Here is a 72,089-nt window from a genome sequence, read left to right as displayed (position 1 = left end):
AATAGTGCTGGCCAAGATGCTGCTCACCAGAATCTGGTGGCTGCAAAAGTTATAGCTTATGACTGATACATATGATATGTTAGCATTTTTTCAAACTTATTAAACCATTCAGAGTCCCCTTGTGCCCTTTGAATGGATTGACATTTTGAAAAATACTGCTTCCATCAGGATCGAAATTATATTGATCATGTGATCACTCTGAATAATTTTATAGTGTTTTGCTGTGACATTTCTATAAGGGGCAAGTAAACCCAAACCATGCCAGCAAAGTTTTACTGAATCATAACATAACTGCAGAAAACCTGTTGCTGTAGAGGTCAAGCATTCAAAACAATACCATTCTCTTGGTGTACATTGAAGAGAACTAAAGTGATATCTGGGAGAAATAGGGTAAAATTCTTTGACAAAACATTACAATGACTCATATACACTGATCAGCCATAACATTAAAACCACCTCTTTGTTTCTACACTCATTGTCCATTGTATCAGCTCCATCTACCATGTAGAAGCACTTTGTAGTTCTACAATTACTGACTGTAGTCCATCCGTTTCTCTGCGTGCTTTGTTAGCCCCCTTTCATGCTGTTCTTCAATGGTCAGGACCCTCACAAGACCACTACAGAGCAGGTATTACTTGGGTGGTGGATCATTCTCAGCACTGCAGTGACAATTACATGGTGGTGGTGTGTTAGTGTGTGTTGTGCTGGTATGAGTGGATAAGACACAGCAATGCTGCTGGAGTTTTTAAACACCTCACTGTCACTGCTGGACTGAGAATAGTCCACCAACCAAAAATATCCAGCCAACAGTGCCCCGTGAGCAGCGTCCTGTGACCACTGATGACGGTCTAGAAGATGACCAACTCAAACAGCAGCAATAGATGAGCGATCGTCTCTGACTTTACATCTCCAAGGTGGACCAACTAGGTAGGAGTGTGTAATAGAGTGGACAGTGAGTGGACACGGTATTTAAAAACTCCAGCAGCGCTGCTCTGTCTGATCCACTCATACCAGCACAACACACACTAACACACCACCACCATGTCCATGTCACTGCAGTGCTGAAAATGATCCACCACCTAAATAATACCTGCTCTGTAGTGGTCCTGGGAGAGTCCTGACCATTGAGGAACAGGGTGATACTGGCTAAAAAAAAGCATGCAAAGAAACAGATGGACTACAGTCAGTAATTGTAGAACTACAAAGTGCTCCTATATGGTAAGTGAAGCTGATACACTCACAATAGTGAGTGTAGAAACAATGAGGTGGTTTTAATGTTATGGCTGATCAGTATATACCTCCCAGCCACTTTTAATTTCAGAACAGACATAGATATCAAATGGTGTCAGAAACATTCTTTTGAATTTTTGCTCCATTTCGATTAAATGAAATCGTGTAATTTCTACTGCAGTTCCTTCATCAGATCCAGTGACTGTTCTTATTTTTTTGCAGTATTATGTGTAAACTCCATGGTGAAAGTTACTCATCATATTTATTTTATATTCTAATGTTTAATGAGTACTATCATTAAATTGTCATATTTATTGTAACAATTGAGTTACAATGCCTCATGGCTGTTTAAAAGAATACTACATTGAATATAACATTATTTTGCATTTTCATTTTTTTTCCAAATTTGCCAAGCAGCTGCAGTTTTGACTTGCACAACTGAATAATAGAAATGGGATTGTTTAAATGAACAGCCCTTCCTTTATCACAACACAGAATTTTAAATACATCCAAATTCCAACACATTTTCTTTCCTTTTAACTCACTTTTATTAAGCTTCAGGTGATGGACCAACACTATCATAATGATGCTCCCTCCATCATACTTTACAGTTAGGATACTGTTTTGGTGTTGGTGTGTGGTTCCACAGACATTTGTCTTTTCTATCCACAGAATATTTGCGAGCTAATGGGTTGTTTTCTTTTTGGTAAAGGTGCATCATAAGGTTTCTTACACCTGTAAATTAATACAGATAGATAAACAGAAAGATAGTTAAACAGATAGAAAGATAGATAGACAGATAGATAGACAGACAGACAGATAGATAGATGATGGATAGATAATTTATTGATGCCAAAGGAAATCAGCAGAATACAAACTATTTGGCCCAAAGTATTAGAACACCTAACAGCAAGCTTGTTGGAACCTTGTTAGCATGTGTGTACACCTTTTTTATTTTATTATTTGGAACTTTACATTAGAAAAAGTTTGTTTGTTTGCATATCAGGATTTTATCGTCATGTTTTACACTTTGGTTACATTCATGACAGGAACGGTAGTTACTCATTACACAAGGTTCATCATTTCACGAGGTTATATCGAACACAGTCATGGACAATTTAGTATCTCTAATTTACCTCACGTGCATGTCTTTGGACGTGCACCCGGAGCAAACCCACGCAGACAAGGGGAGAACATGCAAACTCCACTTAGAATGGACCCGGACCGCCCCACCTGGGAATCTAACCCAGGACCTTCTTGCTATGAGGCGACAGTGCTACCCACTTAACCACCGTGCCGCCCCCATTAGGAAAAGTCCTTAGAGCAAAGTATTATATAATTTTATGTATCCTAGACTGTAAATAGTAAACAGTAAACAGTGTGTGAAATTATGTCATGAAGAGTAGAGTTGTGTTAAGTTCAGTTGTCTTATTATAATGGCTTGAATAAAAACAAAACCAAAAACCATGTAGATGAGTGTAAGAATTTACAAGCATATTCTTTCGTGTTGGTCTAACCGCTTATCTTTAGATTCTGTACAATTTTACATAGTAAGGAAAGACACAGTGGATTCCAAACCATAAGAAAGTGTAGTTTTTAGATTTTGGAAAATCCCAGCCACAGTTGTTTCTCAAAGATCATTTACAGTCGGATTATTGATTAATACCCAAAACCAGCATAAACTGCCATCAGTCATCTCTGTGGCTGGGACTGATGTCTCACAGTTGCCAGTCTCAAAAGATCCAAATCAAATATCCTGTCAGAACTGATATTTATCACTAATAGAATAGATGTGATTTGATGGTTGACATCATAAGTGTCAGATTATAAGAAGCACAAAGTAGACAGAGATCAAGGACTAGTAGCTGGACTTATTTTATTTGATCAGCTATTAGGAAAACCAGTGGCAGGTGAGAGGGCTGGGACTCAAGACTTAGTCCAAGTGGAAAATATTTTAAAACGTAGCAAAGTGTGAGCTAGCAATGCATTAGCAAGAACGTTACACCGTGAGAGGCTTTCAGGCATGTTACAACTAATTTCAGATCAACTGCCGCCACTGGTCCTTCACTGAATAACAAACTGCAAACACTTAAGGCACTACATACAGCCAAAGTATATATATTATATATTATAGCATATCGAGTTCCCCACCTCACCCCTTTGTGGCTCTAATAGCCTCCACTCTTCTGACAAAAGCCTTGCACAAAATACTGAATCGTGCCTATTCAGAAAAAAAAAAACATTCATGGGGCAGTTGTAGCCTAGTGGTTAAGGTGCTGGACTAGTAATCAAAAGGTCGCTGGTTCAAGCCCCACCACTGACAGGTTGCCACTGTTGGGCCCTTGAGCATGGCCCTTAACCCTCAATTGCTTAGACTGTACACTGTCACAGTACTGTAAGTCGCTTTGGATAAAAGCGTCTGCTAAATGCCGAAAATGTAAATGTAATGGGGTCAGACAAGAAGACCTGGACCATAATCAGTCTTTCAATTCATCTGAAAGGTTCTCTTTGCAAGTGACTGAAGCCTCTCTACACCAAAAACATCAAACTATACAAAACCTGTCTTTTTAGCCATAAAGAGAACTATGTGTCCTGAAGAACTGGGTTCAATCCCTGCCTCTGGTCACTGTCTGTAAAAATTTTGGAACTTGCTGGCTGTCGAAAAATATCCAAACATAAGAATATGTGCCACGTATTTGACAGCATTATTTGGATCAACCTACTTGTGTGTATCAGCCTTTTCCCAGATGAAAATAACTAAGTCTTAATGTCGGTCCACCCTTACTGATGAACACTTGGAAGCCTGCTTGAGAATTGGCATCAGCAGCTACTGTCCAAACTACATAAACCTGGCTGACACCATTAAGCACATTTAAAAAAGCACCTTAAAAATTAGATCACGATGACCTGTCGACTGAAATAGTAGATCTCAGGGCACCAACGTGTAGGCACCCCGATTTACAAGTTTATCCTATGATGGTCTACAGTGCCACCCAGTGGTTCAAACTTACATTTGGTGCATAAAGAAAATGTCTTCTAGCAGAAAGCTTTCAGTCAGATAAGCAGCAGAAGTTGCCAGACGTATCCAAACTCCCTTAACATTTCTTCACTGAAATCTGACAACCTTAATTGGAGATGCATTTGTTAATAATGCAAAGTTATTTTCTTCACCGGCAGCATGGTGGCTCGGTGGGTAGCACTGTTGCCTCGTAGCAAGAAGGTCCTGGGTTTGATCCTCAGGCGGGGTGGTCCGGGTCCTTTCTGTGCGGAGTTTGCATGTTCTCCCCGTTTCTGCGTGGGTTTCCTCCGGGAGCTCCGGTTTCCTCCCACAGTTCAAAAACATGCAGTCAGGTTAATTGGAGACACTGAATTGCCCTATAGGTGAATGGGTGTGTGTATGTGTGTGTGTCTGCCCTGCGATGGACTGGCGCCCCGTTCAGGGTGGTACTGTGTGCCTTGCGCCACTGTGTGGATAGGCTCCAGCACCTGGCCCTAATTGGATAAGCAGTTAAGAAAGTGAGTGAGTGATTTTCTTCACCCTTACCAATGTACATGTGGGACAATTTATTGACATCACAGGATGAACTACAGTGATAAAGAATTAGCCCTTGTGTCATATAAAAAGCAAACCAGAACATACAATGATTGTCTAAGTGCCATTAATGTAAATGTAGCAGAGTAGTGGTTAATTTGGGCAAGAGGTAGCAGTTAAGGTACTGGACTACCAATCAGATAGTCACCCTTAAATGCTTGCATTGTATTCGGTCACAAATGTAAGTGGTTTTAGATAAAAGCATCTGCTAAATGTCATGAATGTAAATAAGATTACTGCTTAGGTCATGCAAGATTGTCAGCATATAAGCTTACATCCTAATAGAAAATGACCCCTTTGGTTTAACCCCCACTGTGGTACTTTGGGGTTAACTAAAGGTTCTTCTAGTATTATCATTACAACATTTAAATAGAAACAGATCAGTGGGATTATAAAATCAAAATAAAAGCACAGGATGTATTCAATAATTCTCTAAAAGATAAATCAGTCAGTGGTTAAAGTAAATGAACACTGTTGTTCATTATAATCCAGTCACATGTAGAAGATTACCAGAAGAAAGAACAAATGTCACTGAAAGACTTAATGACACTGTCTGTGGCTCTTTATGTTTGTGGGCTGTGTTCAGTTTGTCTCCTGGTTTTCACAGCTGATTTCTCAGGCTCAGGTGAAGTGACTGATTCTCATGAACTCACTCCATCTTCTTTGTTTTGTACTTGGCTGTTTGAGGATTCCGTTTCCTGAGCATTGCTTGACTGGTATTTGATTATAAACTCTGCGCTGGTCAGTGCCTGGTCGTGTCTGGGATAGTTGGACCTCACTTGCAGACGCTCTATCTTGTCTAAGCATGGAAAACAGAAAAGAGCAGGTTAGCAACATTAGCAAGTAAATCATTTGTTACGGTTTGTGGAGTTGTAGATATCCTGGATAGCATCAGTGGATGCTGTTGAGCAAGCAACTGTAGACCATGGTTTATGTCGCACACTGTTGGCACTAGAAAGGCTTTGTCAGCATATCATAGAACAAACACACCACACAACAAACTCATAGTGGGAAAAGAGTGGTAGCTGAACTGAGATTGTTTTGTTACAAACAGCAGCATCCAGATATTGGTAGTGTGTTTTGTTTTAAGAAAATAACAGACACGGCAGAGGTGAACAACACCACAGCATTAAATATATCAAGTGTATTTTCTTCCTGATGACACATCAGTTTGCTTATACACCGATCAACCATAACATTAAAACCACCTCCTTGTTTCTAAACTCACTGTCCATTTGATTAACTCCACTTACCATATAGTAGCACTTTATAGTTCTACAATTACTGACTGTAGTCCATCTGTTTCTCTGCATACTTTTTTAGCGTGATTTCGCCTTGTTCCTTAATGGTCAGGACCACCACAGAGCAGGTATTATTTAGGTGGTGGATCATTCTAAGCACTGCAGTGACACTGACATGGTGGTGGTGTGTTAGTGTGTATTATGCTGGTATGAGTGGATAAGACACAGCAATGCTGGACCGAGAATAGTCCATCAACCAAAAATATATCCAGCCAACAGCGCCCTGTGGGCAGCGTCCTGTGACCACTGATGAAAGTCTAGAAGATGACCCAACTCAAACTAGATGAGCAATCGTCTCTGACTTTACATCTACAAGGTGGACCAACAAGGTAGGAGTGTCTAATAGAGTGGACAGGGTATTTAAAAACTCCATCGCCGCTGCTGTGTCTGATCCACTCATACCAGCACAACACACACTAACACACCACCACCATGTCAGTGTCACTGCAGTGCTGAGAATGATCCACCATCTAAATAATACCTGCTCTGTGGTGATCCTGGGAGAGTCCTGACCATTGAAGAACAGCATGAAAGGGGTCTAACAAAGCATGCAGAGAAACAGATGGACTACAGTCAGTAATTGTAGTTCTAATTGTAAAAGTGCTTCTACATGATAAGTGGAGCTGATAAAATGGACAGTGAGTGTAGAAACAAGAAGGTGGTTTTAATCTTATGGCTGATTGGTGTATTATAGTCACATGTCAACATGTAAAAATTACATTTTATGAGTGTGTGTGTGTGTGTGTTTTATTCTATGATCAAATATTATAAAAAAAACTAAAATGTATCTTGTACTTTATAGAACCTCACCTTACTCAGCTTATGCTGTGATCAACATTTTTTTATATATTACTGTGGAAATATCTGCATAGTAAGCTTTTATAGTTCAACTGCATAACTACATTTTCATTTTTTTATATTTTCATCAACTGCTTTATCCTGAACCATGTCGCGGCGGGTCCAGTTCTACCAGGAAACACCAGGTGCAAGGTAGGAACACCCCGGACAAAACGGCCATCCATTGCATGGTGTGTGAATGTGTAATTAATGAAAATTGGGGACCTGGCAACCTGGCTGTGGATTATTTACAACTGATTTGAAAGGGCAGAAAGAAATCACATGCAAAAACAGCTGCCACTTCAAATCAAATCAAATCACTTTATTGTCACGTCACATTAACACAGGTGTGAAAGGTGAGTTAAAATCTTAAGTGCATAGTCCCTCACGGTTATTACTGCTAGTTTAACGTTTGACCTTTTGTTATTAATTCACACCGTTTCATACATAACACAATTTGTATAGAATTGCATTTGTATAGATTTTGACATTAGATGCTGTGTTATTTTTCCCCTATTTGTCACCATTATAATAATCTCCAATTCCCTCAAATTGGAATCATGCCGCTTGCACCGCCACCCACGCTGGCCAAGAAAGGCTGAGTCTATTATACACCCTCTCTGCTACGCATGTAGCCATTTGCCACATCTTTTCACCTGCTGCAATGGTGTCTCAGAGGGAGCTGCATTGCATTCTAAGAGTCCTGCATAGTTCTACAGAGCCTCCATTGAAAGTGCAAGAAAAGTACCTGGAGCCGACAGCAGAGGCCGCAATTGTACCGCGTCAGTGAATACTTCCCCATTTAGATAGGTAGGTAGGTATAATTGTAGGTATTTTTATAAATAATCATAAATTATTGAATAGTCTGATTGCAGCTGTTCGGAAAGACTTCCTGTGGCGTTCAGTCCTGCTTCTATGTGTAATCAGTCTATAACTGAAGGTGCTCTTTTGAACCACCTCCAGGGCATGAAGTGGGTGTGAACGATTTGTGATTATTGAGCATTCTTAACTCTGCTACTTGCTTATTCGAATCCTGTTTAGACCAAATTATGGAGCCAGCCCTCTTCATAAGTTTATTTGTTCTGTTTGTGTCTGTTGTTTGAGCACCCTAACCCCAGCACTCCACTCCAAAGAAAAGAGCACCGGCCACCCCAGACTGATAATAGGTGCACAAAAGAGGTCTGCTGATGTTAAAAGATCACAGCAGTCTGCTGTGTCCCTTTTGTACACTGTATCCGTATGTCATTTCACTTCTGTACTGGCAAATGTGTGTGGGCACCTGGCTGGTTTGAAACCCTTGTTAGAAATATGGTAAAAGTGATGTATTGTGCACTTTACTGTGGTCACAAGAAGACTGATGTCAAGAGATTGAGTTGTATGGTGTGAGTGTTACAAAAGTTTTTGTAGTGTGTATCAGGCTATATGTGTGAGTATGTGTTACCTGCTGGTGTAATGGGCTTCATAAGCCGGTTCAGCTGCACATTCCACTGTCTCATATGTGGAGCTTTAGAATGAATTTCAAACCCTTTCTGCAAAACAGAGAGAGACAAATTAAGAGGCAAGTAAAGCTGTGTTGTAGCCAGATAATAAAACAACTAGCAGTCATCATCTCTCTTTTTTCCTCCTACAATTGCCATCCCTGTTTTATACCTCTATACTGTAATGATGGCTCTCCTCTGTCTGTGCAGGAGCCTGGGCTGAACATGTAATTGGCTCAGGGCTGGAGGATTGAGGAAGCACAGGAGTCATTAATGATGGAATGTTAGGAGAAATGCTGTCCTCTTCATCTTCTTGTGTCTCATCCTGAGAGTTTTCTGTTTGAACAGGAGCCTCCAGGTTTCTTTGAATGAGCATCAATTCCTTCAGCTTCCTGCGCTCCTCTTCCAGCAGCCTGCCAGAGCACAAATACATGAAATACACCATTTTAAATGTACGCAATATGAACACTATTATGACACCCCTTCTAATTACTGAATTCATGTTAACATGTTTAATTACATATAAATCAATTACATAAAGGAAATTATATGCTTTAGGCATGGCACTTTCCTGTTCCAGCATTCTTGTGCCAGGTCTATAAAGACATGAAGAAAAGTTTGGTTTAACAAAACCCCCAGCCCATACAAATGCTCTTTCGACTGAATGGGCACAAATTCCAATAAACATACATGAAAGCCTTGTGAGAAGCCTTCTCGGATCAAACAGAGGTCATATTAACATTTAGGAATCTTCAAAAAGCAGCTTTACAGCAATTTAACTTTAGATGTAGATGCAAGTACACTATAAGACCAAAAACGTGAACACTCCACCTAATAATTGAGTTCAGGTGTTTTAGCTACATCCATTGCTAATGTATAAAATCTCAGCAATAAATCATGCTGGTCCACTACCGCTAAAATTAATGGTTAAAATCCATGGATGCTATCAGCCAGTCAGTCGTCTATATAGACATAATTTGCTATGTTTTGTGAGAGGGGAAGATGGTTGAGGCCCCATAATGGATTGCCATCCTGTCCAGGCTTGCTGCATTTCACCCAGTGATTCAGAGGAAGCCGGACCCACCATGACACTGACCAGGATAAAGCAACAGCAGAACATGAAAATGAAAATAAAATAAAAATACAAAATAAATGATATCTTCCAACATTGGAGCAGCAGTTTAGGGAAGGTCCGTATGTATTTCTGAATTACAGTGAAGTAAAGATGTCACAGCTCACAGTGCTAAGGACCTCCAGTGGCCTTGCACAGAGCTTGACTTCAACCCCAACAGACACCTTTGGGATTAATATACAGTATATGTCTATTGTTAGTGACTTATTCGTCCGACATTAGAAAAAAAAAATCCAAATAGTATTTGAAAGGTGTTTACGAGAAAAAACCTTTTTGGATTGTGGCTGACCTCTCAAGCTCATGCCTGGCTTTCTCCTCCTCTAAGCGAGCCTGAATCTCTGTGTTGAGCGCCTCCTCCATTTTCTGCTGGGTAAGCTCCAGTTCTTCTATCTTCCTTTTCTGCTGCTCTACCTCCATTTCCATCTTAGCCAGCTCAATCACCATCTTCTCTTTGGCCTTTGAATACACAGAATTTGATAAAAGACTTATTATATGCAGGTTAATGCCTTCATGGTTCCACTGTTAAACAAGATTCTAGCCATTCTAGCCAATTCTAACTGGTCTTGGTGGTATTAGGATTTGTAGGCTCAAAGATACAGTAAATGCCACACAAAGCATATTTAAATTGGGATATTAAAGAAAGTATCAAATACATTTCAATAAATAAATAATAACATAACATGCAAATCAGTATGTGCATGGTCAATATCAATATACTGCTTACAGTAAGGTCTTTTGAACCCTAGGGTTGCGAGCCAAAAAGTGGGTTGCAGAGAAAAAAATTATATAACTTGTGTGCAAACGCCCCCTTGTGGAGGCTTTATGTTACATCATAGAGAGAGTAAGATGCATTACAGTATTTATAGTATATTTTTTTACAAAAAAACAATAAATTTTTTTGCATCTCCCCCAATTTTCCTCCCAATCTAGTTGTATCCAACCACCCGATTGCATTATGCCCCTTCTCTACTGATGCTGACCTCCACTCTGAGGAGAGCCGTGACTAACACACGCCTCCTCCGACGTGTGCAGTAGCCGACTGCATCTTTTCACCTGCACAAGGCAAGTTAATATGTGAATCAGCCTTGTGTACGTAGAGACACACCCTGATCCCATTATCCCCCGTCTCTGTCAGCCAGCAGAGGTCGTAATTGCATCAGTTATGAGGAATCTCCTTCCCTGGAACAACAAGCCAATCGTTGTTTGTGTAGGCACCGAGCATGCCAGGTGGCAGAGCCAAGATTCAAATTGACGAGTTTGAGATGCCAGCTCTGGTGTGCTAGCGTGTTTTACCGTTGCGCAACCTGAGCGCTGACCATCAATTTTTTACTCAGTTTTCCCTGATGAAACCTCTAGAAACACTGCTTATACTTGCAAACAATCATACTAACACAGTCACAGGACAAATGTTTATATTACCATGTTTGCTTCTTTCAGCTGTTTCTCCATCTCTTGCTCTTTTTCCTTTTGCTTTTCCTTCTCCAAAACCTCCTCCTTTTTACGCTGCGCCTCCAGTTCTAGGTGTTGCTAAAATACACACACGTTGTAAAATAAGTACAAACCAGTGCTTATGTCTCTCATGTTCCTTCACTCTCTGACTTACCTGGATGATGTTGATGATCTCTACGTCGGGTTCGTTGCTCTCTGGCTCCCCCTGCTGTACCGTAGGCTTGGGCTGCTCAACCTCAGCTACAGGATCACTCTGGCTGCTCCGGCTCAGGTTTCTTTGGCCAGTCTGGTCAGCTTGGCTCTGGTTTGTCAGAGCACTTTGGTTGGTCAGGGCTTGGTTTATCTGACCATTCTGACTGTTTTGTCTGCTCGGGTTGTTCCGGATGCTCTGATTGTTCTGGGTGCTCTGACTCTGTAGACTATGTTCTCGTTGCTCTCGTCTGCGCAGCTTCAGCTCCTTGTGCTGGGAGATCTTTCCCTCTGCCTTCAGACGAAGGGCTGTCTGAACAGCTGAAGAGAAGCCGGAACATAAAACAGGTCAATCCAAAAATTGGTCAGACTATAAATAATTTTAATACAATAAATACAAATCCCATTTCCAGAAAAGTTGGGACACTTTCTAAAAATGCAATAAAACAAAAAATTAAATGTTTAATTAACTTTTAATTAAAAGAAAAAAATATTTTCAGTGTTTTTAATGTCAATTCTATTCATTAAATAATAACAAATTTAGAAATTGATGCTTGCAATACACCCAAAAAAAACCTGGGACAGAAGCATGTTTACCACTAGGTCACATGACCTTTTTATTTTACTTCTTAATTGTTCAGAAATTGACAATACTAACTGTTGCAGTTTTGCAAGTGGAATTTTATTTTATTTTTGTTGTTGTATACAAGTCTTGAGCTGCTCAACAGTCCACGGTTGCCGTTGTCTGATTCTCATCTTCATGATGCGCCATACATTTTCAATATGAGACAGGTCTACATGGCAGAAAGGCCAGTCAAGTACATTGCACTATATGTAAATTTTTTTCATGATGTTATGAATTCTAAACCATCTGGAACGGCAGGGAACCTACACCCGGCTCCTCTTTGTGGATTATAGCTCGCCCTTTAACACCATCATCCCCCACAGACTGACGTGCAAACTGCTGGAACTGGGTTTGCCTTATCACACTTGCCTATGGATCAAGGACTTCCTGACGGGACGCACACCTCTACATCCATTAGCCTCAGCACAGGCTCGCCTCAGGGCTGTGTGCTGAGTCCCCTGGTCTACACCCTGTATACCTACGACTGCACCACTGCTCACACCAGCAACATCATCATTAAATTCGCCGACGACACCACCATAGTGGGGCTTATCTCAGGAGACGATGAGACCGCCTACTGGAATGAAGTGAAGCGGGTTGTCGTTGTGGTGTAAGGACAACAATCTGCTTCTGAACACGGCAAAGATAAAGGAGCTGGTCACTGATTTTAGGAAAGCAAGGAGGGTCATTCAACCCATAACCATCAATGGGCACTGCGTAGAAAGGGTCACATGTTTTCACTTCTTGGGTATTCATGACGAGGAGGATGTCTAGTACCTTAACCGTCCAGTACCTTAACCAAAGATGAGGAAAGACCTAAATTCTTTGCAATCTTGCACTGAGAAACACTGTCTTTGAACAGAATGTGCTGTAGCCTAGCGGTTAAGGTACTGGACTAGTAATCAAAAGGTCACTGGTTCCAGCCCACCACTACCAGGTTGCCACTGTTGGGCCCTTGACCAAGGCTTTCACTGTACTGTAAGTCGCTTTGGATAAAAGCATTTACTAAATGCCGAAATGTAAAATGTAAATGAATGCTCATACTAAGTTTGGCACAAAGTGGTGATGCACACCCCACCCTTGCTTGCAAAGACTAAGCATTTGGTAGATGCTCCTTTTATACATCTTGATGACCTCTTACTGGTTACCAGTTAAACTGCTTTCAGAACAGGTTATGATACCTGTATAACCATAGTCTTATTTTGCCTCTGTCCCAGCTTTTATTGAATGTGTTCCAAATAGATTTGTCTGTGAAAACAGTGAAAATGTTTTCTTTGTACCGTTATCAAAAAATAAAAGGCCAAGTAAATTATATCTTATATTATTTAGTTTTCATTACATTTTTAGAAAGTGTCTCAACTTTTCTGGTAATGGGGTTTGTAAATAGAATGGTAAACCTCTCACCTTGAATCCACTCGACTTTCTGCTTCTGATCAGTAGCACTTATCTCATATGTCCTGCCTGGAGTCTTCACACAGAACAAACATCGCTTGCCTTCCTTATCTGGCAGGGGCTGGCAGATAAACAAAATAATTATCAAAAATGCTACAACCGCTAGGTCATGAGCCATTTTTATATGCTCTAATCAAAATAAAATAGCTACTCAAGTTATCAGGTACTTTTTATATGATTATTTATTTATTTAAATATAGTATTTATATGATTATTTTACGCAAACTGTTTTCAGGATGGTATCTACAGTATGTAAAGAAAATCCACATACAGGTACAAATGCACCCCTGATAGATTTAAGTAATCAGTCCATAACACATCAGCTATGTCTTGTAATGCTTTGAAATAGAGTCTGGCATCATGATTTCAAGAGAGAGGAAGATTTCAACAGAGGAGGCCATGACAAATAGAAACACTTCCACCTGGAGCGAATTAATGCATGTGGGCTTGTTGTTACAAATTCATGCAGAGTTGAGAACAAACTTATCCAAAATTGGCCGCTCAGGTGGCGCAGCGGTAAAAACTCGCTGGCGTACCAGAGCTGACATTTCGAACTCGTGGGTGGCTACATGAACAATGATTGGCTGATGTTCATACAGGATGGGAAGCTAAATATGGAGCTTTTTAATCTATCTAAACAAAAACAATAACAGTAGACAAATACTTTTATAATTTATTACTAGTCTTTTACACTCCTGTGGAGAAATTAGAATATCTGGTAAATAAGAAACACTAATAAAGTCTCTGAGAGTCAACTGCTCATTTTAGGTTTTGCCACAACATCTCCACTGGGTTTAATTGGGTTTCTTTATTGGGTTTCTTGAATTTCCCCCATGGAAATCTATAAAGGAATCTTATCTTAAAATCCTGACTAGGCCGCTTGAAAACGGCACTGTTTATTTTTTGTAATTTAGCCATCAACAGTCCTGTTTAACCCAATTAAACAACACAGATTTATGTTCTCTTTAGACTTTATAATTTCCTCAAAATCTGCAGGTCACCCAGGTCCTGACAGAGCACGGAACCACAGAGTTCACCTGAGGAAATTGTGTTCTAAATATAAAATACTGCATTCCTCTCTCGAACAGTCAACCTGATGCTTTTTTGCAAATGTCAAACAGGCACTGATGTTTCTTATGGTAAGCAGTGCTTTCCTCCTTCCTCTTTTGTACTGAAGATCATCAACTCTCACTTTAGGTAAAATCAGAAGCATGTACAGTGTACAGCATTCAGTTCTGTGCAATCAGTTTTTTGCCTTTCAGATAACATCCTACTTGATAGACTACAGCCTAACAAAACCTGTCCCCGCCTCCTATGGAATGTCCTCTAATCATTTCATAGCATTCTTGAATAAAGCCTTTGATGTTAAGGTTCAAGACCATTGAGGTTAAGCCTGGCTGTATTTAATTAGCTACACTAGCTCCCTTCTAAGCCAACCCAAACACATGCACACAATCATCCTAAAAGTTTAAACGTTCAACTGACATTCAACATAATTAAAAGACTGATTGAGATGTCTTTTTTGGTATTTGGATGTTATTGTTCCATGCCATTTTTTACATCATGTAGCCTAAAGCACCACAAAAACTTAGCATGTTTTTTAAGCATGACAGCAGCTGGAATGTAAATACTGTAGAACTTTTATTATATTTGAAGAAAAGCTTTAGACATTATAGAAAATCTTGGAACAACTGTATGTTTTCATACAATATGCAGTAACATAAAAAATGAACCCTTTTCCATCATATTATCATCTAATACAGAATTATACAAACGTGCTACAGCAGAGCTCACCTCAACCGCACAGCTTCCATCCAGCAGCACCTCTCCTTTCTTCTCCTTCTGATCTTCACTAGTGTAGTAGACCAGAATACCTGGCTTCAGCATGAACCAGCGCTCCTGCCAGCTCCTACGCACATGACCCCTTTTTTGCATGTAACCCTGCAGGTGAGAAAGTATAAAGAATGTACAAAACACACAATAATGTCAAGTGTGTTTATACACAAATCAGGGAGAACATTATGACCACCTTACTAATATTGTGATGGTCCCCCTTGCTGCCAAAACAGCCCTGATCTGTTGAGGCATGGACTCCACTAGACCCCTGAAGGTGTGTTGTGGTATCTGGCACCAAGATGTTAGCAGCAGATCCTTTAACTCCTGTAAGTTGTGAGGTGGGGCCTCCATGGATCGGACTTGTTAGTCCAGCACATCCTACACATGCTCGATTGTATTGAGATTGTATCTGGGGAATTTGGAGGCCAAGTCAACACCTCAGACTTGTTGTTGTGCTCCTCAAACCATTAGGTGGTACGTGTCAAAGTAAGATCCACATGGATGGCAGGACCCAAGGTTTTCCAGCAGAACATTGACCAAAGCATCACACTGCCTCCGCCAGCTTGCCTTCTTCCCAGTGGTCATAATGTTATGTCTGGTCGGTGTATGCACTCTAATAATACAATAATTTTCCATTTTCCTCAAAATGGTCAATGGTCCTTAAAATGGACTGGACTTCAACTGATAAATATATAATTGCCTGACAAATGTACAAACATTATTTTCATGACTTATTTGATTAACAGTTGATGTTTAAATTGAGAGCGGAGCTAAGGCCCAAATACCAAATCAGCACCACATAGAGAACCCTGGTGTTGTGCCAAAATTGACCATGCAGAATGACACCCCTCAATTTGCATGCATGGGTTCCACACAGCACGGATTTACCAAAACACAGGTGTTATGTCAAATTCTGCACCAATGAATTAAATGCATCACCTTCTAGAAAAAAGCACAGAAAGACTTTTTGCCATTAAAGCAGAAACTTGAATTCTATTAATCCTTTTAAAACTAGAAATCTATAATTCATCAGTATGGAGTAGGGATGTAACGATGCGCCACAATACAGTTAATAACCGATTCAAAATTTTCATGATTCAAATCTTTTATCATGTAAAATGAATCGATATTCACTTTAAACAGCAGAGGCCACTGGCGCTATACACCTCGCCTGGTTGACGTCACTGGCGCTATACGCCTGATGCCGGATTCAGGGTTTTTCAGCCAAATTGGGCTTAATTCAAGATTGTTTTGCATAGTTTGTACCTACCTCAGAAATAAAAGGGCATTCATTATTTAGATAAATAAATGATAATCACAAATACAGTATTTTATTTTAATCTGGAAAAAATTGTATCGTAAACCGCATCGCATCATGGGTAGAGTGTATCGTTACATCACTAGTATGGAGCCATGAATAAAACAAAAATATTAGGATGTTTCACCTCATGCTCCAATAATGTTATATTAATCACTTTTGTTGAAAAAAGCTTTAAGATTATTGGCCGCATTTTCATTTTACAAAACTGTCATATTCATTGCATTATTTTTCAACTACTGAAGGTTAAAGACTTGTTCACATAAAGCATTGTACTGGAGGGGTGTCCACATACTTTTGGCAAAACAGAAAAAAAGAAAAATGCTAGTTTTCGATTATTCTTAAGTATTTAAAACACCAATAATGTGCATGCTTTGTTGCTGAATACTCACCTTCTTTAGTACATTGTGGTACATCTCCATGAAGACATCATCCAGTGCCATGCTGAATGCCTCCTTACTAACCACCTGCATGAGTCGGCCTGCACTTAAGTGCTCTAAAAACGCCCACACAGACAAGCCGTCCTGCAGAGAGGGATCCTGGGATAGCAGATCCTCTAGTAGCTTTCCGTCCCACTCCTGGTTCACTGCAGTAGAGATCTTCTTTAGCAGATACTCCAACTTAGGACAGAGACATCATTTAAGTAGAAAAAAACTGTAGTGGGGTAATAAATAATACATGCTGGTGGGTTTTATGCTTTTAAAGTTACTATTTCTATGTTTACACACTACAAATGTATGTGAATGGCCAAATATTATCCTAATATCAGCTTGAGAAAACTCTGAAAGTCATGCTATGTAATATTAGCCACCACTCTTCTAGAAAAACTGTGGTAATTGACTGTGGTAATTTGGCCACAACATTAGCAATTATGTTGGGGCACTTAAGTCTAATCCTAAGGTCAATCAATTCTTTCCACATTATACAGCAATGATATCATGCTGAAACGGGCATGGTCTTCCAAAAATAGTTCCCACAAAGGTACAAGCACACAGTTATTTGTAAAACCCATTTATGTATAAGACCTTTTGTAAAATGCAATAAATAAATCTGTGCTTTGTTAATTCTCTTCAACCTTTACTTAAGTGATAAAAGTACAAAGTAATGACTTTTAATGTTATCTGACAAACTTGTATTTTGTAAAAAAAATAAGATATGGGTTTGATGCCTACAACACGCAAAACATTTATAAAGTATTTAAGTTACACAATTTTAGAACATTCCACATTAAGCAAGTGAATTGATAAAAGGTGAGGAAATTATGATTGGTCATAAAAAGAGGATCCACCAAAGACTCAGACAAAAACAAGATGGGTTCCAGCTAACAACTTTGTGACATACTTCATAAGAGAATTGTCAATCAGTTAAAAAATTTCTAAAGCAAGACAGACAATGATTTCAATATTTGACCATATACTGTACATAATATTGTGAGAAGATTCTATAATTTTGTGCAGGGCAAGGATTAAAACCACTGTTAACTGTGCATGACCTTTAAGTCCTTAGACGGCATAGCAGGAGAAACCGTCATAATACTGTGATAAATATAGCCACATCACCTTCGGAGCACTTTGGAAAACTGTCACTTATTACATACATTAATTCTATGGAGAAATGGTGCTGAATTTTCCACACCTAAGTTTATCTCAGATGGACAGAAAGACAGTGGAAACATGTGCTTTTCCAAAGATAAAAAGGACTGTTATTAGCATAAGGCATAAAAGCCAACATCTATGATATGGTATGGGGGTGCATGAGTGCCCATGGCATGGGTGACATGCTGCCATCGAGGCGACGTCTTTCCCAGAAAGTCCACAGTTACTTTAGCAGCACAGTGCCAGGCCTAATTCTGCATGTTCAACAACAGGGTGACTTCATAAACAAAGAGTGCATGTGCTTGACTGTCCTGCCTAAAGTCCAGATCTGTCTAATGTTGAAAATGTATGGTGCATTATAAAGTGCAGAAACAGACAACAGCAATCACTGACTGTTGAGTAGATGAAGTCTTAAGCAAGAATGGGCAAAACCTTTTATTTGTATGCCTTTGTCCAAACTTTTTTGTGTTGCAGGCATCAAATTTGTTTCTTTTTTCCATTTATGTCAGTTAACTAAAGGTTCTGGAGAGTTAACAAACTACACTCTTGTTTTAATTGCATTTTATACATTTTCACTGGAATTAATCTAGCCACACTAACGGTGATCCAGCCACAAATGAAAGACTGTCACTCTGAACTTGTACATGCCAGCTCATGTTCTGTGAGCTGGCATGTACTACTGCTCAAAAATCGAGTTGTTATTGCTTCTAGCTCCTAACTGACTTGTTTAAAAGTTGGCATCCTATGGCAGTCCCATATTCAAAGTCTACAAACCTTTCAGTACAACCTATTTTGTTGCATGTGTGTCAGTGGAGATGTAATGGCTGTATTGTTATGTTATGCACCTGTTAACAATGGGTCTAGCTGAAACAGAGAATCTATGTAAACAGAAGCTCTGTTAACTTTTGAACATTTAGCATACTTTATAAAGTATGCCTTAATCATCAGGAAGCCATATGACTGTAGTTCTGTTTTTACTCCACTTTAACTTCCTTCTACAAACATGCACTCTAGTTGAATCATATAGGACACACCTTGAGCCCCCGTTTCCCCTAACTCAGTTACTGTCATCCAGTGAATGCTGTCTACATGACATCTAAAGGTTTAAGCCACATTAACATTTAAATGACCAAAAGCAACAATAATTTGTTTTCATTCAAATGATATATTCAACCGAGTGTCTTGTAAAGTACCTTTAAAAATAGCAATATCAGACAATATCAATATAGCAATAGATTTGATATACTAGCCTAACAGTGGGTAGAACTGTTGCCTCACAGAAAGAAAGTTCTGGGTTCAATTCCTAAGTGGAGCTGTCCGGGTCCTTTCGGTGTGGAGTTTTTATGTTCTCCCTGTGTCTATGTGTGTTTCCTCCGGGTGCTCCGGTTTCCTCCCACAGTCCAAAGGCATGCAGTCAGGTAAACTGCAGATGCTAAAGTCCCCCTGGGTATGAGTGTGTGTGTGTTTGCCCTGTGATGGACTGATGACCTGTCCAGGGTGTTTCCTGCCTGTTGCCCTGTGAATTGGACCCACCGTGACCCTGAATAGGATAAAGCGGTGGTAAAACAGACAATGAATAAATTAATTAACAAATTGCAATTTATTACATGGTTTGGGGACATCTATATCCACGCTGGCCAAAGAGAGCCTCTGACTATCACACGTGTAGTCCGATACTTGTAAAGTTGTGTCTGCTTTTTTTTACCCTGACCTGTGGCTGATTCTTGCAGAGGGCCTTAGCATGAACAGAAAACCACAGCGCTCTCTATAAATTACTCTGCCGCTCATGCCGGTGTTTTGACCATACAGGAAAAGTCACTGTTACAGCAGCAAGGAGGTGATCCTTTGACACAGCCAACTGTGTCTGTTAGGGCACCCAATAAAATAGGTGGCACAGCCAAAACATAAACTCGAGACCCTTGGATCTTAGTCGTGGATTTGGACTTTTTAATGTTGTGTATGATGCACTAGGCGTCAGATACTTAAATCAAGCGATTACAGTCACAATTGTATCATTATTAGTGGTGCTTTATCTTACTCAACATAAAGATCTCACACCTCAGGCTGGATGATGTGGAGAGGATAATGATCCTCAGACAGCAGATTAAACAGACAGAAGAGTTTGAAGCAGTCTTTTTGCGAACACACGCCCTGCTGAATACTAGGCTTGAAGTTCTTCTTAGCTGTCAACATCCAGCACAGCTCATCAAAAGTCTCCTTGTTGAACGTACCTTCAGTTGCCTGAGAATTGATGAAGAACAGATACAGTAAAATTAGTAAAATTATTTTCTTTCACACACTGCACTCAGAATGAATTAAGATTTAGTTTTTTTTGCTAACCGCTTATACTGTAAGCAGATAATCTGGGATTAGCAGGAACTTTTGCAACTGGTTGGCTAAACAAGAATGCCACAACAATGCAAACACTTCATCTAAGATCGAGCTCTACTGTATTACAGGACGTTATGTACAAGATAGTCATTATATCATTAATATGCAGGGATTTGCTCAGATATGTGAAATGAAATATTATAGAAACCTCCCAATTGCAGGGTAAATAAATGATTTAAAGCTGAATTAACATTGTTATTGTTGAAAACAGCATTATTTTTTTATTTATTTTAATTTTTGTTTATGCATTATTGCATTATGCTTCCTCTCTACTGATGTTGATCTTCACCCTGGTCGAGAGAGCCGAGACTGACACACGCCCCCTCCGACACGTGTGCAGTAGCTGACTGCATCTTTTCACCTGCACGACGCGAGTTCATATGCGGATCAGCTTTGTGTAGGGAGAGCCACACCCTGATCACGCATTATCATCCAGCAGATGTTGTAATCGCACCAGTTATAAGGAATCCCTGTCCGGCTTCCACCCTGTATGAACAACAGCCAACCGCTGTTCATGTACGCGCCCAGCCTGCCGGATAGCAGAGCTGAGATTCGAAACGACGAGTTTGAAATGTCGGATCTGGTGTACTAGCGTGTTTTACCGCTGCACCACCTGAGCGCCTGTAAAAACAGCATTATTTTAGCAGAAAAAAATCGTGTCTATATTGTGTCTATATTCTGCAAATATTAAATTATACATAACACACAGATTTTTGACCAGAAGCAGTTAAAGTTAAAGGCAAGGTACCTTTGCAAGAATGTACTTGTTGAGGTATGGCATATAGCCATGGTCAGACACAGGACCGTTGTCATTATCCTGGAAATGCTCCTCCAAAGCCACAGGGTCATGAGGGATGTTTAGAGCTGTGTATAGATTGTGTGAGAGTACCTGTGGCACACAAAAAGAATGTATGAAACACAATGCAAAGCAGATAGAATTAATTTGGTGTTCAATTGCATTTATTACAATTCTATACCTAACAAGTACGACCCTACTAAATTCACAGGAAAATGTGCTTGATTTTACTGACCACATTTTTCAAAAATCACAGATTTCACAGATTTTTTACAGAGAGGTGCCACATTTCACTGCAGTCATTAAATTACACCAATAAATTGAACAACAGAATAAATGGAAGCTACAATTCACAGCATAGACTACCTTAACGGTTGTATGTAAAGGTAGAACATCCAGCGACGGTGCTAGGCTCTGCCTTAAAGAAGACAAATACTCGTCCGTGTTTTTACACTACCCCCCCTCTCTGCGTCCACAGAATTGGTTGGGAGTTTTCCAAACTCAATGAGCCAAATAGCTGCTTTACACACTTTTTTTTTTAGCTGCTTTACACTTCGACATCGTGGACATTCTGACTAACCGATTGCTAACTGAATTGCCATAGGATTGCTAACATAGAATGATTTGTCATTTATACATATACAGGTGTACAGTACAAAACATTTTTTCCTCGCATATCCCAGCTTTTTGGGAACCTGTGGTCAGATCGCAGGGTCAGCCATTGTACGACGCCCCTGGAGCAGAGAGGGTTAAGGGCCTTGCTCAAGGGCCCAACAGTGGAAGCATGGCAGAACTGGGATTCAAACTCTCAACCTTTAGACTGATAGCCGAAAGCTCTACCCATTAGGCTACACTGTCCCCAAGAGCACATCATAGCCCAAATTAACCAGCAAACATGAGACACTTGAATGCTACATGAATGAACAATGTTAAATTGCTAAAAACAAAACTTACATTTTGAATTTTACATAAAATTGCATATTACACATACAGTGGGGCCAAAAAGTATTTAGTCAGCCACTGATTGTGCAAGTTCTCCTACTTAGAAAGATGAGAGAGGTCTGTAATTTTCATCATAGGTACACTTCAACTATGAGAGACAAAATGAGAAAAAAAAAAATCCAGGAAATCACATTGTAGGATTTTTAAAGAATTTATTTGTAAATTATGGTGGAAAATAAGTATTTGGTCAATAACAAAAGTTCAACTCAATACTTTGTAACATAACCTTTGTTGGCAATGACAGAGGTCAAACGTTTCCTGTAAGTCTTCACCAGGTTTGCACACACTGTAGCTGGTATTTTGGCCCATTCCTCCATGCAGATCTCCTCTACAGCAGTGATGTTTTGGGGCTGTCGCTGGGCAACACGGACTCCACACATTTTCTATGCGGTTGAGGTCTGGAGACTGGCTAGGCCACTCCAGGACCTTGAAATGCTTTTTACGGAGCCACTCCTTCATTGCCCGAGCGGTGTGTTTGGGATCATTGTCATGCTGGAAGACCCAGCCACGTTCCATGTTCAATGCTCTCACTGATGGAAGGAGGTTTTGGCTTAAAATCTCACGATACATGGCCCCATTCATTCTTCCCTTAACACGGATCAGTCGTCCTGTCCCCTTTGCAGAAAAACAGCCCCAAAGCATGATGTTTCCACCCCCATGCTTCACAGTAGGTATGGTGTTCTTGGGTTTTTCTTCTTCGTCCAAACACGACGAGTTGAGTTTTTACCAAAAAGTTCCATTTTGGTTTCATCTGACCACATGATATTCTCCCAATCCTCTTCTGGATCATCCATATGCTCTCTGGCAAACTTCAGACGGGCCTGGACATGTACTGGCTTAAGCAGGGTGACACGCCTGGCACTGCAGGATTTGAGTCCCTCTCGGCGTAGTGTGTTACTGATGGTAGCCTTTGTTACTTTGGTCCCAGCTCTCTGCAGGTCATTCATCAGGTCCCTCCGTGTAGTTCTGGGATTTTTGCTCACCGTTCTCATGATCATTTTGACCCCACGGGATGAGATCTTGACCCCAAGGGAGATTATCAATGGTCTTGTATGTCTTCCATTTTCTTACAATTGCTCCCACAGTTGATTTATTCACACCAACCTGCTTGCCTATTGTAGATTTACTCTTCCCAGCCTGGTGCAGGTCTACAATTTTCTTCCTGGTGTCCTTCGACAGCTCTTTGGTCTTGGCCATGGTTGAGTTTGGAGTCTGACTGTTTGAGGCTGTGGACAGGTGTCTTTTATACAGATAACGAGGTCAAACAGGTGCCATTAATACAGGTAACGAGTGGAGGACAGAAGAGCTTCTTAAAGAAGAAGTTACAGGTCTGTGAGAGCCAGAAATCTTGCTTGTTTGTTATTGACCAAATACTTATTTTCCACCATAATTTACAAATAAATTCTTTAAAAATCCTACAATGTGATTTCCTGGATTTTTTTTTCTCATTTTGTCTCTCATAGTTGAAGTGTACCTATGATGAAAATTACAGACCTCTCTCATCTTTCTAAGTAGGAGAACTTGCACAATCAGTGGCTGACTAAATACTTTTTGACCCCACTGTATAACGGCTTGTTTCTCGGTCCGTGGCTCGATTTTCACACCTGTGAATTAGGTAGGGCCTTACTTACAAGATACCACAAGACGAAAATATACAGACAACACTCTATGTCAATGTCAGCCAGAACTGTTACCAGGTGCATAAAAGTAACTATACAATTGCCAGTATAATACCACACAAGCTAACAGCTAATAGAACTGGACAGAATGTACAATTCCATTAACCTAAAGGTTAACCTAAAATGGTGTAAATCACACAGGATTGTACTCTAGTTTTGGAGTGGTAAATCTCAGAATTCAGAAGCAACAGACAATTACAATTTAGAGAAAAATAGTCTAGAGCTGATTTTATTGGTTTGGGATGGGCCTGTTTGTTCCACTAAAGGAATGGCACATGTGAAGGAAATGTTACAAATGTTAAAGGAAGCACATGGAAATTCAACAGAAGTGTGTGTTTCCAGCTTAGAAACAACAGGTAGGGGATGATCATTTCCTCTTATCACATGACAATACCCGAGTGCACAATGTGAGGTCCACTAGGAAACACAGAGCACTGACTTCCACCCTTCCAAAACTTTTGAATAGAATCAGTGCACAACAGAGCTGCAACCTAGAATTCTTTCAACAATTAATTAGTTTGGTTATTATTACAGATATATTATATATCAAAACTTTGTTGTTGAATATTCAGCAAGTAAATAGTGCGTCCAAACTAGAGATGCATGAGTACCGTTACTGGTATCGGGTATTTGCCCGATACCGCACTCATTAACTTGTACTCGTACACGCAAACGAGGCTCCGATACTAAACATCCGATACCGTGTGCCTAGTGCACGTTGCTGCGTTATGCCTGGTTCACACTACACAATTTTTGCCCTGATTTTCGCTCGGTGACTGGTCGGCGCTAGATTTGCCGGCTCGGGAGCAACTCGGCGTTCGCTCGGCGATCAAAACTCGGCTCTCCATCGCTAAGTGTGAACTATCCAACAACTCGATCCAACCGGCTCACCGAGCGCTCGGCGACCGGATCGAGTTTTCTAGCACGTCAGATATCTGATCTGAGATGTGCGACTGGGAATGAGTGACGTGTCGAACAGCCAATGAGAACGCAGGATACGGTGTGAGGGGAAACACAGGAGAGGAGTGTAAACAGGTGGGACAGGGGGATAATATAGTTTCTATCAGAATACACTGGCACACACACACGTTTTACAGTATTTCTGACCTGATCGTTCTCTACAAAACATAACAACAAAACACCAACATTGCAAAAATATTTATTAACCTCCAACTCACTACAGAACAATCCATGCTATTCCTGTTGCCAAATCCACTCAGATTAATTTATTTTTCCTCCTTGATTTCATCACATCAGCGCACAAACACTTTGATCACTCGCTACTTGTTGACGTGCATTTTTGGACGTGGTATCATTAAACTTCTCGTCACTTCTCACGTGTGTTTTTTTTTTTTTTTTTAAACGGTATTCTAAATAGGTATTGGTATCGGTATCGGCAAGTACAAAAATACATGTACTTGTACTCATACTCGGTTGGGAAAAAATGGTATTGATGCATTACTAGTCCAAACGTTTGAGTAAGACTGTATATAAAAAAGCTAGTGTAACTGCACCCATTAAAAAGTACATGCCAAGGTCAGGAGAAAAGCCCGAACTTGAGTTAACTTGTCAGGATGATCAGATATGATTCAGAAACTGCCAGAAACAGGTCCGCTATAAATTAAAAGCTAGAACATGGGTGATGGTTCATATTCAAAGAAGCTTTTTATGGTAGATGGATGGATGGATGGATGGACGGATGGAGATAGATAACATAACAACCAAGATTGAAAGTAACCTGAATTTTACATATATTGCATAACTACAGTGCAGCTATTATTGAAGAAACAATTGAGTACAAAATGAATAATTGAAAGTGCAGAGAGGTGCAGTTTCAAGTACAAATGGTACAAATTAAATACAGATTACATATTAAATAGTAAAGTGATAAAGTGACGAGTATTGCACATTGGTAGTGGGCTTAGAGGCTGCAGCAAATTCAAAAGTAGATGCATATTTTTTGCACAGATGTCTGCAAGCCCAAGGTGATGTAAAGCTCACAGTTAAATGGTATTAAAGAGCTTTTTACCACCATTTTTTCCAAGTCATTTGAATTTCATCAACCAGTTTATCCCGGTCGGATTCATGACAGGGATGGTTTTTGCAGGGCAAGGCACCAATCCATTACAGGACTTTGACCATCCTACATCCTACCCCTTACGCTCCTCTAAAGACATAGACGATTATGTCTGTGTATGCCTGGCCAGCTAATAGCAAGGCTGAGATTTAAACCTGGATCTCAGCAGTAATGGGCTAATGTAAGAGACCGCTGTGCCACCTGAGCGCCCACCACATTAATCTGCAGTAAGACTTTTCTTTTAATTTCTGGAAGTTGGTTTAGACAGAAGTATGTGTTCCAATGATCAGTCAAAAAAAACATGCAAAAATCATAAACGTTCTTATGTAAAATTTTGAGTTTACTACTGTACTTTGGTTTGAATTTTTATTACTTATTTGTACATGATTCATAATCAGGGTGCACTTAAATTTGGAACTTTGCCTTACTTTTCTTGTATGTAAAAATTGGCCTATGAACTGTTCTTATTTTGATTTCACAAACTTACCTATTCAATCTCTTGCTCTGTAAGGCTGTTTAGCGAGGCTATAAACACCCAGTTTAATGATCGTGACACAAGACTCAGGTTTTAAATGTCATATGATATGCAGTTGATACTGAATAATGCCAGCCTAGAGTTTAAAGCTTTGAGTGCAAAGCAATAACAAGAGGACCAACATTGGTAGAAACCTGAGAAATGAGAAGTGGAATTTGCTTCCCTTTGTAGAGTGAGAAAAATGTGATCTCTGCCTAGCAGACAGCGTGTCAGGACTTCTACCTGATGTTACCTAATTTAACCATGTGTCCATGCCAGAATGTGTTTCAACACGACAGATTCCACAGGTGTAGAAACACCTGGTGTTTTAAACAGTCAGATTGACCATTGGTGTTTTAAACAGTCAGAAAGACAGCATTGAAGCCTTCAGATTTGCTAACACATTTACCACATATAATCAGCAAAATCCTAAAAAATTTAACTGACACCTTTAACATCCATGGTGTTAACACCAGAAATTTCATCAGGGCAGGTTGTGTTTGGTATGTGTGAGTTAAACTAGTTCAACTTGTTTAAACATGAGGAAGTACATATCCTAGGGCTACACCTTCTCAAATGTAGTAAATTAGGTGGGGTGGCAAACAGTTTAGTAACACACAACTTTAAAATCTCTTATTTTCATTCATTCGATGTTGCATCACCTGACAATTTCTGGGTGGTGAAAAACACAATTAAACAAAACAACAACAACAACAACAAAAAAAACACAGATGTAAAATGCATTTGGTGATAGCAAGGTGACAAAGTACAGGGTGGACCATTTATATGGATACACCTAAATAAAATGGGAATGGTTGGTGATATTAACTTCCTGTTTGTGGCACATTAGTATATGGGAGGGGGAAAACTTTTCAAGATGGGTGGTGACCATGGCGGCCATTTTGAAGTCGGCCATTTTGGATCCAACTTTAGTTTTTTCAATGGGAAGAGGGTCATGTGACACATCAAACTTATTGAGAATTTCACAAGAAAAACAATGGTGTGCTTGGTTTTAACGTAACTTTATTCTTTCATGAGTTATTTACAAGCTTCTCTTTGTTTACAGCCATTGACATGTCGCAGAGGTTAACACGTGAGGAGCGGATAGAAATTGTGTTGATGTCTGGTGAACGCAGTACCCGGGTCATTGCAGCAGATTTCAATGCAAGACACCCTACGAGACCACCCATCTCCCATGCTACAGTTAGCAAACTGCTTGCCAAGTTTCGTGAAACTTCAGTGTTGGATTTGCCAAAATGTGGAAGCATGAAAACTGGAATGGACAGCATGAAAGCTGTCCTAGCTTCATTCAGCAAGAGCCCACAGCGTAGCACTCGCCGCATGTCACTGGAGAGTGGCATCAGTCGAACATCCCTTCGGCGGATATTAGCTACTCACAAATGGCACCCTTACAAACTCCAGCTGCTGCAGCATCTCAACGAGGATGACCCAGATCGGCGCACTGAATTTGCAGAATGGGCAAAACAAAAATTGGAACAGGACCCTCAGTTTACACAGAACATTTTGTTCAGTGATGAGGCAAACTTTTATGTGAATGGTGAAGTTAACAAACAAAACCACCGCTATTGGTCTGACACTTACCCACATTGGATAGATCCCTCCAAGACTGTTGGAACACAAAAATTGATGGCATGGTGTGGTATATGGGGTACAAAGATAGTGGGGCCATTCTTCATCAATGGAAACCTCAAGGCCACTGGATATTTGAAATTGCTACATGATTATGTGTTTCCCTCTTTATGCACTGAAGCTGGCACGTTCCCTGAGTTTTTCCAGCAAGATGGTGCACCACCACATTATGGGTGTCAGGTCCGAGCATTCCTAGATGAACAGTTTCCTGGAAAGTGGATTGGTCGTCGTGGGCCAGCTGAATGGCCCCCAAGGTCTCCCGATCTGACCCCCTTAGACTTTTATCTTTGGGGTCATCTGAAGGCAATTGTCTATGCTGTGAAGATACGAAATGTGCAGCACCTGAAACTACGGATACTGGAAGCCTGTGCTAGCATTTCTTCTGCGGTGTTGCTATCAGTGTGTGAAGAGTGGGAGAAGAGGGTTGCATTGACAATCCAACACAATGGGCAGCACTTTGAACACATTTTATAAGTGGTCAGAAACTTGTAAATAACTCATGAAAGAATAAAGTTACGTTAAAACCAAGCACACCATTGTTTTTCTTGTGAAATTCTCAATAAGTTTGATGTGTCACATGACCCTCTTCCCATTGAAAAAGCTAAAGTTGGATCCAAAATGGCCGACTTCAAAATGGCCGCCATGGTCACCACCCATCTTGAAAAGTTTTCCCCCTCCCATATACTAATGTGCCACAAACAGGAAGTTAATATCACCAACCATTCCCATTTTATTTAGGTGTATCCATATAAATGGCCCACCCTGATTGATCAGCTGTTCTAGGTTGACCCTCAGGATGCAAATGAGGCACTGGGTGATGCCATTTGGTGGATTGACGCCCTGTTCAGGGTGTATTCCTGCCTTGCGTCCAGTAATTAAAATAAAGCAGTTCTTAAATTGATTTGATACTGCATTTACTTTATCAGTCATTAATGTAGTCACTATTTATTTTTTATTTAAAAGGATGGCTTTAATATATAAAACTGCTATTGTTAGGTTCAACAAGACCTCTCTCTTTAAGACAGTTGTGAGAAAATACTTCAATACTCTAACAACAGAAGTTCACATTTTCAATGGAAATACTGAGTGTGGAAAGTTGCAAGTTGATTTGTTTGATACAATGTTATAGTAGAAATCACTGGTGTCACAGTTGAACATAAGTATGAAGTACAAAAACAGCTTTATGCCTCAGCAGGGCAATAATATTTCCACATACTACTTAGTATGTTAGTGTACGGTTTTGGACATAAACATAGACACCGGTTACATACTACATAGTACAGAAGTATGCAGTTCAGGACGTGGCACATCCTACAGTACTTCACAAAGGGGATTTTATATGGTAAAAAAAAAGTAGACCCGCGGTGCTTTCTTACCTTTAGCTGAGATTTGGACACTTTTCCACTGTGCTCTACCTCCAGAGAGGTAAAAGCGTACCAGATAGACTTTAAAAGCTCGGATTTTAGATCCATGTTTCGCCAGACAGCTCTGTTATCATCCTGCACTAAATGTAAATAAATACGTCCAGTAACGAGAAGCGAACTTCGGCTGAGTCAAGCGCAGTGGTACAGTTCAGTAGAGCAGCGGGGCAGGCGCTGTACTACAGGGTTGCCAGATTGGATTCACTATCCCTCCTTCATACTTCACAATCCAGCCCCAGACTGTAAACTGCTCGCTTATCCAATTAGGGTCAGCTTTTCAATAGATTCAAGGCACACAGTAACCCCAATGTACGCAGTGCCAGTCCATCGCAGAGCAGACACACATACAGACACACACCCATTCACCTATAGGGCAATTCAGTGTCTACAATTTACCTGAATGCGTGTTTTTGAACTCTGGGAGGAAACCGGAGCTTCCGGAGGAAACCCACGCAGACACGGGGAGAACATGCAAACTCCGCACAGAAAGGACCCGGACCGCCCCACCTGGGGATCGAACCCAGGCTCTCCTTGCTGTGAGACCTTCTTGACATGGGTTATTGTAAATTCAATTAATCCATGATGAAGCTATAAACTACAACTTTTGTATTTTCTGGTTTTGGTTGATGTGGGTTTACTTTTGGTGAAATGGTGCTGGAAGCTTCCTCACCTTGTTCTACTTCAGCAGAATCTGAATCTTTTGTAGTCGCTATCTATTGACCTTTGCACTTTTGTGGTGGCAAATCAAATCAAAGACCCAGCATAGGCTATAGATAGTTTAAAATAGATCTACAGTATATGACAATTACAAGAAATCTTGACTAGTCTATCGACTAGGCTCCCTGGTTGAGAACCACTGTTACTGCTATTGTACATTTTAAAAATGCACAGTTAAAAAAAACCTGGTGGGTCTTTAGCTGCTTCGTTGGTAGCTGGTCATAGTGGCATAGACTAGGTGGCTCAGTGAATAGCACTGTCACCTCACAGCAATTAGGTCCTGGGTCCTTTCTGTGTGATGTTTGCATGTTCTCCTCATGTCTGTGTGGGTTTCCTCTGGGAGCTCCAGTTTCCTCCCACAGTCTAAAGACATTAAGTTAGGTTAAATTGAGCTACTAGAAATTGCTTTTGGTGTGTGTGTGTGTTTGCCCTGTGATGGACTGGCAACCAGCCCAGGGTGTTTCCTACCTTTTGCCTAGTGAATTGTACCCACCGTGACCCTGAATAAAGTCATATTAGAGTTCATATTATCTACTACAAAATTCAACAAGGAGCTAAACATGCTATATTCACTGAGGTATGAAAAAAACATGTGAATAAATTATTGAACCACACATTTGTGTCCAAAAATAAAGATAAACTATGCATGTATCAGCTTACATTGCAATCTCATTTGGTTCTCTTAAAAGTTCTACATTTTTTTGGATCTTATTTCATCCAGTCTCCAAAAGAATTATCATGAAAAGCTTGGAAAGCTCTGAACAGGTCTCGATTAGCAAAACAAAAGGCTATTGGTAACAAAATGTGTTACTGCCCTAGTGGTAAGATTAAATTTATCTATTAAATTATAATTAAATGATTATCTCATACAGTTTATTTATATACAATATGAAATAAAATTGTATTAAGTATTTAATCTGTTGTTGTTAAATGTGCTTTAACTGTAACTGATAAGCATAAGAACATACATATTAATTTTGTTTACTGATTTAATTACCATTTACTCGGTTACTGACATAATTTTAACCTCTCTACCCCAGCATTAAAAACAACATTTATTTTTACATTGTATTTAATTCTAGTAATGACATTATTAGAATGACATATAAATGTTAAGTTCCTTATTCCAAATTGGCTTCCCCTTACTATGTGAATCACAAGCCCTTTAAACAGACTGAGCTAAAAGTGGGTATATATCTTAGTGGTTAAAGTCCAATCTGCTGTATCAGGTGAAGCATGTTAGAGTAAACGAATGTCTGCCATTGTATGTTTATTCAGCTTTAAAGCTGCTTTGGTCTGGATTAAATTCTCTGCAACAAATCTGCTTTTGCAATATTAATGAATTCACTGCACACAAAAAGTCAGGCTAGCCTGTTACTTTTTATACAGCATTTAGTTACATTGTGTAAAATGTGTTACTGTTAGCGAGATATACAATTTGTGTGATTTGAAAACATCCATACTACTAGTAAGCATAGACCTAAAGTTTCAAACAGCAGGGCTGCAACTGCTAATTAAAATAGGCCAATACAAAAGTGGCAAAATAGGCCAATCCAAACAGTGGTATTGATCCCTTAATGTGAACATTGGCAAAGGTTTGTAGTGAAATGTATAGTGGATGTTGGATTAAAATTTATGTTTAATTTGTATGTCACAATATTACATTATAGTAACCTTGAAGTAATGGTTCTGCCATGACACTGACCAGGATAAAAAGGTTAATGGAAATGAAGAAAATATGCATTGAAGTATTATTTATAATAAGATTAAGAAATTTTTTTTATATTAATACTTAAAAAAAAAAAAAGATATTCTTTCAGGGAGAAGATTGATTTGTACCCCTTCTTTCAGCTAGGCGGTCCAGTCATGGTTTGAACCTGGGCTTTGGTCACTGTCATTAAGGAGTTTTGCATATAATCCTTGTGTCTGTACAGGCATTCTCAGGACTGTGGTGTCCTCATAGCTACCAAAATAAGCATAATGTTTGCACCTGTATATCCTGTACTATTATTAAAGTTCCTAATGTTCCCAAGCAGACCTCAGGCATTACTGACTGATCAGAATCAAGTGGTTACTGGAAAAATATGGACATTCGTATTGCCGAAGCATAATTACAGTTTTAGGAAATATAATAAAAATAAAATAATAGCAATAGAAAATATAATATAATACAATATATTAAAAAAGTAACAGATATACATATAATTTTTTTTTTAGAAAAACAGTTTAAATAGTAACATCAACGTAACAATAAAAATATATTTACAGTGACATTAATAATAATAAATGTAAGCAGTAAGAACAAAAATGTTTGTTTGTGACATGGTCACCCACTGTCCCTCACCTGGTGGCAGGTGTGTGTGGATGTAGACTAGTGTGCTGCTCTTTCTGTGCTCCCCAGTAGGTGGGGCAGTTTGTCGGAGTCTGGAAAGGAGTTGACATTTTGGGATAATGATGTTAAATTTGGGAAACACCGAATGTGGTGGTATTTGGTACAACAACACTCACACTCACACACAACACTCACACTCACACACGCACGCACACACACAACACACACACACAAACACACACAAACACACACAAACACACGTGTAATTGCATTGCCCCGGGGCCACAATAGATTACGCCAGTAGATGGTGCTGTAACACAATGTAAGACTTAGTCAACTAAGGAATTTCTAAGGAATTAATCTGCAGTAGTAATGCTAATTTACAGTCGGTTACAGTGCAAGAGAAGTGCACTATTATTCTTAATAATCCCAGAGGGAAACTTTGAAGGGCATGGATTAAGCCTTATTCCAGATTAAATACCTAAGAGATAAAAAAAACCCCACACGGCTACGTTTATTCTAGGATTTGGGAGTCTATAATCTAAGTTTATAGTGACCGTATAAAAACTGCATTACCCAGGGGGCACTAGGTAACCCTGGCCTGTTCCCGTTACCTCAACAAGTCTAGCACTAGCATAACGTTAATGCTAGTGTAAATACCATTAATTCAGAATATTATACTTAATAATTTGTTGATGCCCAAGCCAACATGTCAATAAGGGAAGTACCAGCACTTTTTTCCACTTCAAGCACAACAGAAAACTGGCCCTGCTTGTCTTAAAACACTAATTTTGTTGCTGGTTTAGAACAAGTCTTACTTTACCGCAATGCAAGTAGCACACAATGTTCTGCAAAACTCTTGTATTAATTCTAATTCATCTAATGTTGTAATGTTTCACAGCAGATATCTTAATTACTGACTATTTTATGTAAAAAAACAAAAAAACAAAACACAGCTAACAAAATAGTGAGTGTGGAATGACTACTTTAATGACTACTTTAAGTACTGTGCTAGTAATTCTATAAAATTACTTTTTGTTCCCAACATACATAACTATAAATGTGAATATAAAATATAAATTAAAATATAAAATGATTACATTTTACCTACAATTTTAGCAGACTTCCTTACCCAGAGTGATTTACAAGTGATTTGTGTTTTCCTCACTCGATTACAAAGAGAGGTTTAAGGTTTAAAGACAAAACATACTTTTTTCCTTTTCTTAAACATCGCTAAATATCAAAGTAAGTATTGGTGGTGGGTGAGTCAACTTATACCTCACTTAGTGTATTTGCATTTGTTTATTTTTGGGAAAATTATGCGAAACGATGCCTTCAACTTACTTGCTGCCATTTTTTATGTATGGTAGGGGATTAATAATAGTATTAGAGTAAATTGGTGGAAATCAATTTCATTTAATGTTTTACATGGTTTATTAACAGCCAGTGAATATGAAGCCATTTCAAAGGAGTCAGTGGTACAAATACTCTTTTTTCATGCAGTTTTTTTACTCCAGCCTGCTAGCAATTCTTTTTACCTCCCTTATCCTTTTAAAGGAATTTAAAAAAAAAATAGGATTTTTTCCCCTTAAATAATACTCCAACAAAACCATTAACTATTCATGACCAATCCTAATATTTCAAGGATTAAAGCTATTTAACAAAGAGTGACTACACATCTTACTAGCTTAATAACATTTGGCATCCCCTATATTCTACATGTGTAACTAAAGCTTGGTTTCATGTTCTTGTTGACATATTGCAAATGTGTTAGAGGGACTACCTGCCAACCTAAATTAAGACCCTCCTCTAATATAGAGATTTAGAATACCAAATCTAGCTTGCATTTTTATCATTATCACTTTGTTAAATAGGTTAATGATAACTAACATACAGTACATATGGTACTATAGATGACAATGAAACTGTATCAGAAAAATATACTTTGATACAGCAGGTATATTTTAGATCATCTGAAATCTGCATATAATCAAAACCCTCAGGAAATATTCATGCATGACTGTCCAGTATGTACAGTAAGTACTGTACTGTGCTGCCGTACTGTATGTTTTTCCTTAGCCACCAGGGATTCTTTAATTTTTGTTAAGAGAAGTCATTCTTCATTGAGAGCTCCAAATAACATGTCATTATTCTATGTATGGTTTATAGTGCAAATAATGTGGCTAAAGTTCACAAAAACCAAATACTAGGAAGTCAAACCCTCATGATGTTGTGTTGTGTTTACAGTTTATGTTGTGTACAGGGTTCATGTCCAGTTTTTGGAACATTGATATCATAATTGTAATTAAATTATTAAACTAATCTGACACTGTCACCCTGCAAGAGGATCTTCATAAAATGTTTAAAGTTTAAACACAGCCTAAATCCATGCACATACCGTATAACCACATATTTTAAAGGGTGTAACAGTGGTACACAATTTCATGGTGTCTGATTTTAACCTTGACTCTGGGTGGCTAAATGGCTTGTTCCAGTTGTTTGAGGGGTGGGCTCGAGGATAATGAATGTATAAAATCAGAAAATTTTAGGGTTTTTTTGGGTCTTTTCAGGGTTGCGACAGGTCCGGTTCCACTGGGAAACACTGGGCACAAGGCGGGAATGCCCTGGACAAGGCGCCAATCCATCCAGGGCCTGGGGTAAATATTTATTTAGGGAAAAACGGTAGGTATATAATTCCACAAGTTGAAAGTTATACTATAGTTATAGCACTCTGCACATGATTTACGGATGATGGCCAGCCATGGTATTCCTGACTGTTTACAGTCACATGAATTACAATGTCCTAACTTTTATAAATAATAAAACACGTTTGAGCATGACAGATTGCCATACTGCCAAATAATTAAAAAACACAAGCATGCTAGGCCTTGGTAATCTTTTTCAGTTGTTTATGATTATCATATTGGTAAACAAGATTGGGAGGAAAATTGGAAAAAAATGCAAAACAACTATTTATTTTTCTAGCCACTATTGTGTACAGCATTTCATTAGCTGTTTGTTAAAAAGCTAGCTGGCTTTTTATAAATTGTAAAGCCATTTATAAAGTCTGTCCACGAGACATAGTTCAGCTCTGTATTTAACTTTATTCTAGGTATGTTTAGCTGCATTATATTTTTACATTAGCTGCAACTACCACTCTCGCTGATCAATATTTTTCCCTGTTGGTGTGTAGCAGGCCAACCACTCTTTCTGATCAACATTTGTGCCTGTTGGTGTGTAGCAGGCCAATAATGTTGTTGCTTATTGGAGGACACTTGGTAGTGGATGCTTGTGACTATGTGTATACAACCCAGTGTATAATTATTACAATCGACTGTGTAATATTATGTCTGTACTGTCTGCTATTGTAAAGCATAAGGATCCAAATTTCATTGGATATCTCTGCCATATGATTGGATTGGTCTGTTAAATTCATTTTATCCAGTTTTTGAAGACAAAGCAAGCAGGGAGTATTTGTGCAATCTGTAAATGTATACTACCTAAATGGTAAACTGTTGTTGAATTTGGTCAAAATATATAGTTGAAGGCTTTTTCTGATATTACCAAATGGCAGTGATTGGTTGACTGGTTAAGAGGAATGTTGTTTCTGGAAAAACAAAGCAAATGTCTCTAAATTACAGAATCCTCTCTTTCCATTCTCACTGTTCCAGGAACACCAGGAAGTTCAGGAACGTGTCTTTCTTAAAAAAAATCACACGTGCCGTGGTATTTCATTTCTAAATATAGTGCTGTATTGTTAAATTTACATGCACGTGTACACTCACCAACCACTTTATTAGGAACAACTGACTTGAACATACATTTCAAGACAGTAAGCAAACAAATACTGACTGTAGCTTATCTGTTGCTCTGTACACCTCTTCAGTTCAGCAGAGACTAACAAAGTGACATAGTAAAGTATATTATACTGTTATTAGTGTAACAGATGCAGCGCTGTCATTGTATTTGATATTTAAAAAATAAATGAATAAAATAAGCTTTTTTCTGGAAACCTGTTAGCCTTTTTGCAGACGTTGTGGGTGTTCGGTTACAGAGGGAAGGGGTGACAAAGTTTATAGAGCAACAGAGACTGTAGTGAGCATTGTATACTGACTATAAATTAATTATATATGTGCAATTACAACTTCGTGTTTTTTTGTGTTTAATAAGTGCTTAGTGAGTGTTTATAAATGGGGATATGTCAAGGAACATTTTTTTGTTTGTTTGTTTTTGTTTTGTTTAGCTTATCCAATTACCCAATTGCATTACGCTTCCTCCCTACTGATGCTGATCCCCGCCGTGATTGAGGAGTGCAGTAGCCGACTGTATCTTTTCATCTGCACAAGGCGAGTTCATATGCGGATCAGCTTTGTGTATGGACAGCCACACCCTGATCACGCATTATCCCTCGACTCTGTGCAGGCACCATCAATCACTCACTCTCACTCACTTTCTTAACTGCTTATCCAATTAGGGTCGCGGGGGGAGGGAGGTGCTGGAGCCTATCCCAGCTTTTCAATGGGTGCAAGGCAAACAGTAATACCCTGGACAAGGTGCCAGTCCATCGCAGGGCAGGCACACATACACACACCCATTTCAAGGCAATGCAGTGTCTCCAATTAACCTTACTGCATGTTTTTGAACTGTGGGAGAAAATCGGTGCTCCTAGAGGAAACCCACACAGACATGGGGAGAACATGCAAACTCCGCACAGAAAGGCCCCGGACCGTCCTGCCTGGGGATCAAACCCAGGACCTTTTTGCTGTGAGGCGACAGTCCTACCCACGAGGCACTGTGCCGACCCTGACATCAGTCAGCCAGCTCAGCCAGCTGTGGTGTGCTAGCGTTTTTTTTACCGCTGCGCCGCTGAGTTTCTCTGTTGCATATATTACCAGTCAAGAGTTTGGACAAATCTTATTTTTATCAACCCTCTTTTAGACATCATGTCTGTATAAACGTTAAGATGGTGGTGGTGGTATAGTGTAATAGACCATTGTGCCACCTAAGCAGCCGATGCTATGAATAGAAAAAAGGAAATAATGGCTGTATTGAATATGGTTCACAATAAAATAATATCTGTCTGCCAACTATGTTTAATGACGTTGAATCCATACACTTTACAAAACAATATATCACCTTTCTCAACACTGTATTTAAGGCTTTTTCATCCATTCATTTTTTTATTTTACCACCGCTTTATCCTAGTCAGGGTCTGATTCACTGGGCGAAAGGCAGAAACACCCTAATCAGGTCACCAGTCCATGACAAGGCAAACACACACACACATTTACACACACCCACTCATACCCAGGGACACTTTATCTCCAGTTAACCTGACTGCATTTCTTTGGACTGTTGGAGGAAACTGAAGCACCAAGAGGAAACCCACCAGACACAGAAAGAACATGCAAACTCCACACAAAATGGACAATGGGCTGCCTCAAATGCGCGTTACTGTTGTTATCCAGTAACCCGCGATTACTTTTGGGTGGTTGTTTGTATTGTACACTTCCATCCACATGACAACTAAACCCATCAATGCAACCATTTATAGCGATGCCATATGCCTTTAGTTTATCGTACGAGTCCATATGCGTAAGGTGTTGGGGCCTTGGTTGAAGTACTGGCGACGGTGCAGACAGTACTGACAGACTTTCTTCTAAATAAACACATTTTATTGCAAAGCCGTTTCAGCGTTCTTATGCTAATAACAAACTGGTGCTGATGTGACAGGAGATTGTGGATTTCTTTATTTGTTTTTTATATTTTATGTGTTTTTCTCCCAATTTAGTGTAGTCAGTTTGTCTTCCGCTGCTGGGGATACCCGGTTTTTTGCAGTTGAAAAGGGTATGTTGCTGCTCACGCCTCCTCTGACCCGTGCGCAGCCCTTAACGGAACTCTTTTCTACCCATGCACTCTGCGCAGGCACCTCTATCCGCCAATCAGGGTCCTTACACAGCGTTTTGAAGACCCCACCCACATATTCTGGTCATCCTTTTCTGCAGGCACTGGCAATTATGTCCGCTAGATGGCGCCCAGCCGACCGATGGCAACACCAAGTTTCGAACCGTGGAGTTCAGAATCTCGGCGCTGGTGTGCTAGCGGAATATCCTGATATGTGAAACCGATACTAAAGTATAACTTTACCAAACCATGAACAGCCCTCATTTTAACACAAGGAGGTTGCTATAGCCATAATATTTCGACTTTAATCTTAAAATCATTTTAACTTTATTCTCGAAATTATTTCAACTTAATTCTCAAAACTAATAGTTAAAAAATATATACACTGTCTTAGTAATTTAGTTGTAACTTGTCATTTTTCTTTGTAATTGTAAATTTTGTGATCCTTTAATTCCAGTTCCAAAGCCGGAAGTGTAATGCATGGTAAAGTTTGGTTTCATATAATAAGCTAAAGTAATGGAAAATGTTGTACTAGTATTGGCATGTACCACTATTTTTGGGAAAGCATTTTGTTAGTGGAACAGCTTATGCACAAACAGAGACAACTCTACTAATAGAACTAAGGAGCCTGTCACGTACAAATACCAGGAAACAACCCAACATGCAGGAAGGAAAACAGAAAAAAGCTCTACTAGGAAAATAACTGCAAGTTATTAAGCAGTTATATCTTTAAATATGAATAGTTTTACCACACTGCATGCAGACACCGCTGATTACTGACTAAACATGTAGACAAGTAGAATATTAAAGTTCTAACCCTGATAATGACACTCTAAAACTGAATCTCATTGTATATCAGCATCCTTTTAAAGTGTGTTTAATAGTATTTAACCCAACCTTACATTATCCCTTACAAAATGTTACTTAAATGACTTGTGAAAGAATAAGCATCTCTCCAGCTGTCTGTCATCACAATTAGGTAACACCCACTATTCCCAACTCCTTATAAATAACGCAAACAACAGGTATACGGGTCTGACACTAAAAGTCTATAAGAAAGAGAGAGAGAGGACGGAAAAAAATATATGCTATACCATCTAAAGAAGAAATAAAATAAGAGAATAATCTGTGTTTGTGAAACTAATGGAATCTCCACCCAAGATGTAATTCTACACCATGGATGATCTACATTTACTCAAATTGATGTAAGAAATTTCAACTTGAATTGTCAGGTAAGAATAATAAAATTTACATTTTTGACAAAATCTGTTAAATAATTAAGTTTGCTGGTTATTGTATTAAGAATAGTTAATGGTTAAAAATAAAGGTAACACTGAACAAATGAGTGGAGGGTTGTAGTGTTTGTTTATTTATTAGGATTTTAATGTCATGTTTTTCACTTTGGTTACATTCATGACAGGAACGGTAGTTACTCATTACACAAGATTCATCACTTCACAAGGTTCTATCAAACACAGTTACGGACAATTTTGTGTCTCCAATTCACCTCACTTGCATGTCTTTGGACTGTGGGAGGAAACCGGAGCACCCGGAGGAAAACCCACACAGACACGGGAAGAACATGCAAACTCCACACAGAAAGGACCCAGACCGCCCCACCTGGGGATTGAACCCAGGACCTTCTTGCGGTGAGGCAACAGTGCTACCCACTTAGCCACCGTGCTGTCTGGGACGTAGCAAGTTCAGATGCTTTTACATGTATATTGCATAATACAATTAAGCAATTAACATAACATTCTGTGTGATGTGTATAATGTTTAACAGACACAGCTGACAGAGTAGCTCAGTGGGTAACACTGTCACCTCACAGCGGGGGGTATTGTTTGCACTTGTTCTCTTGAAGGTGAAAATCATTGCAAATCAATACAAAGTCAAGTTATTTTGACTGATCAACGAAACAACACAATGAAGTATATGTATTTTTTTATAGAGGATTAAAATGTTTTAGTTAATATTTGTTTAACCTGGCCCATGCAATGCTTTTGTCAGTGAATGTAATATTTATTCCTGTTTTTCTGTAAGGATTTTTGAATAAATTAATAATAATAATAATAAAGGACAAAAAAAAATCTATTTACATGTAAAGTACATTAACATTTTAAATAGTATATAATAATAATAATAATAATAATAATAATGAGAAGAAGAAGAAGAAGAAGAAGAAAATAATATAATAAAGCAATATTAATATTATATTAATAAAATTAGTAATATATTATTATTATTATTGTTATTATAACTGTAGGAATTTTACAGATCATGTTTTATAGTAAAAGCTGTGGCTTATTAAAAGTCATTTTTAAAATAAAATAAAATTGTTCTTTTATTAAAAAAGCAGGGCATTTTCACGATGGATGCCCAGAACCAATACTACGTGTCTCGGCCTATTTACTCCACACGTGCCTTCGAACATGCCAATGAAAAGAAACCCAGAGTGGCCAAGAGCTTTAGGGAAAGGCTCAGTAATTCCTGCAGGTTAGTATGTTTTGGCCTCTTTAAAGGTTTGAAAATGATTAGTATTTTGTTCACCACTGTAACCAAAACAGTGCATGTGTGTGTATGTTAGTGCACTAATATGTCATTTGTTTTAGTTGCTCTGCTAAATGTGTTTCACGGACGATTAAGAAGTTTTTCCCGATCCTTGAATGGCTCCCAGCATATCAGATCAGGGCCTGGCTTCCTGGTGACATCGTAGCAGGAATCACTACAGGAATGGTGTGCGCTCTGCAGGGTAAGCAGTGATCTTTGAATAGGCTTATCTTAAGTATTTATTTTTTTATTCAATGGCTTTGCATTTTGTGGTGGAAAAACCTTTAATAAAATACCTCAAAGACTGGATTGTGAGTAGAAAAAGATCACACCAAACAAGTCTCACACAGAGGTTCTGTGAATGTGATAACAAAATAAACATCCTTATATATCTTGTTGGTGACCTTGTAGGGCAGTGAAAGATTCCACTGTTAACAGAGATTTCTCAGCTAGAACATAGGAACTGGTCTAAACCAGCTAGAACTGGGTTTTGGACATCATACAATGCAATTCACGCACTTCTAATCACGTTCACCATGTACTCAACCAGTAACATTCCATTGTAGCAGTATTTTTGGAATATGACTACTGGCAATCATGCCCTAAGCATATCTACATTTTCTAAGTAGTAATTAATAATGTATTAATTCTTCCAGTGTTAATTAACATTTTTCTCTCCTTTTTTTTTCTGTTTTGCAGGCTTGGCCTACTCACTGCTGGTGAATGTCGGTCCAGTGTATGGACTTTATGCTGCTTTCTTCCCAATACTTACCTACTTTATTATGGGCACATCTAGACATCTCTCTGTAGGTAGGGTTGTTGCATCAACTGGATTATACTAATTTGACAGAAGTTGGGCTTAACAAGAAACATTAGCATGTTTAAAAATAAACTACAAATATACATTTTAGAAAACTATTTCTACTAAATGAATATGATTTTTTTACATATTAAATGTAGCCTGTAATATAATGAGTTCAGCCTTTCAGCCAGAACACCTGTAGTAATTAATATAGGTTATTATTTATTGTTTATGATTATATGTGGCCTGGCTTCGAGTCAACGGCTGAGCAGCTTTATTATGGGCACAGATGCCCTGGGTCCTATCTGTGTGGAGTTTGCATGTTCTGTGTCCACGTGGGTTTCCTCAGGGGCTTCAGTCTCCTCCAACAAGTCCAAAAAGATGCAGCCAGGCCTATTGGAACTACTAAAAATTGCCATGTAATAGACCGGCAACCCGTGTGTGTGTGTGTGTGTGTGTGTGGGAAGGGGGGGTTCCTGCCTTTTACCCAATGAATCAGACTCACCCAACCCTGACCAGAATAAAGTGATGGTAAAACAGACAATGAATGAATGAATCGTTAATAGCTTTGGTCATAATAATTTGATTCATTTATGTCCATCCGTATTAATAACTTAGAATTACATTTGTTTATATTATTAATTTATTTATCTTTAGTAACCACTTTATTAAGACAAGGGTTACAAGGGGTCTAGCGCTTCACACCTACAAACAATTTAGAAGAAACATCACAAATATATAATTACGTATGTGTAAATTTGTCTATCTATCTGTCTGTCTGTCTGTCTGTCTGTCTGTCTGTCTGTCTGTCTGTCTGTCTGTCTGTCTATCTATCTATCTATCTATCTATCTATCTATCTATCTATCTATCTATCGATATATATATATATATATATATATATATATATATATATATATATATATATATATACACGTATATATATATATACATAAGGATTTACCACACCAGCACCACCTACTGTGGCACCGTTTCACCTCAAAATTTCTAAAACTAATTATAATAATAAGCTCTAATAATAAACAATAACAACAAATAAATATAGAATATAAATAAATAAATATAGAAACCAAGTCAAACTAAAACTTACTTTAAGAATTAAAACTATAGTAACTCACCAACTGACCATTGTTTCACTTGTGCATAGGTCCATTTCCAGTTACCTGTCTGATGGTGGGTTCAGTGGTGTTTTCTCTTACACCTAATGAGAAGTTCCTAATACCATCCAATACGACTGTGAATGGCACAGCACTGATGGTGGTGGATATACCAGCCAGGGATGCCATGAGACTTTCAATAGCCACTTCTATGACTGTCTTAATTGGTATTTTTCAGGTATGGCTAAGAGTTTACCAGCTTTAACTTACACTATATGGACAAAGTATTTAGACACTTGAGCTTATTGGACATCCCATTTAACAACAAATGATATTAAAATAGAGTGACCCATGAATTAATTTAAATAGGTAAAATAAATGTATTTGATATTTTCTCTTTTGCAGTTGTGCATGGGTGCGGTCCAGGTGGGCTTCCTGGTTCGATATCTGTCTGACCCGCTGGTAGGAGGTTTTACCACAGCAGCTGCTTTTCAGGTTGTCGTCTCCCAGCTCAAACTCATCTTTAACATTGCAACCAATAACTACAGTGGTCCCCTGGCTTTTTTCTATGTAAGTTTTTTGATTTGACAAGATAACACTCACAAACGTTCTTAAAAAATCTGTAAAAAAAAAAGTCTGTAAAAACTAAATACACACAACTTTGTACAGTGCTGTGAAAAAGTATTTGCCTCTTCTTCTATTTTGCATATCTGTAACAATTGTTTCAGATCCTCAGACATAATTTTAGACCATACGGAGCCCCTTAGGGGTCACTAACAAGAAAAAAATGTGAAGAACAAAATCTGTACCCACAGTTTAGTAATCCATACTCTCAGTTTATAAACTGTACCCACGGATTTGCTAAGTGTACCCACAATTTAGCAAAATCTGTACCCACAGTTTAGTAATCCATACTCTCAGTTTATAAACTGTACCCACGGATTTGCTAAGTGTACCCACAATTTAGCAAAACTGTACCCACTGATTTGTAAACTGTACCCTTAACTTAACAAAACAGTGCTCACGGTTTTGTAAAACGTGCTTTCAGATTTAAAATCCGTGAACTTAATAAACAGCTGGTTCTTCTAAGATTTCAGTGCATCCGTGGCCACATACATACGTATAATACCCTAATATTGGATGATACATGTATTTATATTTATTATTGCTTACGTATTTATGAACGTTAGTCCTGTATAACCACCATGTGAACCTTAAAATTGTTTTGCTAAATTGTGGGTACAGTTTACAAACCTGTGGGTACAGTTTACAAGTCCGTGGGTATAGTTTATAAACTGAGAGTATGGATTACTAAAACGTGGGTACAGATTTTGCTCGTCACATTTTTTTTCTCGTTAGTGACCCCTAAGGGGCTCCGCAAGACCATTTCAACCAGAGAAAAAAATGTTATCCAGTGCAAAATGGCCTTGTGTAATAGAGGGGTAGTTACTTAATCAACAAATGAACTACATAAAATTAATATTTCCCATCAAAGTAAAGTGAGCTGAAATGTATCAACAAACCGTTCACAAAATACTAAAATGATGAGAAAGAGGCTTTTAAAAACATATATCAGTCTAAACAGAGTTACAAAGCCACTTCAAAGCTATGAAACTACAGTGAACCACAGTGAGAGCCATTATATTAAAACACAGAAGTACTTAAAAAGTGGGGTAGCTTCCCAAAAGCGGAACCAAATGAAACATATCTTAGGAACTGTAGTCTGCAGTCCAAACAGCTCATCTTACAAAAAAAATTTAAGTGACCCACAAGCCTTTAGGAACAATGTTGACAGATTAAAAACCCCTGTTGAGCAACCCATGGGCGACAGAGACAAGATAAAACTCTCAAAAATTACAGGAAAAAGGCAGCTCAGTTGGCGCAGCGGTAAAAAGCACACACTGCAACCAGAGCTGGATTCCGAATACATGGTATCGAATCCAGCTCTGCCTTACAATTGGCCTGTTGTTCAGTTGGGGGGTGGGACAAAGAGCCAGATTAGGGTCTCTCTCTGTCAGAATGGTGCAATTACGACCTCTGCTGGCTGATTAGAGGCACCCACACAGAGATGAGGAAGAAGTGCTCTTAGGGTGTGTCTTTCCGCATGCAACGCTAGGTGGCGCAACACTCATCAAGGTGTGGGTGGCAAAAATGCATCCGGCTTGCTGCCCATATGTCGGAGGGGATGTGGGTTAGCTTCGATCTCCTCGGTCAGGGCAGGGTTCGGCATAGGCAGAGAGGAAGCACGATGCAAATTGGATAATTGGACGCGCTAAAGGGGGTAAAAAAGGGGAGAAAATCAGACTCAACAGGGACCCATCTTTCTTGGGTTTTCTCAATAAGAACATCATATCTGCAGTCAAACATGGTGGCGGCATCGTGATGGTGTGGGGATGTTTTGCTGCTGTAAGGCCTGGGTGACCTGTCATATCTATGAAAACATAAATTTTAAAAAATAAAAAAGAAAGAATATTCAGACATTGGTCTGTGACTAGGAGCTGAAAAATAATTAGGTTACAATCTGAAGCACAAAATGTCAACATTTAAATGGCTTATAAGAAACAAAATTAAGATTTGTATTATTTTTAGAGATTAAGATTCTGAGGCATAATTTAAGCAATTCATAATCAAACTGTGTGGCTTTATTAAAAAGATTCTACAAAAACAGAAGGTTAAAGACTGATGTTCAGTTATCAGATGCATTTGGTTGCAGTTACTGCAGCTGCTGCTAAAGGTGGCACAACAAGTTTACTTTTTTGCAGGGATAGCATTAGTTATAGTTATAATATTATTATAGTTATTAAGTTATCAAGGTTTAGTTACATTTATAGGATTTAGCAGACGTTTTTATCCAAATCGACTTACAGCTTTGACTGTATACAATCTAAGCAATGGAGGGTTAAGGGCTTTGCTCAAGGACCCAACAGTGACAACTAGTCCAGTACCTTAGCTGTTAGGCTACAGCTACCATATAGTTATTGCAAAACAGGGCAAATCCCTTTTTCACAGCATTGTAGCTTTGACTAATTCAGTTATTATGTAAAAAGTACCATTTACCAACTAATATACTAAACTTTTGTTTGTGCTTTCTTGTTAGACTATTGGAGACATATTTAAAAACATAAAACAAACCAACATGGTGGACCTGATCGCTGGCATACTGACCATCATTGTTGTAATGCTTGTAAAGGAGTTCAATGCCAAATATCAAAAGAAGATGCCAGTTCCTATTCCCATCGAAGTGGTAGTGGTAGGTATATACTTTGTTTAACAGTTTTAAACTTCACCAACCCACACATAATAATAATATAATATTAACTAAAAGTATATTGCCTGTTTTACTAATTATGTATAATCATACGTTATTACAAAAATCAGATCAAACCCCTTAAAAAGAATGTGTGACCTAGTATCTTATTTTTAGTATTAACATTAAAGTTAAAATTAGACTTGTCATAGGACTTATCATAGAACAAGTCATGGTCATTGTTACACAGCCGTCCAGGTCCCAAACCAATTCTAAACAATATATCAGAAACAACAGCACTGTTGGTGTACTTGATGTACATCTGTAGTACAGTATTTTGCATTCAGTGGCGTAACTACAGGGGGGCAGGTGCACTGGGGCCCATGGAAGGGGGGGGGGCATGCACTCAACCACCCACCTCACTGCCCACCGTTGGCTGCACGTATTATGCATGTATTATGGCAAGCCAAAGGGGCCTGAGGCACTGAGGCCCATGAGCACCTAGTTACGCCACTGTGTGCATTATAGGTAACAGCTCAGGTGACTGAAATACTTCACTGTGTGTTTATTAAAACAACAGAACTGATACTACAATAAAATATCAATTTCTGTATTTATTTATATTTTACTAAGAACATCCACATAGCAACAAAAAATATTTTATGCCTAGTCAGGATAATGTCCTGATATCGACTTCACTTTCTTTACTATTCTGTCTTACAAAGCATGTTTATTTAAAGCACTGCTAAATACTGGCCTGAATTTTAACAATGATGTGGATTCTGCCTAGTTACATTTACCAAAAGGGCAGTTTTCACACCACCCTAAAGAAATATTTGGACTAATTTTGATTAAATGTTTTGCTAATAAGTGAATATCAATATATGTAAATTAAATATGTGACCTATATATGTATATGTAATATACTGTATGTGAACTTGAACTATATTCACCACACCTGCACACATACCATGTATAATTCATATCTTGTACAAAACCTGTACATCTTGGACTATAATAATTAATCCAAATCTTATATGTTTATATTACTCATTCCTATTTCATAATTTTGTACATCTTTACATTAATAGACTCTAAACAATACCTGTATATATCGAACAAATGGTGCTATGTAAGTAAGGTTTACGTAAGTTAATGTGTATATTTTTTTGTATTTAATGTGTATTACAACTGTGAGGGACTATGCACCTAAGATTTTTACTCACCTTTAACACATGTGCTAATGTGATGTTACAATAAAGTGATTTGATTTAATATGTGAATATTTAGATGATTGTCTCACATCTGTAGAGCACAAACATTTAAATCACACCTAAGCCAAAACATCAAGCTCAACAATAGTTTTTTTGGACTATTTTAAGTTTGAAATGTTTAAAATGTGACATTAGTGTTCTAATAACTTAATTTCAAAATCAACATTTGACCAACATTAATTTCAAAACCAAATGGCAATCAGCCATTTAAGAGGAGTTTTAAAGTTATCCAAAATTGTATGTACATTTATGTAATTTACCTGTCGTATTTTATCTTATTGATATTTTTTTTTAAATAGACAGAATGTTTGAATTTGTAACTTAAACTATGATATCTCTCTGGTTTTGTATAACAGACAATTATCGATGCAGGAGTTTCATATGCACTGGACCTTAGCACCCATTATAATTCTGGAATTATTCGCACCATCCCAAGAGGGTAAACATTTTTTTTATTACATTAAATATGGAAATGGTGTGACATTGTAGACTTTTTTATTTATTTTAAAATCTTCAGTTGGTTTGTTTCCCCAAATTTTTCACCAAGTTGGATCTTCTCTCTCTCTCTCTGAAAGCCGAAGCTGTCACATGCACAGCTGCCGATCACTTTTTTTCACTGGCCAGAAGCGGGCCCTCACAGAGTGCAGAATCATGTGCAGAGAACCCCGTACTGCCATCTGTAATGAGCCACCCCTGTGATTAGTACAGAGGGCAGTGCAGAGGTCGTAATTGCCCCAGCAATGAGGAACCATGTTTTAGTTATTGTTCCTCCTCGTACAGACACACAGGCAATCATGTGTCTGTGTAGGTGCCAGGCAGAGCTGGCATAGCAGAGCTGATATTAGAACTCGGCGGTTTGAAGCTCAGCTCTGCCATCTGGCTGGGCTGGGTGGCTACATGAACAATGATTGGCTGTTGCCCATACAGGGTGGGAAGCCAGATAGGGACCTCATAACTGATGCAATTACGACCTCTGCTGGCTGCGCAGATTCGAGGAATAATGCTTTAATCAGGGTGTGGCTCTCCGTACACAAAGCTGATCCACATATGAACTCGCCTCGTGCAGGTGAAAGGATGCAGTCGGCTACTGCACACGTGTGTCAGTCTCGCTCTCCTCAATCAGAAGTGGAGATCAGCATCAGTAGAGAAGAAGCGTAATGCAATCGGGTAATTGCATACCACTAGATTGGGAGGAAAATTAAGAAAAATAAAAAATAGGTCATTTAAATGTTCAGGACTTTTACTAAATTTTTACTGCAAATATAAGATTCATAAACATGGACGACTTAAACCTGAATCATACTGTGCCTGATGGGTTTCTTTGTGCTTACAGGTTTCTTCCTCCTAGGCCTCCAGATGCATCACTTTTCAGCAGCTTTGTGGGTCCAAGCTTTTCCACATCAGTGGTGACTTATGCTATAGCGATATCTGTGGCTAAAGTCTTTGCCGCAAAACATGACCTTGTCGTTGATGGCAATCAGGTATAGAACTTGTACAATAGATAATATAAATGAAGGAAACCTAGTTAATAGTAGTGTTCTCATTTTGAGACAGAGTGTATTGACCAAACCTTAAAAGGTCAACATTACCTGCTGGAACTGAGATAAAAGGGAGGCAAGAACAATCAGGGAAGACACGCTTATCAGTGTTAGCTAAGGATTTTTAAAAAATATTTGAGCACATCAGCATACCGGCACATTCTCAGTTTCTAACTAGCCTCCTTTTTTCAGGAACTGATAGCGTTTGGGATCAGCAACATTTTCTGTGGCTGTTTCTCAGGCTTTGTTACCACAACTGCACTCTCACGTACTGCAATCCAAGAGAGCACAGGCGGCAAAACTCAGGTAAAAAGACTACAATAAATAAATTAACCCATATAAATGATCAGAGCAATACCGAGGGGCACAGTGGGACTACATGTATGAACCCATATACACAAACACAGTCAGTTAGAGCAGGGTTTTTTAAACCCTGGTTCACAACCCTTGGGTGGGTCATGAGTCAAAAAAGGGGTCGCAGAGGAAAATAATAATTATTGAATAAAATTTTAACAGGTACATAAACACACAACTTGTACATGTATGCCCCCTTGTGGCGGCCTTAGGTTACATCTTGTAAACCACAGTAGGACCAGATTGCCCGAGTTGCGGTACAATTCATGGACAAAATGTGGGTCACTTAAAAAAATCTGCGGTACTTAGCTCTGCCATCCAGCTGGGCTGGGCGGCTACATGAACAACAATTGGCTGTTGTTCAGAGGGTGGGACAAACCAGACTAGGGTTCCTCATAACTGGTGCAATTACGACCTCTGCTGGCTGATTGATGGCGCCTATGCAGAGTTGGGGAATAATGCTGATCTGCATATGAACTCGCCTCATGCAGGTGAAAGGATGCAGTTGGTACTTCACACATGTCGGAGGGGGCGAAGCTCCTCAGTCAGCAGTATAGGGTTGTATCAGTAGAGGTGAAGCATAACGCGGTTAGGGTAATTGGATACAACTAGATTAGGGGAAGAAATTGGGGGGAAAATAATCTTTATAATAATCTATATAATCTATTTATCTATACACACAAAAACACCAATACAGGACACATGAAGGGGGAGTGCAAATATACAGCTTTACCTGTACATATAGATAACATACAGTATATCTCTATACTTTTAGGGGGATTACTAGGGAATCTTGGCAGTCCAAGTAATCATGTAATCACTAAACATGTACGTACACGTGCATGCATGTTCTTTTAAAATGTAATTATTGATGTGTTTGCAGATAGCAGGGATAATCTCAGCTCTGATGGTGCTGATAGTGATCGTAGCTGTTGGTCCTCTGCTCCAGCCTCTTCAAAAGGTGTGTACAAAACTGCAGAAATGAAATACAGAAGTATATCTATTATACCATTAAAAAGTATTTCCCTTATTTTATGTTAAATGGTTTTAGATTCTTATACAAAATGTAATACAAGACAAGGAGCGCACAGAGAGACACAATACAGATCATTTCAATTATTTTATTTTTCCCCAGTTTTACTCCCAGTCTAGTTGTATACAATTACCCAATTGCAATTCACTTCCTTTCTACTGATGTTGACCTCCAACCCTGACGTAGGAGAGCCGTGACTAACACATGCCCCCACCAGCAGAAGTGCAGTAGCCCAATACATCTTTTTCCCTGCACGAGACGAGTTCATATGTGGCTCAGTGTTGCGCACAAAAAGTCACACACTGATCCCCATTATCCCCCGTCTCTGTGCAGCCACCATCGATCAGCCAGCAGAGGTCGTAATAATTGCATCAGTTATAAGGCATCCCTTATGGCATCCATCCTACAAACGAGCCAATCACTGTTCAAGTAGGTGGTTGCAGTTCTGAAATTCGAACTCATGAGTTCAAGATGCCAGCTCTGGTGTGCTAGTGTATTTTACCACGCTACCTGAGCACCCAGTCGATTATTCCTAAAGGGAAAGATTGTGCACTACTTGTGTTAGTCAGGATAAAGACAAGATATTTAATAATTTTTTTTAATTTGTTTTTTTGATAATTTACTCTTAATTTCATGCCTGCAACATATTCCAATAAAGTAAATTAGATACTTTTATCCAAAGCCAATTAAAATGGTAAACAAATAAAAGGCCCAACAGTGGCAACTTGGAATTGGTGTGGCTTGAACCAGTGACCAGTAGCTTATCAGCTGCGCTACCACTGCAGTGGTAAACACTACTACACATTTCTCACAGTGTTTACTTGTTCTCACATTACTGTTTTCATTCAGAATGTCTTTTTTAATTAACCCATTCATTTCCTCTGCACCTGCTTTAGTAAAATGAACACTAGTCAAGCACAGTGTAAGTGCAGACTGTGGGGGGATAAAGGCACAAATTGCACAGTGTTCATCACCATTCTACATCTAGCCCTGACCAAATTTGAACAATAATACCTGAAAAACTAGTTTAGTTGTAGAATAATCTAAGTATTAAGCATACTTGCTTACTTAAACTTACTTAAACTCATACAAGCCTGTGTTACCTTTTGAATTTGCAGTCAGTGCTGGGAGGCCTTGTCGTTGCTAACCTGAAAGGCATGTTTATGCAATTGCAAGATGTGCCAATACTCTGGAGGAAAAACAAGACCGACTGTGTAAGTCATAATGTTTACTAAGCAAATAAGTTTATACAGTCAGGTTGAATTGGCATCAAATGATTGGCATCTTTGGTAAATATGGTTAAATGTCATGATCAAGTATATAATTTGAAGTTAAGTTAATTAGGCAATATATACATATAAATAAGTATATACACCATGTATAAATTACAACAGCGTATTAGGGCCACTGTAAAAATATTTTTAAGTTCCGATTTTGAGAATAAAGTCGAAATATTACCAGAATTAAGTTGAAATTATTTCGAGATTAAAGTCGAAATGATTATGAGGATAAAGTCGAAATATTATGGCCAAAGAGTGTGCAGCCCTCGCAGGCTTGTCAGTTCAGAGAAGCACGTGTCTCAGTACCTGGATCGGCATGCATGCGCCGAGGACAGTTTAGAATGAGTGTTATTGTGGTTATCCAATAACCCGCGATTATTTTGGGTGGCTGTTTGTATTGTACACTTCCATCCACATGACATGAAGACTATACATGTCAATGCAATCATTTACAGCGATGCCATATGGCTTTAGTTTATCGTACGAGTCCATAAGGCTCGGATGAAGTACTGCTGAAGACGCAGACGCGAGCATGCCGGTTGCGCACGTTCTTCTAAATTAACCCAGTTTATTGCAAAGCTGTTTCAGTGTCATTATACTAATAACAAACTGGTGCTGATGTTACAGGAGATTGGGGATTTCTTTATTTGTGAAACTGATATGAAAGTATAACAAATCATGAACATCCCTGATTTTAACACAAGGAGGTTGCTATGGCCATAATATTTAGACTTTAATCTCGTAATTATTTTGACTTTAATCTCGTAATATTTTGACTTTTATTCTCATAATATCTTGACTTTAATCTCGAAATCGAAACTTATTCAATCAAAAATATTTTCTTTAAAGTGGCCCTAATACGCCGTCGTAATAAATACGTAGTACATCATATAAATACATAACAGATTCCTTTCATTCATTAAACAAAATCAAAAAGATTAGATAATTCAAATAAAATGAAAAGTTTGTGAATAATAGGCTCATAATTAACAGTGTGTTTATAGAATGTAGCTACAAACCAAAAGTCCCAAGAGGATGCATGTGTATTTTAGTCACACACACTGAGAGGAACCTGACTGGAACTGGGTATTTTTTTTAAGTTTAAGTCATTTTATTATAACTTCACTGTCGCATACACCACCCATCCATGCTGACTGTGGAGAGCCACAGACTAGTCCACCACCCCTTCAACACATATGAAGCCTTACAAAGAACCCTAATACATACAAAGAGAAGCCAGAAGCTAAATGGTCTAGGGGTCTAATGGTTTTGTACAAATGTTAATGAATTTTTATGAAGGAAGTTATTAATTCTAAGGCTTAAGGTAAAATGAAATTTCGTGTACTACACATTTCTTTTTTTATGCATTTTCTCCCCATTTTACTCCCAACTTAGCACACTCAATTTTGTCTTCCGCTGCTGAGAGATACCCGATTGCATCCGAGGAGAGCTTGTCGCTGTGCACGCCTCTTCCGACACGTGCACAGCCCTCCTCTTCTCGCCCATGCATTCTGCACAGGCGTCTCCTCCACCAGTCAGGGTCCTTACACAGCTTATGAAGATCCCACCCCACACATAGTCGGGTACCCTCCCTGCAGATACGGTAGCCAATTAGTATCTGCTGCAGGCACTGCCAATTATGCCTGCCAGACCCGTGGCAACGCTATCTATCTATCTATCTATCTATCTATCTATCTATCTATCTATCTATCTATCTATCTATCTATCTATCTATCTATCTATCTATCTATCTATCTAGTGTTTTTAGCTGCTTTACATGTCAACATCTTGGACATTTTGACTAACCAATTGCTAAATGAATTGCTAGTATTGCTAGGACTGCCTCATAGTGCAGATAAACCAGTAAATGTAAGGCACTTGAATGCTACATGAATAAAAAATGTTAAATCACTAAACACAAGCGTTAAATGTTACATTTTACAGCAAGTTGCATATTACATGGGAAATTACATAGGGCCTTATATGTGAATTGTTTAACCCTGTGCCAACTCCCAACATAGCTGATATACTCCATTAGTAAATTATCAATCCCTCTATAATTTGGGTCAGATGTATTACAGGTTTAAACAGCCCTGCTCTGCTCTGCCATGACCGCAGGGAATGCATTTTGTTAATGCATTTTGAAAGTTATGTGCTTATATTATATTTTCTTTTTCACAGTTAATTTGGGTTTTTACATTCGCCGCCTGTATATTTCTGGAGTTGGATCTTGGTTTACTGACAGGCGTGGTGTTCCAGCTGGGTACTGTGGTGGTCAGAACACAGTTGTAAGTAGTATGTTTATTTATTCGCTGCAGCAAGATATAATACGATTAAAAATATTAATATTCAAGCTATGTTTGTTAATATTTTTTCCTTTAGCCCGACCTGCTCAGCACAAGGAAATATACCCAGCACAGACATCTACAAGAACATGAAGGACTATAAAAATGTAAGAAATTGAACATCAGAGCATATGTTCTTATAATTGTTGTGACATTTGGGCCACCCAGACTTCTTTACTGTAGACTTATTATTTCTATAATAAGTGGCTTGATGGGTAGCACTGTCACCTCAGAGCAAGAAGGTCCTGTGTTTGATTTCCAGGTGGAGCAGTACTTTCTGTGTGGAGTTTGCATTTTCCCCCTGTGTCTGTGTGGGTTTCTTCTGGATGCTCTGGTTCCTCCTACAAGTCTAAAGACATGCAGTCAGTTTAATTGGAGATACTAAAAATAGTCCTAAGTGTCTATGTGTCTTTCCTTTAATGGACTGGCAACCTGTCCAGGGTGTTTCCTAGGATAAACCTGTGATAAAACAGACATGAATAAATGATGAATTATTGCTTGCATGTGTGCAACAAGTGAGACTACTAGTACTACTAGAAACTACTAGACTACTAGAAACTAGTATTGAGGTCCAGTTGAAAAAATTAACGACCACTGTTTTTAAAAAAAAAAAGTGACTCTAATCCAATCACAAGTTACTCATATACTTTTTTTGTGAACAACTGTTTTATTGTTTTTTAAAAACTTGTTGTCATACATGTTATCATGAACACATACGAACATAGAACACCCCCCCCCCCCCCCCCCCCCCTGAAAAAACAAAATGTTGGCCGAAAAAACAAAAATAATTAAGACACAGACAGTACATAGCAGAGCGTATACATAAGAACAACAGCTTCATAAAAATACAAGACAGACACAAAATAAAAATAAGAATGGCAATTAAATAACAACTCTTGCGAGAACATAGTAAACACTGATTGGAGCGCCTTCTCCCAAGCATCTGTAGTTCTACACTGGGCTCCATGTATACGAGCAACTGAAAATTCCAAAGAAATAAGTGCAGACAAAATCCATTGCCATCTTGAGATGACATGAGGAGGCTAGTTACTCATATACTTTTGAAGAGAAATATAGATTCTTTACATGTCTAAATGTTTTCTTTTAGATTTTGGAGTGTCCTGGAACAAAGATTTTCAAATGCACTGCACCCATATATTTTGCTAATATTGAATTCCTTAAAGACCGGATCAAGCATATAGTAAGTAGACTTTGTTCTGAATGTTTGATCATTTTCCTCAAGATTTAAACGAGCTGACTCATAATATTTGTGCTGTTTTGTGGATAGGTGGGATTTGATGCTGTGCGAGTGTTCAAGAAAAGAAACAAGGCATTAAAGAGAATTCACACAATGATTAAAAAGGGGAAATTAAAGGTCACTAAGGTACATCTAACATTTCCATTTTTTGCTGACACACAAATAACCGCTTAATGTTGAATATGCTTAGTTTAGTTCTCACTGTTGCAGGACGGTTTGGTACCAGTGGAGCCTCTTGGAGTGGATAATCAGGCGTTTGAGGCTGAACCAGCGCCCAATCAGGAGGATGGAGTTTCGCAGGCAGATGCCGCCCAAAACACTAAAGATATTGAGCTGCAGGTGGACTGGAGCGCTGCACTGCCTGGTGACATGAATGTCCCCAAAGTGGACATCCACAGCTTTGTGATGGACTTCAGTGCTGTATCGTTCCTGGATGTGATGGCTGCAAAATCCCTCAAACTGGTGGGTTTTTTATTCTGAATTCTTTATTCAAACTTTTAAGAATTATTTTTTGTATACAAAGGCATAATCATACCATTTATAGAGGTTCTAAAGGCTTTACAACCCCTAGGATTTAGGAAGTAGTATGGGTTCTATCTGGAGCTTGTGACTATTTAAAAACCTACAGTTGAGGATTTCTCAACTTAAATACAGTGGAGCCAAAAAGTATTTAGTCAGCCACTGATTGTGCAAGTTCTCCTACTTAGAAAGATGAGAGAGGTCTGTAATTTTCATCATAGGTACACTTCAACAATGAGAGACAAAATGAGAAAAAAAATCCAGGAAATCACATTGTAGGATTTTTAAAGAATTTATTTGTAAATTATGGTGGAAAATAAGTATTTGGTCACCCACAAACAAGCAAGATTTCTGGCTCTCACAGACCTGTAACTTCTTCTTTAAGAAGCTCTTCTGTCCTTCACTCGTTACCTGTATTAATGGCACCTGTTTGACCTCGTTATCTGTATAAAAGACACCTGTCCACAGCCTCAAACAGTCAGACTCCAAACTCAACCATGGCCAAGACCAAAGAGCTGTCGAAGGACACCAGGAAGAAAATTGTAGACCTGCACCAGGCTGGGAAGAGTGAATCTACAATAGGCAAGCAGGTTGGTGTGAATAAATCAACTGTGGGAGCAATTGTAAGAAAATGGAAGACATACAAGACCATTGATAATGATCTTGGGGTCAAGATCTCATCCCGTGGGGTCAAAATGATCATGAGAACAGTGAGCAAAAATCCCAGAACTACACGGAGGGACCTGATAAATGACCTGCAGAGAGCTGGGACCAAAGTACCAAGGCTACCATCAGTAACACACTACGCCGAGAGGGACTCAAATCCTGCAGTGCCAGGCGTGTCCCCCTGCTTAAGCCAGTACATGTCCAGGCCCGTCTGAAGTTTGCCAGAGAGCATATGGATGATCCAGAAGAGGATTGGGAGAATATCATGTGGTCAGATGAAACCAAAATGGAACTTTTTGGTAAAAACTCAACTCGTCATGTTTGGAGGAAGAAGAAAAACCCAAGAACACCATACCTACTGTGAAGCATGGGGGTGGAAACATCATGCTTTGGGGCTGTTTTTCTGCGAAGGGGACAGGACGACTGATCCGTGTTAAGGGAAGAATGAACGGGGCCATGTATCGTGAGATTTTAAGCCAAAACCTCCTTCCATCAGTGAGAGCATTGAAGATGGAACGTGGCTGGGTCTTCCAGCATGACAATGATCCCAAACACATCGCTCGGGCAACGAAGGAGTGGCTCCGTAAAAAGCATTTCAAGGTCTCCAGACCTCAACCCCATAGAAAAATTGTGGAGAAAGTTGAAAGTCCGTGTTGCCCAGCGACAGCCCCAAAACATCACTGCTCTAGAGGAGATCTGCATGGAGGAATGGGCCAAAATACCAGCTACAGTGTGTGCAAACCTGGTGAAGACTTACAGGAAACGTTTGACCTCTGTCATTGCCAACAAAGGTTATGATACAAAGTACAGTCGAATCCGGTTAATCGGACCACATCGGGATGCGATCGTTTTGGTCCTAATAACCGGCTGGTCCGATTACACGAACATGCCCTATGTTACAAGACGGGACGTGCTATAATTTATGTAACATATTAAATGTTTATTAAACCTTTATTGTGCGATATACACGTATAGCGAACGTACAAACAAGAACTACTGTTGCTTACGAACTTTGTTCATTGAAAATTAAATTTGCAAACAAGTTTTTCGAAACGATCTACAACACAATGTATAGGTGCTCAGCATGCAAAGCATAATAAAAAAAAAAGTTCTTACTAAATTCTATCTTGTTTACGCTTGACTTCATTTCGCCGAAAAGCGGAGATGCAGATGGATCCAATAACCACGCTGCTGGCTACTGGGTGCTTCGTTGTGGGAAAGAAAGTGGTGGGCGTGTTCACCTCCCGCTGGTTTTGCTCTTGTCAACACAACTTTTCGGATTTCCTTACCTTTGATAAAAGCATAAATTTTCCCGGGGAGCCCAGGAATCCTCCCGTATCTCGCTGACCCGCTTTGCATCCGCTCTAAGTGGTGACTTGTGGCTTCTTTTTCTTATTCGCTCTCACGTTCTTTGGTCCGATTAAACGGAATTTTGGTCCAAATAAGTGAATAACATTACACGTACATAATAGGATTTGTTTCGGTACTTTAGGATTCGGTCCGAATAAGCGGCTGGTCCGATTAACCGGTGGTCCAATTAACCGGATTCGACTGTATTGAGTTGAACTTTTGTTATTGACCAAATACTTATTTTCCACCATAATTTACAAATAAATTCTTTAAAAATCCTACAATGTGATTTCCTGGATTTTTTTTTCTCATTTTGTCTCTCATAGTTGAAGTGTACCTATGATGAAAATTACAGACCTCTCTCATCTTTCTAAGTAGGAGAACTTGCACAATCAGTGGCTGACTAAATACTTTTTGGCCCCACTGTATGTCATTACCAGGTTGATTAGTTGCTTGATGACGTTATCTTGCACCAAAAACTAATTAGAACTTATTTTAACACTATTTGCTGTACGTCTATTATTAATTTTAAGTTTAGTCTAAATATATTGAAAACTAACTGTCGAGGCATATTATTATGACCACTTCCTACTTTTGAAGACGGCAGGGCATAACTCATGAAGAAAGTCATGTTTCGTGATTTGGCTTGGTGGGTACATAAGGTGTGGAAGGCACTCTCAAAGATTTGGGTATGAATCCATCCTTGCAGATCATCTACACCCATACATGCTGTTTGTCTTCCCTGGGGCGGATGAGATGTTCCAGCAAGACGATGCGACATGTCACACAGCTAGAAATGTTTGATACGTCGTGCTTGCTCTATGGATCCTCCCCCACGCCCCCTCTAGCAGCTGTGGGATGCACTGCAGTTAGCATGGCTCCAAATACCTGTGACAACCTAGCAGGACCTTATTGAGTCACTCCCAGCCCATCTAGCTGCTGTCTGTGCTGCAGATGGCGGTTACTTTGGACATTAGCTGGTGGTCATAATAATGTGACTCAACAGTGTATATTTCTCATAAATCTAGGGCAAATGGCATGACAAAATTTAATTTAATGAAAGTTTAATTACTTGTTTCTTTAAAGTTGTTTTACTTGTTTTTACTCTTCACAGATCATAAAGGAATTTTTACGCATTGGGGTCAACGTCTATATTGCCGGTTGTGATGGTATGACTGTTAGACTTTACCACAGACAGGACTAAAAGATGATGAACTGAAACTTTTGTTAGAAATGATTTTATTTAATACATATGGTTTGTTTAATCTAATTCAAATTCTCAATTTTTTCCCCCTGTAATTTTCCCCTGCCTTTGTTGCTCTCAGCTTACTCACAAGGGGTATTCTGGTCCTGGAATTTGCTATGAGACAATGTCTATCGTAAAAAAAAAGGCTATACAAATAAATCTTTGACTTGACTTGAGCCATATTTTTAGAATAAACAAACCTTGCTAATTAAAAATAGTATTTAGACTCATACAGCTAGATATGGAAGTAAAAACATATAAAGTATAAAGTATTATTGTAGGTACACTTGGTTGATTGTTCTGTGTGATTTACCTGTTACAGATGAGATTGTTCTGAAAATGGAGTCAATGGGATTTTTTGATGAAATGGTGAACAGAGGCATGCTCTTCCTCTCTGTACATGATGCTATTCTCTACATTAAGATGGAAACTGGCAGTGACATAGATGACCCAATGGCAGAGAAGGTACACACACACACACACACACACACACACACAATTTGTCTCCCTATATAAGTCCCAATATTTGTCTTATAAGGCAAAACATTACAATAATTTATTTGGACATTTGTCAGTTAAATATGAGGTTTTAAGAATATTAATTCACAAATTCGTATATTTGTTGTATTTAACAAAATGCCCCATCTTTTTTCAGAAATATGGGTTTGTAAAAAAGACAGAAAACCAATATTTTACTATGCTATTTATTTAGAATTTTTTTAAATACCTTAAAAGGAAGAATTAATACAATGAAAGAGGATTTTGCACTATATTGTCCACATGTAATGATGGAAATTTGTAATGTGTAAATCTTGGTGCAGTTCTGAATGTGTAGAAGTGATTATACCCTCATTGCCACTAATCATAAAAATCTTAAAAACAGTACCTGAGAAATGTTACTACACAAACATGTGGCTTGTTTTTACATGGGGGCTGACTGGATGACAGGGATTTAACATCTTTTTCCAGGTACCAGGTTTTATTTTGACATCAAGCTTTTTTCCGTGTTTTGTTATTGTATAAGAAGAACGTGTTCTATACACATCAAGCAAAAACATGTGACCTACACGTGCTAAAAATGTTAACCCTTCTAATTATTATTCAAGTTAAAAGAAAACACACACACACACACGCATACGCTATTGTTTTTTTTACATTTTTACCTTTTCGGTCTTATCCAAAACGACTTACAGAAGTGCTTCCATAGTAGACATTACCTTACTCTAGTTTAACAGTCCAAGAACACAAATCTGCTGAAAACCTTGTTAGAACCAAAGTTAGTGTTTTTTTTGTTGTTCATTTAATGTTACTGTACAACACTATAGAAATGTACACAAAGTCACAGCCTGCTCTTCTCCAGATAGATAATAACTTTTAATCAACACACATTCTAAAAGATATATAAAAATGGATCAAGCAGAAAATGCCACAAAGTGTTTTTGCATTATCATCTAAATAAAATAAATAGAATAATAACAAAATCAGAACAGTTGCTACATGTCGCAAGGATCACACTATCCAAAGCGATGTACAATTGTGACTGTATATAATACAAACAATTGAGGGTTAAGGGCCTTGAACCAGCAAATTTCTGATTAAATTCACATTTGTGGCATTTGGCAGGCGATTTAATTCCAAGCAACTTCAACTGAGAATTGAGAGTTAAGGGCTTTGCTCAAGGGCCCAACAGTAGCAGATTGGCAGTGGTGGGGCTCGAACCAGCAAAAAAATTAGAAAAAAAGTGTTTGGACATCAACCTATTTAAGATGCTGTGACATAAACTGAGAAATCCCAGAATGGTCTTAATTTCTCCTCCTCACTGTTGTATAGATTTGATCAGCAGCTATTGGAAACGCTACTGCTGCTAAATGTTCCACATTATTACAGGTTATGGTACTTGATGTGCTTAAAATTGAATTCTTTATTTTCTGTTGTCAAGATCTCACAGCTGGTGGATGACAAAATGCCACCACCTTTCACTGATGATGAAGACTCGATTGAGACCTACGACAATCAACGCATGGTGAGCGCAACACATAATTTCTGCTGTTTGAAATTAATCATTTAATTATCAGACAAAAATCAATATATATATAATTCTGATAAAATGTACATGGTAAACTACGTAAACTACATGGCCAAATGTTGCTGCAGCCTACACTTTTTTTAATGCTGGATTTTACAACATTGGAGAAATGATTCACTTTCATTTGGCCACAAGAGCTGATTTCAGGATGTGATCACCTGACCATGTGCTTGTTAAACATCCTATTCTAAAATATGACTTTAGTCTTCTGGAAAAGCTTTCAACAAGATGTTGAAGTCTGTATGTGAGAATGTATGCCCAGTCAGTCAAAAATGCACTTGTTCATTGGTATTAGAAGATCTGGCTTGTGAACAACGTTCCAATTCACCCACTTTCACTTCTTCCGGGATCAATACAGTATCTATCTATGTGTCTGTCTGTCTGTCTGTCTGTCTGTCTGTCTGTCTGTCTGTCTGTCTGTCTGTCTGTCTGTCTGTCTGTCTGTCTGCCTGTCTATCTATCTATATCTGTCTGTCTGCCTGCCTGCCTGCCTGCCTGCCTGTCTGTCTGTCTGTCTGTCTGTCTGTCTGTCTGTCTATCTATCTATCTATCTATCTATCTATCTATCTATCTATCTATCTATCTATCTATCTATGCCTGTCTATCTATCTATCTATCTATCTATCTATCTATCTATCTATCTATCTATCTATCTATCTATCTGTCTGTCTGTCTGTCTGTCTGTCTGTCTGTCTGTCTACTTACCTACCTACCTACCTACCTACCTACCTACCTACCTACCTACCTACCTACCTACCTACCTACCTATGTACCTATCTATCTATCTGTCTGTCTGTCTGTCTGTCTGTCTGTCTGTCTGTCTGTCTGTCTGTCTACCTACCTACCTACCTATCTATCTATCTATCTATCTATCTATCTATCTATCTATCTATCTATCTATCTATCTATCTATCTATCTATCTATCTATCTATCTATCTATCTATCTATCTATCTGTTTGTCTATCTGCCTATCTATCTAAAGATGTTTAATTTATAAGTATAAAATTGTTTTGGATATTATTATATCTAAACTTTTTTTTGCACTTTATTTACAGGCTATCCATGGACTCTCAAACTAAGCACAAGAACAAGATATTCCTAATGAGAGTACACAGGACATTTCAGATTAAAAATAAATCAGCCTAAATATATTCTCCTACATATATGTAGGAAGACTGCATACCTAACACATATTTATTTTCCATTGTGATGTAACCTTGAAGAAAATAGATTTTAGTGGAAATTGTAATTCACTACAATAATTCACTGCTTGATTGCATGAATGCTTGATTTATTTACTACATTTATCATTACCTTATCTGGCATACACTGTTAGCCCACTCACCGGGCATAACCTGCTGACCACTTACATGAAACACCACACAAAAGCTGGGTAGGACCTCATGTGATTTCAGGACAGTCTCAGTAGATTGTGGCATAGATTTACAAGCTATTGGATATAGATTTTTCTGGTTCATGTAATTGCATCATGTAATTGCTGCTGAATTGTAGGCTGTATTAAATTTAGATTTGATGATTCATCTCATTATCATTATAACTTGGTTAATCATGAACGACAAGGGATGCACATACTTAGCAACAATACTTAGATAACATCTGCTCAATTTATATAAGGGGGAGCCAGAGAAACAGCGACTTGAATTACTGAAATAAGGCAGGTTGACCCACTAAGTTGACTATGATGTTTAGACTTAAATCTGTCCCTACCATCTGCATCTTGCTGTGTCTTATCCACTCATACCAGCACAACACACACTAACACACCAACACCTTGTCAGTGTCACTGCAGTGCTGAGAATGATCCACCACCAAAATATGCATTGAGCCATACCTACAACTTATTTATGGACCTTGCACTGTTAAACTATAGAAGAAGATGTTTTATTGTGATGCAATACATTGTATTTAGCACTTTAATGTATTTACTTTTAGATTTGGCATTGTTAAAGGTTTATAAAAATTTATTTCTTCATACTGTACACTAAATGTGATGCAGCATTTCCAATTTGTACTCTTTTCCTCCTAGTGTATTTAATACCACTAAACATAAGTCTTGTGATGAGACATTAGACTGACATATGCAATATGGTTTCTATTAAGTTTTGAGCTCTTACGGCAATTAAGTATGAGCAGTCATTGTATAGTTTTCAATTAAAAGATGTTAAGTTCTTCCTGTGAATTTTCTTTTACTTGTTCTCTTTTTGGATGGATTTTCAGATGTTTTAAATAAGGATGTTGTTTCTTTTTTAATAACTGTACACGTCATAAGTTAACATATGTAATTCTAGCTAGGTTTGATAACAACTAATAAGCTTATTTTACTCTCACATGAGCTTTAGCTTAATTTTTGCATCTGCCTAATTTTTTAAAAACTGAAATAATACTATTTTTAAGGTCACTTTCTAGCTTGTTGTTTGGGGGGTCTGAATATTGAATATTTTAACAGTTTTTTCTTACCTTCACTTGGACCTTGCACAGTAGAAGTTTGTAGTCTATTCCACATATAGCTCTAGACATGTCTTTGCATTATACTGTAAATACAGTAGACCCTTGACTTATGAATTGAATTGGCTCCGAAGGGCTGTTCTTAAGTCTAAATGTTCGTTAGTTAAACCTATTTTTCCCATAAGAAATAATGTAAATAGAATTAATCCGTGCCAGACCTCCCAAACCACCCCCTTACCTAACCTTTCTAATGTCTTAAATGTTTTTTTTGTAATAAATACAAGTATATTTTCCCTTAATCCTAAATTATATAATAGTTAATACTGTAATAAACAATAATAAACAATACACAGTAGTACTGTACATAAAAAAACACACATCACATTTCAGTACAGCACGTGTGCTGTACCATACACCATAATACATTGTATCTACCAGAAACAACAATAACTCTCATATTTCTCTATTATTTCCTTCTTTATTTCAATAGTGTTGTATTTTGTAGGTGTAATTGCATGAAAGAATAACTTTCTTCTTCTCTCTCACTAACTGTCCCCTCTGTCTGATACACAGTGACAGCTACTGGCAGGAGTAATTATACAACAACAAATGTAATAGATTTGTTCATTTTCTCATCACTGAGCTTTCGCTGCAGATTCTTTGAGGCCATTTTAATATAAAATTTTACAAAATATAAAGAAAACACCGAAAAAACACCACCCATTGTCCGAATGTTCACTTGTGGTATATATAGATATATAGAGAGACGCTCTGAGTCAATTTGTTCGTGACGTCACATGTTTCGCGAATTTCGGTTCGTAATCCGAAATTTGTTCGTATGTTAAGTTGAAAAAGATCGTTCGTAACCCAAAATGTTCGTATGGTAAACCGTTTGTAACTCAAGCGTTTACTGTATAGTCATATTTTATTTAATTTATATTTACAAAATGTGGGAAATACAATATAATGCCTTTATGTACAGTATGGTGTGACCACTTGAAAGCATGTGTCTGATATGGTACGATTTTTATGTAAGAGGAAACATTTACTGACATCTAATCTAATCTGATGGGAGTTTTGTGCCTGGTGTAAACTTTCATGATGTAAGACAAAAGAGACAGAGAGGGAGAGAGCACAGTGACTGACCTTACAGAGTTCACTGTCACCTATTAATCATGGTCGGGAGAAAACAGAATTCCTATCACGTTCAGGCTTAGGAATGTTAGAGCGCTGTAGAAAACTAGTTCTAACCCCTTTCCCACATTTTTCCAACAGTGGCTGATCGTGTGATCATGTTTGGAATCAGTATCATTTTCCTTAAACCTTGTCCCTCTAACCTACACCCTAAACCATATAATTAAAGCTTAGAATGCCTGAATAACTTTAGCTTAATTTTAACAGTTACCTTACATTCTGATAAAGTATAGCATTATATGTGTAATATTACAAGGCTGTATTCAATACTGAACCAATACTGACTGTACACCACAAAACACTATATCCATAGTGAGCTGGCCAACGTTTACATTCTTTATCCAAAGAAGCTTACAGTACTTTGTCAGTATATTGTCTAAGCAATTGAAGGTTAAGGGCCTTGCTCAAAGGCCCAACAGCAGCAACCTGGCAGTGATGGGGCTTGAACCAGCAACCTTTCAATTACTAGTCCAGTACCTTAACCGTTGGACTACAACTGCCTACAAAACCAGTATTTAAAGATTTCTATCAGCTAGAAATAATTAATTTTTATATCAAAATAAATCACAATCCCATTTATACTGGCCGTTTTGCATCAAATACACCGATCAGGCATAACATTATGACCATTATTTATATATGATTATCTCTTCATCACGGCACCTGTTAGTGGGTGGGATATATTAGGCAGCAAGTGAACATTTTATCCTCAAAGTTGATGTGTTAGAAGCAGGAAAAATGATCAAGCATAAGGATCAAGGATTTGAGCGAGTTTGACAAGGGCCAGATTGTGATGGCTAGACGACTGGGTCAGAGCATCTCCAAAACTGCAGCTCTTGTGGGGTGTTCCCGGTCTGCAGTGGTCAGTATCTATCAAAAGTGGTCCAAAGAAGGAACAGTGGTAAACCGGCGACAGGGTCATGGGCAGCCAAGGCTCATTAATGCATGAGGGGAGCGAAGGCTGGCTCGTGTGGTCTGATCCAACAGACGAGCTACTGTAGCTCAAATTGCTGAAGAAGTTAATGCTGGTTCTGATAGAAAGGTGTCAAAATACAGATTGCATCACAGTTTGTTGCGTATGGGACTGCATAGCCGCAGACCAGTCAGTTAGGAAGGTGGTCATAATTTTATGCCTAATCGGTGTAAATGAGCATTAAAAAACAATAATCCAAAAGCTTAATATTTGATGACACTTTGCTTTCATTGCAAAACAAAAGCGTGCAATAAATCATGGCAAGTGATCATTTTTGGACCAAATGGGGCTTTTGATACTGGTCAGGTGGATCTGGGTCCTCTGGAAACTTTTTATACTTCAACTGTTAGGAACTTGGGGGTTTTAATAGATAAAGACTTCAAATTTGACAAACAAATAAACTCGGTAGTTAAGGCCAGCTTTTTTCACTTGAGGCTCTTAGCTAAGGTGAAGCCATTTTTATCTAACACGGACTGTGAGAGGGTTATACATGCATTCATCTCGTCCAGACTCGATTACTGCATTGCTCTGTATGTTGGTGTTAGCCAGGCTGGTCTCTCGCGTCTTCAGGCAGTCCAGAATGCTGCTGCGCGTCTTTTGACCAAGTCTCGTAAGCGTGAACACATTACTCCAATCCTTGCCTCTCTCCACTGGCTCCCTGTTCGTTTTAGAATTGATTTTAAAATTCTTTTGTTTACCTTTAAGGCACTGAATGGCTCTGCCCCATCATATATTTCAGATCTCCTGCGACCATATATTTTGTCTAGGTCACTTAGATCAGCTGACCATTTTCTGCTGATCGTACCAAAATCGAGATTGAAATGTAGGGGCGATTGTGCTTTTTGTACTATTGCCCCCAAACTCTGGAATAAACTTCCTTTACATGTTAAGACGGCCCCTACGCTCACTGTTTTTAAGTCTCGGTTAAAAACCTATTTTTATTCTTTGGCTTTTAACACAGTATGAGAGTGTGTGTTTGTCTGTATTAATGTTTTATTGTATATTTCTTATTGTTTTATTGCTCTTTGTTGCCTGTAATGGTTATTTTACTGTAGATTGTACAGCACTTTGTACAACAGTTGTTGTTTTAAATGTGCTTTATAAATAAATTGACATTGACATTGACAGTGACAATTACGTGTTTTGTTCCATTAGGAATATAAGGAAACACAAATTAAGACAAAAAGTTTAACCTTAGAAATGCAACAAGGAAACACCACAAGTTTCTTTTCGGGTCAGACCAGTCACACTATGCTGCTTTTTAATTACAAAGCCCACCCGTTTAAAAGGATGATATATGCCGCTCAGGTAGTGCAGCGGTAAAAACACACGCTGGAACACTGAAGCTGGAGTCTCGAATACATTGTATCGAGTCTCAGCTCTGCCTGCCGGCTGGGCTGGGAAACCACATGAGCAACGATTGGCCCGGGAAAAGAGTCCTGTCATGATGTGTCTCTCCATACACAGTGCTGATCCACACTGCACTCATCAAAGTGTAGGTGACAAAATGCATACGGCTGCTGCCCACGTGTCGGAGGGGGCATGGGTTAGCTTTGTTCTCCTCAATCAGAGCGAGGATCGGCATTGGTGGAGAGGAAGCATGATATAGTCACTGTCATTTGAAATTGGTCTTTTACTAAATTCCTAGCTTGGCACACTGAAGGAATTTCTACGTCTCAGGGTCAGCGTCTGTATTGCCGCCTTTGATGGTGTGATTTGTGTCAGATTACACAACCCTCTAGATAGGCATTACAAAGCTTAAGATAATAATGTTCTCATTTTTAAGTGCATGGTGTAATGCCAGTGTGTTGATAGTACACATTTTCCATTAATTGTCCTCCAACTACTCCACTGCTGGTCTTATTAATGACACTGTCAGGAAAAAGGAGGCTTTGTGTTTCTTTGAAGAATTGGTGATTTGAGACATGCTCTTCATTTACGACAGTGATGTCATTCTCTTTATCAAGCTGGAAACCTCCAGTGGAAATCTATTAGACTCCTGATAAGGTAAGCTGTCATTAGATGAATCATTTCATTTGTCTGAGTTTAGGGTTATAACATTAACAAGAAATAAAGGTGCACATTAACCATTTGTTAATGATGTAAGCCATTGTATTCTATAACCTTGTGATTATTACTCCTTCCATTTGAGATTATTAGTCAACCTAAACAAGCTATTATTAGGAAGCAGTAAAAATGGGCAAGCGTAAGGATTTGAGCAAGTTTGACAAGGGCCAATTGTGATGGCTAGACGACTGGTTCAGAGCATCTCCAAAACTGCAGCTCTTGTGGGGTGTTCTCAGTCTGCAGTGGGCTTCTGTCACCCCCCTCCCACCAGACATAACTAATAATGTCTGGGTAACTGGCATGATGGGCTAGTATGGTATACTGCTGCGACACCTAAGTGCACATCTGACCACTCTCTTCATTATCTCTTCATCACGGCACCTCTTAGTGGGTGAGATATATCAGGCAGCAAGTGAACATTTTATCCTCAAAGTTGATGTGTTAGAAGCAGCAAAAATGGGCAAGTGTAAGGATTTGAGCCAGTTTGACAAGGGCCAAATTGTAATGGCTAGACAACTGGGTCAAAGCATCTCCAAAATTGCAGCTCTTGTGGGGTGTTCTCGGTCTGCAGTGGTCAGTATCTATCAAAAGTGGTCCAAGGAAGGAACAGTGGTAAACCGGCGACAGGGTCATGGGCGGCCAAGGCTCATCAAATATATAATTTGTCTTTTCTATATTTCTGGGTACACTTCATAAGGCAAGGCATATAATTATTTACCAAACTATTTATTTATTTACAGAAAATGCATCTGTGCAGGATGTATAATGTACTGGTTTACTCACCTTAGTACTGTTATTATTATTACTACTATACTGTTATACATAATTAATTCTGCTACTTGTAACCATGACCTCTATAGGAGAGACCCCAACCATTGAAAATTGGGGGTGACCAAATCTACGGGGCGCATGGCGGGAGGGGTTCCTGCTATCGTAAAACATTACTGCCATATTTAAATTACTGACAGATCCTAACATAGTAAGCAGAATATGTTTATTTATTATTTTTACATCTGCATCTGCATTTTGAGCATATCTGAATACATTCCAATATATATTGGAATTACAGCCTTGGAAAAGACACCATAGCAATAACTGTACTTAAGTACGATGACAATAAAGATTCTATTGCATATTTTATTCAGTGTACTAATCACTTCAGTGAACTCTTTCATCATGGATAAGCCTCAACCTTGCTAATCACCAGACAACAATAAGCATAGGATTATATATTTATAACATGTTCTGTCTGCAGCAAAAAGAACCCAGGAAACTCAGAAGCTATTTGCTTACCCTCTTACACCTGCCCTAAACTTTCTTCACCACTACAGCTCATGATGAAACCACACTTCACCTGCTACAATATTAACCACACTTCTGCTCTAGGTTAAAACTGTGTTTAGCAATAATGCTACACTACACTAGTGAAACAACACTAAAAGCAAAAGAGAAAAACGCCACACAGAGGTTTTCTGAAAAGGCATTAACCACTCCTATCATACGATGTATTTTTTTCTGTAATGGAAAAACGGCCTAAAAGCCTTAAATCAAATCAAGAGAAGTCAAAGAAGTGACATTCTCCTTTGGTTAAAATGTATGTATACAAAAGTGTACATAAACCAGTCGAATTTGACTTCTTTCATAAGTTTATTGTGGCTTTTCAAAAAATATGGCAGGAAAGTTGTTAAACAGTAGTGTCCTTGACAAGGTACATATCTCAATACCTGACTAAACTGTTAGATCCAAAAACCAACAAAACCAGGAAGCAGCTGAATCACAGATGACACTGTCCAGAGTAGGATGAGCTTTACATTGGCATGGGCTTCTTCCTTTTCAAATTTGACACCCTGAATGTTGACTTGTTTGTTGCTAATTGCATGGACAATGTAAAAACATGAGTAAGCCTTGGACGACACCTGACCCCAGACAAAACTTTCTTTTAGCATAAGGTGACAGTTTGCATTATCTTTATGTTTCATTAGATAAGAGCTAACAATCTGTGTTAGCTTATGTTGTGATAAGTGATGAATGCAAATTTGAGAATCCAGTAATTCAAAATGTATAGACTTTAGTGCCTATAGATAGATGGATGGATGAAGTATGATACAGGCCTTAATCTTACTTCCTAAAGAGAGGGTCTCTTATAGGCTCAGAGAAAGGGGAAACCTCAGGACATAGCTTAAGTTTAGATGCAAAGACTCATTTTGTTTTTTTCCCCTCATAGTTGTAAAGTTTAAAGTGAAATGTCACTTTCAGGCTTGCCTTACTACACTGAAACTGGATATGGCAATGGCCTGATTTTCTGGTGCAACATACAATTTAGCCCAACTTTTGGCTATATTATATTTGCAATTATTCCCATTTGCTACCAATCTAGTTTTATCCTATTCCTTACTGTTGGAATCATGAAATTTGCACCACCCCCAGTGCTGACTAAGGGAGGGCTAGGACCATCATGTGAACCCCTTGCCACATGTATCGCCAGCTGCATTGACCAGACAGCAGAGGCCAGTATTGTACTACAGCAATCTTTTTCCTCCCATACAGACACAGCCAATAATGTTGCTGTATCAGTGCCCGGCTGGTCTATAGAACAGCTGAGATTGGAAGCAAAATCTCAACAGTGGTGGGCTAGTGCATTAGACCGCTACATCACCGAGAGGATCAAATCAAGTTCTATATGTGCACAGTGTTATACCATCTATTTATTTTACTTTTAAAGTTAATACAGAAAGCACCACATTTACAGCATTTAGTAGAGGCTTTTATTCAAAGTGACTTACAGTTGTGACCAAATACAACTTGATTAAGGGTAGGGACCTTGCTCAAGGCTTCAACAGTGGAAATTTAAATCTCTAAGCTACCACTGCTCTTTACATTAGAAATGCAGTAACAACATGCTGATTTGAAAAAGTGGAAAATATAAAATAGACAAATATGTGTGGAATGATAAGGTTTACAAATATCATGAACTCCATGTTCACTACAAAGAATTTCTGTGTATTCATCCCTCATATTAGTCTTATCTTTTTGCCTTGGTGTTTCCTGGTATTTCCAGATTATTTCTTAGACACCAAACAGCAATCAGTGTTTGGCAAGATTCCAAGTAAAAGTGCCATGCATTTAGCTGAACTGCACATTGGTTTTGTGACTATTATCTTTCATGTTAAATAAATAAATAAAAGTGGTCAAATTAAGTAAGTGGTCTTACTTTTTTTTACCTTTAACAACATTACTAAGGTCGAGACGTGATGCTTGCCGATAAGGCCTGGCTTGCTTTCGGATAATGGTTAGTATTAATCAAATGCTGGATGTCAGGCTAAAGAAACATTAACATTAAGCCTGTTCCGGTAATTGATCTTATGAGCCAAATATGTTGTTGGAAACTACATCAAAACTCTGAGGTCAGAATACTCTGATCTGACATCTGTAGCTTAAAATATATTGTTGTTTATGCTCCAAGTGCATGTTTACATGAATAAGGTTAAAATATATTATTGGTATAATTGACTGTGTGTGTGGTACCCCCTCACTGTATGTATCCAAAATGCAGCTGCTCGGCTGGTTTTTAACCAACCTAAAAACTGCCACATCACCTCACTTCTGCGTTCTTTTCACTGGCTTCCTGTAGCTGCCCCCATTCAATCTAAAACACTGATGCTCACCTACAAAGTCGAAAAAGAACCAGCCCCAACTTACCTTCAAGGTGTAATAAAACCCCGCTGTACCACGCAACCTCCAAGCCACTAGTCTTGCTTGACTTGATCCACCACCCAGAACTCAAGGAAGACAAGCATCAAGGCTCTTCTCTGCACTTGCACTCAAGTGGTGGAACAAGCTTCCCTTGTCTGGCCAAACATCTGAGTCTCTCGCTGTCTTCAAAAGACGATTAAAAACCTCTTTACTAAGCACTTAAGCTGACATGTACTTACTAAGGCTCTTATTTATTTTTTGCATAAAACAAACTTTGATTCTAACAGAGTTTTCAGCAGATTTGTATTCTTGGACTGTTGTCTACTTAAATTAGAGTAAGGTAATGTTCACTATGGAAGCACTTTTGTAAGTCACTCTGGATAAGAGTGTCTGCTAAATGCCGGAAACATAAATGTAAATGTATGTGTCAGGGACTCATTTAACTGACATTTGTCATCTGGTCACTCTGAAGGTCCTGTGGTGTGCTTTCCTCTCATCATGTTCACAAACAGTA

General features: G+C 38.6%; 2 protein-coding genes across 2 annotated transcripts; one reads left to right on the top strand and one right to left on the bottom strand.

The window, feature by feature from the left end:
• Positions 1 to 3,089: 3,089 nt before the first annotated feature.
• def6c (DEF6 guanine nucleotide exchange factor c) lies at positions 3,090 to 29,615 on the bottom strand. The gene is made up of 12 exons (XM_063006304.1): positions 29,520 to 29,615; positions 21,174 to 21,314; positions 20,093 to 20,275; positions 16,832 to 17,059; positions 15,080 to 15,226; positions 13,238 to 13,346; positions 11,174 to 11,529; positions 10,990 to 11,097; positions 9,860 to 10,026; positions 8,611 to 8,851; positions 8,402 to 8,489; positions 3,090 to 5,621 (listed from the first exon to the last, which is right to left on the bottom strand). Exons 1-12 carry the CDS (start codon positions 29,613 to 29,615, stop codon positions 5,464 to 5,466), a joined length of 2,022 nt encoding a protein of 673 aa, XP_062862374.1. The 3' UTR covers positions 3,090 to 5,463.
• An 11,273-nt stretch (positions 29,616 to 40,888) lies between these two features.
• slc26a4 (solute carrier family 26 member 4) lies at positions 40,889 to 62,298 on the top strand. Its single transcript, XM_063006294.1, has 20 exons — positions 40,889 to 41,013; positions 41,130 to 41,269; positions 41,767 to 41,877; positions 43,036 to 43,223; positions 43,391 to 43,555; positions 46,083 to 46,235; positions 47,863 to 47,945; positions 48,840 to 48,987; positions 49,237 to 49,350; positions 50,282 to 50,359; positions 51,550 to 51,645; positions 53,893 to 53,999; positions 54,094 to 54,163; positions 55,165 to 55,257; positions 55,345 to 55,440; positions 55,525 to 55,776; positions 58,964 to 59,018; positions 59,418 to 59,560; positions 61,035 to 61,118; positions 62,238 to 62,298. The coding sequence occupies exons 1-20, from the start codon at positions 40,889 to 40,891 to the stop codon at positions 62,259 to 62,261; spliced, it is 2,325 nt and encodes a 774-aa protein (XP_062862364.1). The 3' UTR covers positions 62,262 to 62,298.
• Positions 62,299 to 72,089: the final 9,791 nt, after the last annotated feature.

This window comes from Trichomycterus rosablanca, chromosome 1 (genome assembly GCF_030014385.1).
Source record: "Trichomycterus rosablanca isolate fTriRos1 chromosome 1, fTriRos1.hap1, whole genome shotgun sequence".
NCBI lineage: Eukaryota > Metazoa > Chordata > Actinopteri > Siluriformes > Trichomycteridae > Trichomycterus > Trichomycterus rosablanca.
The sequence above is the reverse complement of the archived record's forward strand: the minus strand, read 5'-3'. Positions and strand labels throughout refer to the sequence as shown.

What these genes read in the sequence shown, in the direction of transcription:
- slc26a4 (XM_063006294.1), top strand. Translation starts at nt 40,889, where the DNA reads ATGGATGCCCAGAACCAATACTACGTGTCTCGGCCTATTTACTCCACA. An exon ending in AGGCTCAGTAATTCCTGCAG is followed by an intron (nt 41,014 to 41,129) that starts GTTAGTATGTTT and finishes CATTTGTTTTAG; the next exon opens with TTGCTCTGCTAAATGTGTTT. An exon ending in CCTACGACAATCAACGCATG is followed by an intron (nt 61,119 to 62,237) that starts GTGAGCGCAACA and finishes CTTTATTTACAG; the next exon opens with GCTATCCATGGACTCTCAAA.
- def6c (XM_063006304.1), bottom strand. Translation starts at nt 29,615, where the DNA reads ATGGATCTAAAATCCGAGCTTTTAAAGTCTATCTGGTACGCTTTTACC. An exon ending in ACAAGTACATTCTTGCAAAG is followed by an intron (nt 20,276 to 21,173) that starts GTACCTTGCCTT and finishes ATCAATTCTCAG; the next exon opens with GCAACTGAAGGTACGTTCAA. An exon ending in GCCATCATTACAGTATAGAG is followed by an intron (nt 8,490 to 8,610) that starts GTATAAAACAGG and finishes TCTGTTTTGCAG; the next exon opens with AAAGGGTTTGAAATTCATTC.